Source organism: Mytilus edulis, chromosome 6 (assembly GCF_963676685.1).
Source record: "Mytilus edulis chromosome 6, xbMytEdul2.2, whole genome shotgun sequence".
Classification (NCBI taxonomy): domain Eukaryota; kingdom Metazoa; phylum Mollusca; class Bivalvia; order Mytilida; family Mytilidae; genus Mytilus; species Mytilus edulis.
In genome coordinates this window covers 56,625,964-56,691,869 of record NC_092349.1, presented here as the reverse complement: position 1 = coordinate 56,691,869, position 65,906 = coordinate 56,625,964, and the positions used below count along the sequence as shown (strand labels likewise).

Sequence of the window (65,906 nt, the reverse complement as noted above, 5' to 3'; positions counted from 1 at the left end):
CTTATAATTATTTGGCAGACCTTTTTGGAATGTGTGGTCATCAATGCTCTTCAACTTTGTACTTGTTTGGCTTTATAACTGTTTTGATCTGAGCGTCTTTGATGAGTCTTATGTAGACGAAGCGCGCGTCTGGTGTATTAAATTATAATTCTGGTACCTTTGATATAACTATATACCTCACTCCTTTGAAAATAAATATACAGAACAAAATGAAAAACCAAACAATAAAGGAAAATACAAGAACTCCAAAATGCATATCCTGCTTTGTTGGCATCACACGCCCTGGCATTTCATGTTCAGTTAAAACGAAAGCAACACGTAATTAATTTCCGGCGTGCGAAGCGCATTAATGGATTTACCTTCATCATGAACACTTGAATATTTAATAGCCGAGGATGTAAAAGATATCAAGGTCAACTTTCACTAAGCAATGCTAAGGGAGTTGACACATTAGCTTCTGTGTAATATATAAAAAAAATAACGATCCGAAAAAAGCAAGGGACGATTTCTTTTTCTTTTCTGAATTTTTCCTTTTACGACGGTAATGTTCCTTTAGTAATATCTTGGGGAGTTTATATTTCCCAATTCAAGCGCTATGCCCTTAAATTTGAATGAACATCGTCTTTGCTTTACTGGTAAATTATTAGTTCAATGATTTCATTAACACAAATTACTTTAAAAATGTGACTATTTTTTTTCCATAGATACACATATTTGGTTTGCGAGTGTTGCTGTATCTGTAGACAGTTTACCGTAAAGCGGATTATTTTCGCGGGTAAAAATTAACGCAACTTAGGGGAAACAGTGTTTACGAAAAAAATGTTGGTGATTATTTAATCCTTATTCAATATTGTGGATGATACTGGAATATGCTGATACCAATATTTTGGCATTGCAAAGGTCATGTGTTTCTCCGGCTGTAAATGCTGTCTTTTTAATAAATCCATAGGAGATTGGATGTAGTGTACTGACTGACATTTTAGTCTTAAAACAATTTGTTATTAGTTGTTATTGGCTATGAACTAGCTGTCAGTAACTGCGAGTATCTGCATATCTGTACTTTGTGTCATTTTATTTGTTGAGGATGTATAGATACCATGCTACGTCCAGTTTGTGCATTTGTTATTTGCTATTACTGCTTTGTATCGATTTGATGAGTTAAGCCTTTTTCAACTGATTTTCAGAATTGTTCTTATGTTGTTATGTAACTCTACTGTCCCTGCAGATTAGAGGTGCCAGATGCTCTTACATGTCTTAAGCATGTTCTGTATTTCCCTGTCCCAAGTCATGAGCCTGTAGTTCTGTGGTTGACGTTGCTTCTTGTCTGTTCTATTTGTTTTTCTGTTATAGATGGATTTTCTCAATTGAATTGTTCATATTTTTTATGTCGGGCCTTGGATAGCCAACTATTTGGTATGGCTTTTTACCATAACTGAAGACCGTACGATTGCCTATAATTGCTTTCATCCACTTCCTTTGAACCTAGTAGGATAGTTGTCTCGTTGGCAACCATACCACATCTTATTACTATAAGAAAAAACAACTTTAACAACGATAAATCGGAAACAACGCTGACAGTTATTCAAATGAAAAACAAATCTGTTACTGGACATTTTCCGACTTTGCAAACACAGACAATCCTACTGTAGTCTAGGAAATGCATCGAGTTTGTTTGGTCTCGGATGATCCTTATGTATATTCTGTTTTGCTATCTTTAACGCACAAGCAAGAACATTGCAATCGCCATTTTATCAACAAAGAGAAATAAGGATGCCCCTGACAACACTTAGAAATTCTTCTTAAGTTTTCAGTAAAATAGGTATGCTGATACACTTAAAATTTGCTAGGAGCAATCAAAGACGATGTTAGATTAATAATCGACGTTCAATATACCAAATTGTTAAGATTAAAACTAAGAGAGCGTTCTGTAGATGATAAAGAGTACTCTAAGGGTTGTGAGTGCAACACGAATTTTGATTTTTTCAAGATACACCCTAAGCAGATAAGATAATCTTAAGCACTAACATCGCTTCATGATACTGGCTCATAGCCCATATGGTCAGGTGAGTTACAATGACTTATTTTACCAAAACAATTTAAGTGACTATTTTATTTATAAGATTAAATAAACGACACGTCAATTTCAAAATAAAGTAGTAAATTTCACTGCACAATATTTTTTTTTATTATAAAAGCAGTCAACTTCACTCCACAGTCATTTCAAGTACATTGTATATTATCAGCACAATCATTAGTTCGTCGACATCATTGTTCGATTCGTCTTTCTCAGCTTGTATGTGCATCTTCTAGTTGACTTATTCTCATTTCATTTGTTGAGAGGTTTCTTGATTTTATCTTTTTCTTATGTGCAAGGTGTTTTTTTCTCATCTGAACCATTTCCACCTCAAAGGCACGCCTATTATGCGTTTTCTTAAAGAGAGATATAATCGCATTCCTCAATTTCATGGACATGATGATGTAAATGATGAAGTTGGACAGACATCCGACAACTGTAAACATTTTAATACTTTCAAGAAGGAACCTAAAGACGAAATATCTGAACGGATCATTCCCACTTATCATGTCTGTTTGTTCTACCAGTAATTTTGACATCCCATCTTCATAATTTTGAAGAAAATGAAGAGAATGATCAAAATAATAGCCAGTTACATACTCGAAACACCACCATAAGTTCAAAATAACTTTTGGAATCTCTGTTATTAGGAAAACGACCAGAACTATTACTATCATTATAACAGACCTTCTTTCTTGTCTTCTTTGTTCTGTCATCCGACCCTTGAACTTGTTGGTCATAAATTTGTAGATGATGAAAAATGTTGATATTACCATTACGAAGCAACAAAAGGTCATAAGTATTGTTTGACAGATCAGGTACTGGTTGGTGGCATACTGTTTTACATCATCGTCGTTTATACGTTTGAAACATGTATTAATACTTGTTTTTCTATACTCATAAAACCCTTCCCTTACCCTCATCGCAAAGTGTCGCGGCATACCAAGAGCAACTGAAAATACAAAGATAAAAACGCATATCATGGCAGCCTTATTAATTGTCAGTTCATTTTTCGTCCAGATCGGAAACCGGAAAGCTATAACTTTCTGCAACCCAAGACATGTTGTGATCATGAAGGATACATTGTGGAATGTGAATAATGATATTCCCAAATGTATTTTCATAGAACAATACGGGTATTGTAAAAAACACTGATGCAATCTTGCAAATTGACAATCATATTTTGACAGGAACAATGGATGTAGTCCATAAGACGAAAATGCGGTAAGAAAGTCGGCTACGGCTAGTCCTTGCATGAGTACTGTAGCGGGTGACCGTAAAGCTTTGCGACACAGTAGAAGAAATACAAAAATGTTAAACAGCATGGAGACATAGGCAATAACAGAGCCAGCAATGAACACGTCTAGTAAATGTTTATCAGTGTTAATCCAAGCGAAATGAGTATTTATTAAACCCATTATTTCATTAACTGTTCACTGTACCTGTTCTATAAACTTGTCTTGCCACGATATGTAAAGTCAGATATTTGTGTTGAAAGTAAACGTTAACTACTGTCTTATTACGTATTATTTCCTATAACGTATATTCATTCTAAATGTCTATATTCTTTAGTGATCGTTTTGGATATCCGTTCACTAACTCATATTTTTCAAAAATGAGGTTATTTTTATTGCATTTATTGTGTAATGTCATATTTTGTGTTTTGATTCAGACTCATTTACAAATTCTATATGTCAATGCAATAATCTATATTACTATATTCACAAAGGAATTCAACATTGGCCATGAGAGACAAGCCGTTTTGTTATACATAATTGGCATAATGGTGTTTATTTGCGACATGATTATTTGATTCGATCAAAATAAAGGTTGGTCTTCTTCAGTCAAATATCAGTTTTATATTCAAGTGGAAAATGATAAGTCACGTTCATTCATAGAGTACAGATATTTTTTGTGAAATATCTCGAAATGAGAAAACAAAAATCTACTGTAATGGAGAATCAGAGAAAAGCTTGTAAAGTGTTTAAGGTGGTACATACTACAGGATATAACTCTGTAAAAATCAGCTGAATGTTTTCATTGCGTTCTACTGTTAAGGAAATATTAAGCCTCTTAATGCTCAAATTAGTGTGTAGCAAACTAATTTAATAATATCCAATAAAATGTGTCCGATAAATAGTTATCAAAGGTACATTGACATTATGTTTCGTCCTTCGTTGTCGACCGTCGTCGAGCACTTAAAAAGTATTCTTCTCTGAAACTGCTGGCCCACTTACAAAATATAAATATAAAATTTTAATCCTGGTATCTATAATGAGTTTATTTGCAACCACTGGGTCGATGCCACTGCTGGTGGAGATTTATTTCCCCTAGGGTATCACCAGCCCATTAGTCAGCACTACTGTTCATAATTATAAATTAACTGTTTACAAAACTTTGAATTTTTGAAAAACTAAGGCTTTTCTACCTCAGGAATATATTACCTTAACTGTATTTGGCAAAACTTTTAGGAATTTTGGTCCTCAATGCTCTTCAACTTCGTACTCTATTTTGGCCTTTTAAACATTTTTTGGTTCGAGCGTCACTGATGAGTCTTTTGTAGACGAAACGCGCGTCTGGCGTAAATATAAATATAAAATTTTTAATCCTGGTATCTATGATGAGTTTATTTGCAACCACTGGGTCGATGCCACTGCTAATGGAGATTTATTTCCCCGACGGTATCACCAGCCCAGTAGTCAGCACTTCTGTGTTGACTTGAGTTATCATTGATATGTTCATAATTATAAATTAACTGTTTACAAAACTTTGAATTTTTGAAAAAAATTAAGGCTTTTCTACCTCAGGAATAGATTACCTTAGCTGTATTTGGCAAAACTTTTAGAAATTTTTGTCCTCAATGCTCTTCAACTTTGTACTCTATTTGGCCTTTTAAACATTTTTTGATTAGAGCGTCACTGATGAGTCTTTTGTAGACGAAACGCGCGTCTGGCGTAAATATAAAATTTTAATACTGGTATCTATGATGAGTTTATTTACAACCAACTTGGTATTATTTACAAAGTTCGTATTTTTATTCCTAAAAATCTATCAACATGGCCGCCATGGCCTCAAAGAGAAAAAGGGGTAAATGCATAATTGTCTAATATCGTAAAAACCTTCACAGATGAGATATAGAAAATCTGACAGGGTAAAATTGCTCATAATTTCAAGATCTACCTACTTCTCATTTCAACCAGGATTATCAGATATCCTTCTTTCTTATGAATTATTCTCCCTAAATACGATGCTTAACTAATTTTTATTTTTTGCATTTATTATCGAAAAATATAACAGATTGGCAGAAACCTTAAAACAGCAAAACAGACCAGTACTATAAGATCTACAAACATACTAATATGACAGATACCATTATATGACTTCGTAACAATTTCTTTATAAAAAATTGGTTAGAACCATAAACAGAACATTAATTGATTGACTGTATGTTACTTAAGGTGGTATGGGAGTCTAAATAAAAAAAATATAGAATTTGTTCGTACTTTGTCAAAACGTAGTATATATTGATAGGTGATAAAAAATGTAAAAAAAATGATAGTTCACCGTGCATTTTCTCAAGCTACAGGTTGTGACAAAATGATACATTTTGTATGAATTATACAGGAAAAAACAACATTATGTGATTAGAAGCTAAACTAATTGATAGAATCATAAAATAAAATACGAGAAGATAGCGTTTTAGAAAATGCTTTGAGAATATCAAAAGAATAGATGGGGTCACCCTGCGTTTTTCCCGGCTAAAATACAAAATAGCATAATTCTATGTAGATTCCTTCAGAAAATGCACTAAATCAGAGTTACCTCCCCTTAAAATGCCAATTTAAAAACAATAAAAAACAAGCACAAAAATCTACACTTGTAAAAATTTTAATATTTATAATTTATAGTCTTATAAATGTGTTCTTTTAAATGCAAATTCACATTATTTATCTGCACTCTTGCATCAAATTTTGCTAACTTGATTGAAAATCTGGACCTAAGATTCTCTGTTTTTTACAATCCAAGATGGCGAAAGACACCCATACCACCTTAACGTCTACATATTTCATGCATTTTCAAGACGACATTAAAATTGATAAGCAATACATGATTCATCAATATAATCATGATTGAAACCGTCGGATGATTATAATACAATTGTTTAAGCCTTTTCAATTAAGTATTTGCCTTTTATTTCGAAAACTAAAATAGAAAGAAATTGTTATTAGCAAAACAAATCTGCTAAACAATGATTGCCCGCAACCACTGAATGACTCCTTATACGAGTTAGTGTTCTTAACATTTGTTGACCTTTTTCCAAGTGTTTTGCCTATCTTATGGAAATCCATAACGGTAAGTCAAAACACTAATAACACCCAGCAGAAATGATCAGTAATTTAAGATATACAAAACCTCTATAATTTAAAAGGTTAAAATATTAGCAACAAAAGAAACATTTATTGCAGGTGAGAGCTTCAAAGAATAAAAAGAATTAAAAGGAATTATATGGTCAATCTAGTAGGAAAAATTAAAAACTAAAGGTAATTTTTTGTGAATTGTTATCCTTTTAACTTTCTCATTATCTTTATTAATGTCGGTCATTTTTCGGTGAAGTTTTTGGTAACCTGTTTTATATTAGGATCTTTTGTGTACCATTTATTATTCCATTAAGCGTAATATAATGAGGTTGAGTAATTTTTTATTTTTTGTTCATCTAATAGTGTTCGTTTGTCATATATTCGTGTGATATTTTAATATTGGAAAATTATTTCATTTGATAATTCATTGAAAAGTTTTCAATGAATCATATTGATGCAACAATAGCTTACAACGATGGTTTACGCCCTATCAATTTGCATCGGCATAATGAAGCTTTCAGAATTGTCTATAGGGCAAAGTATTGGTGTCAGCTTTCTGTTACATTTAACCTTGGTGTTTTATCATATCGAACTGATAAAAATGGAAATTTAACCCCTCCTCTTTTCCTTGATTGTGAAATCAACGAATTAATCCAATTATTAAATTTGTACTAACCATGAACAAGACATCGGGTGCTACATGTGGAGCAAGATCTCTTCCAGAAAATGTCCCTCGTTTTTTGGAAGTTGGGGTTTGTTATCCCTCTGTTTTTATTTAGTTTTCTGTTATGTAGTGTTTTGCAGGTAGCCAGTACTTTGTCTTCATGCAGGTTTTTGTTTATTTTTGTTCAACCTTCGAAATTTGACTGATCCCTTGGTATCATCCCCCTTTTGTATCAGATAAATATGTCAATAGCATCCGAGATTGAGATTGTCTTAAGAGTTGTTACTAATAGAATCAGTTTGAAATATTTGATTATATAAACAGAGGGATTTTTAAATGAATTTCTTATAAATAATTCAATTCTATAATACAATGTGAAATGCTCTTTTAGCAATACATTTTACCATAGGGTAAAAGAGAACGGGATTGAAGTGACGACAATTGAAACCACTCCGTAGTCATAGTTATCAAAGATACCAGGATTATAATTTAATGCACAAACCGCGCGTTGCGTCTACAAAAGACTCATCAGTGATGCTCAGATCAAAGTAGTAATACAACCAAACAAGTACAAAGTTGAAGAGCATTGAAGACCCAAAATTCCAAAAAGTTGTTCTAAATACGGCTAAGGTAATCTATTCCTGGGAGAAGAAAATCTTTAGTTTTTCGAAAAATTCAAACTTTTTTTTAACAGGAAATTTAAAAAAAAAATGACCATATAATTGATATTCATCCGTGAAACAGATATTCCATAACAATGAACCAATTCGAGTTACAAAAAAATTGATTTGGAAACATATTTTAAATTGATTTAGTATGTCAATTAACCATCAATCCTGTAGTTTAATTTTCATATTTCTGATATAATATAAACATGTGCAAACCAAACATTAGCTTGAACAAATATTATAACATTAATATGAACTTTTCAGCATCATTATCTTTATTAACCTCTCGGCTTAAGGGGGTAGACCTTGGTTCAGGGAGATAACTCTTTAAATCATCAGTACGTTTGTAAAAGTCAAGTTCATCAATGTATTTTAAGCATTTACCTGAAACAGATTGAAAATAATCTATGTAACCTAGAAGCTTAGAATATATTTTTGAAAATGGTTGACACAAACGTACTGATGATTTAAGAGTTATTTCCCTTAACCTAGGTCTACCTCCTTAAAAAGCAAAAGCAATTATGTGATTATCTTTTTGTTAAATATATATCTGATTCCAACATAATAGATAATTGATTTTTTATCTCGAAATATCAAAATTTAACTGTATTTATGTTGATGCGAGGGAATGGTATGTTGCAGTTAAAGATATGATACGAAACAAAAGAGGTGTTAAAGCGTAGAAGAAATCCATCCAAGAATTCATTTACGTATGTACGTTCGTTTGTTTGTCCTGCTTTCTTTTGTAAGTACATGTATATTATTTTAATAATTCCCTGCTCGAAGAGATTTTAAGTAATATAATTGGTTGAATAGGAAATAGCTAGATTAGGTTGAAGGAATGAATTACAAACTAAAAATGAAAGTGAATACTGTTAAGATAAAAAAAATCGAAAAGACATTTCCCTTCAAAAGCCCAATGAACTTTTTTTTTTGTATTTATGTTTCCGTCCTTTTAGGTTCCGTAAACTTAAATGCTTGTTATATACATTTTCATTTTTTTTTGTGTAGAGTTTACTATAATTTTTATACATAACTATCCGATCTGTGGAACGAAATGGTGGGTCATTGGTACTTTCGTTTTAACTGCAATGATAAAAGGCAGTTATTCTATGTGAAGGAAGACAAAACCGGTATCATTTCCATGTCTTTGTTTGAGAATAAACACTTTGTTTGAATATCAAATGCTTATCTATGTGGCACAACATTTTGGAATTATTGCTCGATAATTTCTTTTCGGTTTCTTGCACTCCAGCTTTTTTTAATTTGAGTGCCACTGATGAGTTTTATGAGCACGAAATATTCGTCTTGCGTACAAAGTTATATGTCAGGTGAGTATCTTTGATCAAAATTTCGGGTATGAGTTTGCAAATGTATATGATATTTTGATTGGTTTGTCTTATGAGGAAATCGACCGGAATATGCATGAAATATTTGTCATTGGACGCTTAGCAACAAGCAATCAATCAATATATTTTATGGGGACGAATTATATACCTATGTCATTACATATGACATCTATACTAAGACAATGAGTTTAAGCAATTATATTTTGTTGATATTTTTAACGTAATTTGTATTTTTCAGTCTAACGCACGGTTAATTATTTTTGCGATTCATTTAAATTTAACTCGAAATGTGGATCTGTTGCGATAAGATTGGTATTGTTAAATTTATTTCCAAACACAAATTCTTAACTTATTTATACTCTTTTTATTAAAACAATGGGTTCACTATAGGTTCAATTCATCTTGCATAAAACGTATTGCTTTCCCCTATTATACTGTTGTAATTCTGGAGAAAAAGGCCATAAGTCTGATGGCATAAAAGATGTTAAAATAAATCTATCTGTTCGCATGGCAATGAAAACGAAATAGAAAGTTGGCCTATATATTGAAAAAAAAAATTCGTGCAGAATATTTTCTCCTTCCGCGACAGTTATAATTCAAAGCCTGACGTTTTAAGTGATTTAAAATAGAAAATGAACTGTCCACAGTACGTAGAGACGTATGCTAGTAACCATTGTATTTATATATTTTAATGTGTTATCGCTGTCATATTAACCGGAGCCAGGAAAACACTATGAGTTTGAGATTGAACAGTGTACTTAAGATGTGAACCCTGTCTTAATTGTCCGATGACAGAAGAACGTTTTATTGTGGTAAAGATAACCAATGATTCATTATAAATTATAGAAAAAATGTTCGGTTCATTTAAAATATGTTTTAAAAATTGCAGTTGCGATTACATCCCTTTCTTATATTTAATGTGTCCGTCTGATTGTTTTCGGATTTCTACTATAGCTGATTAAAAATAAATGGGACAGAGTAGATTTTGAAAATGTTGTTGTGCTATGAAAGGTGAGGCGGAAGATGCCAAGTGGTCGTTTATGGATCATAAGTCGATAGAAATTGGCAACACAATAGCAAACAAAAAACACAAACGTTCTCAAAACGCCCAATTAAAGAACTTAAGGTGGTATGGGAGTCTAAAACAAAAATGATAGAATTTGTTCATACTTTGTCAATATGAAGTATCTGTTGATATATGTTTAAAAATATAACAAAAGTGATAGGTCACCGTGCATTTTCTCAAACTACAGGTTGTGACAAAATGACACATTTTGTATTGATTATACAGAAAAATACACCATTTGTTAAAAATTTTATATTTATAAGTTATAATTTTATAAACTGGTTCTTTTGAATGATAGGTTATATATCTAGTAACTTGATAGTAAATCTAGACCTTAAGTTCTCTGTTTTTTTACAATCCAAGATGGCGAAAGACACCCATACCACCTTAAGGTAGATTCACTGTATAAAGTAAAATCACAAAAATATTAAACTCCGAGGACAATTCAAAACGGAAAGTCCCTAATCAAATGGCAAAATCAAATGATAAAACACATAAAACGAATGGACAACAACTGTCAAATTCCTGACTTGGAAGAGGCATTTTCAAATGTAGCAAATGGTGGATAGAACCTGGTTTTATAGCGATAAACCGCTCAATTGTACGGCAGTCGCATCAAATTTCATTATATTGACAATGATGTGTGAACAAAATGTCACAAATAGGGGTACAAAGCAACACGAACCCCATCAAAAGCTGGGGGGTGATTGCAGGTGCTCCGTAAGGTTAAGCAGATTCTACTCTACATTTAGCACCTGTGGTGTTGTTCATGTTATTACACATCCGATATATAGTCTAATCCGGTAGGTCGTAATTCGTGAAAAGGGAAAGGGATTGTAGTTACGACATCAAGAACATATTATTCGATATCATATGTATGACGGTCAACCAACTCATGATGGCGTCCGTAAAATTTTCGAAGTGATGATTTCAACTCCACGATGTGGAACTCTTGGATTAAAAATGAAAACGTCACAATTGGGAAGCTGAACTCATCTGTTTCGTCGTAAAGTTTTCAACCGACCCTCATAGTCAATTTCTATTTATAAGTCAAAATCAAATGGCAAAATCAAAAGCTCAAAAACATCAAACGAATGGGTAACAACTGTCATATTCCTGACATGGTACAGGCATTTTTCTATGTAGAAAATGGTGCATTGAACCTGGTTTTATAGCCCTGAATCTCTAAGTGTATGACAGTCGCATCTAATTCCGTTATATTTATAACGATGCATGACCAGAACAGACATAATAGGTAAAATAGTAAAATTATTGGTACAACCGTCATCGCCATGTCATAATATCAAAGCAAACAAATATTAAGCTAAAAAGCACAAAAAGCATACATGTATATGAAATTTAAAAACCACATTCATTGCTTCGCGTGTTTGATGTCAGAAAATGTAAACGTCAAATAGGAAGAAATTTATCGTTCAAAATATTTTCACATGGGGAATGGTGGTATACCAGGAAAAAAAATCACCATCTCTGATTGTACAATAGCAGTACACAATCTTTCTAGTTTTTTGCCTAAATCTGAGAATTTTGAGACAGATTTTCAATAAGACTGTTTATTTGTATGCAGAAAATAAGTTATTTATTGCAATATCCAAAATGTTTAAACAAATACCAAAGATTTGTGTTTTTTTTTAATTCAATTTATTTTTTATTAAGGGGAGCTAACCCTTTAAGTAAATTTTAATACGTGAGTGGTACCAAAGTTATTGTTCTACTTGTAGAAAGAAAACAAGTTCATTGACACCATTTTTTCTTTCTGTTCTCTTTAAGCACACTTTAAAACCTATCTTCTCTTATTTTATTTCAAACTCCTATCTCATAGATTTCATTTTATTCACAAAATTGTGTTTTTTCATGAATAATCTATGCAAATTTGGACAATTTTTTTGCTCGACTTGCTGTTTGAATTATGTCGTAATTTTTATTATATTTTTGAAAAAAGCATTATCAAAATTTCATTTGGGTAAAGTATAAGAAAATTATATCTGAGGATATAAATACCGACAATTAAGTCTGAACAAACAGGAACCCCATCAAGAAGTGGGGTAATCTTAGGTGCTCCGAAAAGGTAAACAGATCCTGCCACACTAGTGACAACCACCGTTTTATATGGAACGCCATGACTGTCTTCTGATGTTGATTGTTTGATATGTTCGGTGCTTTCCGCATTTTGTTCAGTAGTATTTATATTATGTTCAGTAGTTTTCATATTATGTTCAGTAGTTTTGACATTATGTTCAGTAGTTTTGACATTATGTTCGGTGCTTTGGTTATTATGTTCAGTAGTTTCATTATTATATGCAGTGGTATTTCAATTATGTTCGGTACTTCTGGCGTTATATTCAGTGCATTTTTCATTATGTTCAGTACTTTCGACATTATGTTCAGTAGATTCAATATTATTTGCAGTACATTATGTATTACCTTCAGTGGTCCCGGTTTCTTTATATTCAGTGAATTGTTCATTATGTTTAGTAAAAGCACCGGTATTATATTCAGTTCCCTTTACAAAATTGTTTTCTATTCTATAATATAGCCTTCTTCTGGTCAGAATAAACAGTATCACAGAGGGTTTTTACGAGGTTTCCCATTTTCCTGATGTTATTGGAGCAACTGATGGGACATATATTAAAATTCAAGTACCATTCAGCGGAAGCTTAAGTGAATACATTAATGTCAATACAAAAATGGTACATTCCATTTACTTAAATTGTTTTCAGTAGGAAAGGCTTTTGAGATATATACCTCTCGACTGACATATGAATAAGCTCCAGTAAAAACAATTTGAAAATTATTGTTTAAGTTACTTTTTAGGAGGGGGTTTAAAAACCACCTTTTTTTATCAAAACATACAAAAGTACTGTAAAATTCTTATTTTGTCATCATATTCATTAAAACGATGAAATAATCAACAACACCTCGTCTTTTCATCTTACTTTTAATAATGACTTGCCATATCAAAATATGTAAACTTTAAAAGTTTTTTTCAAAAGTCTGCATATCAAACTAAGATATTGCAGGAACAGATTCAGATAAAATATTGTTTAATTTTTAATTTTCACAGTGCTTCGCAAACCGACATTGTTCCCCCTTTTTGCCTCAAGTCTTGTGCATTATATATTACATTTGTCGAACCTTATGAAAAGAACAGAAAAAAAACCGTGAGTGAGGCAAAGCATGCAGTCATATTCCAATTCGAAAATAAGATCCTCTATTTATGTATTTTGTATATAAAATTTCTATTTATGCAGTTTTAGAGTGGATGTTGCTATGGATAATATGTGTTTCCATGGTAACAATTGAAGTCAAAAACATTTAAGGATAGTAATTTAAAGTTTGCGTTAGCTTTTATGTATTATCTTATCGGTTATAAAACAATTCAGGACATTTAAGCTCTTAAACTGCAATATTCTGCAGATAAAAACTCCGTTTCAAAGGAAAAAATCGGTTGCTATGGTGATAAAACTAAAGAAAATCCCACGCATTTTTTATTTAATTTGGTAAAGAAATATCCAAACTTCATAACTACAGTGCTAACTATTCTGTACACATTTGCACTTTCCTGAAAAACACCAGAGAAAATTTGATAATTTCGCAAAAATCCCAATTTCAGAAAAGTTGAAAATATGCATTTTTTCGCAAAATTTTTCAAAATTGACACGCAATCTTCACTGAAATGAAGCTTAAACCAAGTTGTAACAATGTTACATATGAACATTAATGAAAAATGCATGATTCTATTCATAATCAGGCTCTGAATTGAGGTGATTTAGCTGATTTTTGAAAGATTTGACTACGCTAATTTACCAAAAAATAGTGTGTCCGTTACCATGGCAACCACTCATATCTTCCCAACCAAATTTGTTTTTCGAGCAGTATTCATGTATTGCTTCTACTAGGCCAATTATAGATAAAATCTGAAACCTTCATGTATCGCACTCTGCCTGGTTCTTACAAAGAGCTGTACTTAAAACGTAACGCATTTTTGTATCACACGATGTGAAGCTCTTAGTGTCATACGTTATGCACGCCAACTTGAAAATATCAATTAACTTAAGGACACGTGACACGATTTTATTATTTTTTGAAATACAACAATAAATATTAGTGTGAAATCATGTTCTGTGTAATTTTACCGATCAAACCCTGATCAATCGGCATTTTAGGTCAAAGAAAAGAGCACTTTTTATAATCATTGATTTTTAATTAGAGAACGGTCACGTGATCGTGCTAACGTCATTGACGACAAGCTGGGGAAATGTCTCAAACTTGACAATGTCGATTACTTTTCTGAATATATAATGTTGATAGCAGTTTTTGAGATAATTCCCAAATTTGAGACATATGACTTTATCAATTTGATCCATTGAATGTGGTAAATAACCAAGAAAATGACTTTAATTCTTTATAAGAAGGTTCCACCATCGGCGATATTTCAGCGAGTACAGAACGGTTAGATATGTTCGTCGCATTAATAAATTTTCTATAGTTCTTTCTGCACGTTGTGCTTTCAAATAAAACTACTATTAGTATAGAAATTATAAATTTCGAATTGTTGATCAAATAGTCCTTAGAAAACATTTATTTTTTCCTTCTTAAAAACAGTAACTTTTAGTAAAATTAAAAACGGAAAGTCCCTTATCAAATGCCCAAACACATCAACCGAATGGATAACAACTGTCATATTCCTGACTCCGTACAGGCATTTTCCTATCTAGAAAACGATGGATTTTAAAGCTAGCTAAACCTCTAACTTGTTTGACAGTCGCATAAAACTCCACGACGTGTGTACAAAACAAACAGACATAATAGGTGAAAATGGTCAAAAATAGTGGTAAAGCAGTCAACATTGTGTTTCAACATCAAAAAAATATGTCAACAAAGATAAACAAAAAGACATATATACAAAGCATTATCAAAAACGAAAGACAAGAATACAAAAAATTACCATAGCACATCTACAGAATGACCATGATGTATAAGTACCAAGCCACGTTAAATGCATATATCCAAAAGTCGACTAAACAGCATAAGTAATAATTTACAAAGTCAAATAAATTAATCATATAACACATTATTGAGATAATACTAATATCTATAATTTAGGACCATCGTGTATTATTTCAAAAGTTGGTAGGGAATAATTATCAACAATGTATTGATGAACCTTTTTTTTAGAAAAAGGACGAGACTTTCGTGAAATACCCCTAGTTCATCATTTTTTTTCCTAGACGCTGGGGTCATTTTACAAAGTCTGAGAAGCAGCTACAAGCTCTTAAATACCGAATGCGGTGAGAAATGTTTATCCAATATACAGGTGAAGTTGGTATATGGCTTCTAAGCTGGGAGAAATTTAAAATTTCAAAATTAAAATCGACTAGTTTGTCATCAATTCGGAGACTGAAATGACAGCTTATGTCAAATTCGAGGTACGTGTCTGTTGTTTCTACAAGTTCTAGTTCTGGAGGATATATTGATATTAATTAGAATAGTTTGGATTGTTAATGAAAAGAACATCATCAACATATCTGAATGGGAAATTAAATTATCTGGCTTCTTTGATCTGCTTGTTTTTGAAAAGTGTGTGAAGGAACCCCGACTGATATGAAAACAAGAAGAGGTCGACATGGAGAGGCGCACAATTTGTTCCCAAAGGAATGCCGAAAATTTATTGAAAAAGTCTACCTCCAAATTTAACAAATATAGATGTGCACCAGAAGCAGAAAACAAAAACAAGTCAGAATAAAATTTTAACAAAGCGTGCGATAGGAATACGTTTTTAAATGTTACCTTTTTGCAAAAAAGGGCTGTTTCACAGGTATGCATTAGCATACAATTTAATGCCTCAAATACATAATGTTAAGCTGGAAACTATACATCACACTGGAAAATATCAGGCTGCCTGTTTTCAGAATTTTGAAGATTTTTTGTCTCCAGGTTGAATATACGGGAATTGTTTGTTTTACTTTAAGTAGTCTCCCCTCATATTACCTCTACATTTATTTGGGGTTATTGTTTTAGTATTTTAATTTCCAAACCTAGTATACTTGACCAGGTAAAAGGTAATACGACACTTGTAGTGTATTTAAGTCACCTGTATTGTCATTAACCAGTGAAAATCATGCATTATTTGGAAAGAATATGTTGAATATGTTAAATTAAGAAAAATACTCGTACCACATATACCTAAAGAAACAGTACCATCCAAACCCTTACAAATTTGTCTCGTAATTATATGTAAAGTTGAATTCCTATACTTTCCTCTTTATTCCTAAATTTTTCTTATTACTTTATTTGTGTATTGATACCAGCAAAATGATGTCCAGGAAAATTGCAATGCTTGCAATGTTTATGTTTATGCCAAAAACATTTCTTCAAATACGAATAATGTTATATATTTTTTTTTATCTCAATCGGGGCTTAAATTGAAAGATAGTACATGTAACATAAGTAACATTGCAAAATACATCAATAATGTAGATCACACAATTTGCTAGACTGTAAAATACTTCCTATCTTTTAATGTGAAAGAAGATGACTGAGGGTGCTGATGAATGAAATATTTAAAGATATTGTTTTTCCAATGTCATTAAAATTTTTGGTTGTACCAAGCAAATGGTTCAAAAGACCCTCTCTTCATTTATTATGAATTATAATGAAAAACGAAACTGAAACCAAGCTAAAAATATCCCAAAATATTTAAAACCAAAATAAGATAAAAACTGAGAAGGCTTCCTTAAAAATCACATTAACACAAAACAAAAAGATGACGTAAATGTATGATATTACGAAGAAGTCTATACCGTTTTGTACTTGTAAAGTATTATGAAGTTCAAAAATACAAGGTTTCAAAATATACGAATATCTAAAGGTCAAAATTCTACAACGAACCGTTCAGTTGATAACGTACTTTATAAATGCATAAACCTCTACATTCTCAAGTCAGGAATAAGACAGTTTTGATTACATTCGTTTGATGTGTTTGAGATTTTGATTATGCCATTTGATTAGGGACAGTTCGTTTTGAATTTTCCTCGGAGTTCAGTATTTTTGTGAATACACTTTTTTCCACAGGGCTTATATATTCAACAAGTAATAATAGATATTCAACAACACTATACCAAGGATTCAATGACGTCTGATGGACTATTGTTTTGGACTCGTTAGGGTCAGCAGGTTATCACAACAGGCCGTTAGACGCCAGTACAATCTCGTACTATTGAACATCAGAAAACAAAAGTATAACAAAACAAACATTCATTTTCCCAGGACTCAAGTTCTATTTATAGAACATATTTTTTTTTTATAATCTACCAATTACTATTCCCTTTATGTAGTGTGTTACACCGCTTCAAGACCAAAAATTGTTAATGGCATTTCGCCTGAGGTGAAGTAACAAGGTCTGATTGGATATCTCAATTGTTCATTAATCAACGTTGACCTGTCACCAGCTGTAGTAAATTTATTTATAACTAACAACACAATTTGTCTTAGGGTAAATTTGTTTGTTGATATTTTTTCTTTTACAGTAAGCTCTGCGAGTGCTCGACCAGAAATTGTTGATGCCATTTTACCTAAGGTGAAGCAACAAGGTCAGATTGGGTATCTCAACTGCTCGGTAATAAACCTGAATCCGTCATCAGCAGTAGTAAGTATACCAATTTCTTTTTAATTAATTATTTATTTATTTATTTTTAATTGATAAAGGTCTATTAAGACTTGTATAACTTATTGAGTAAATCGATTAACAGTAGTGCAGACATGTGTTCATCCTAAAATAGACTCACAAAATATGGCAAATATGTTATAATTGTTTATAAACTTCTTAATTGATTGAGTGTTGGTATTTTAACGACTCTTTTAAGCGCTACTTTTAAGCGCCATTTTTGGGGCTATTTCGAGGGGTCAGTTTTAATTGGTGGAGAAAGTCGGATTGCCCAGAGAAAACTACCGACATTCGATAGGAAAACTGACAATCCTAGTAAATTAAGAGTCGAATGCACCCGCACAAGCGTAATTCGATATCACAACATATCAGTGTTGACTGACTAGTGATTACAGCACTACTTAGACCACTTGGCCACCGAGGCCCCCTAAACTTCTCGATAAAATTATCTTTAGTTATAATATTTATTCTACATAATAGTTCGTGAAAATATAACTTCAAAATATATCTCTATGTATTACAGCTACAATGGGTTAAACAAACAACACCATCAGGAACACCATTACTAATATCATCCAATGAAAAGATCCATGTTAATGATGTAGTTGAAGGTCATTCGAAATATTATGTCAAAAAACTGTATATAATAACAAGGAACAGTACCAACTTGAAATCAGGGCATTGACTGAAAATGACGCTGGCTCTTATACATGTATGATCAGACTCGCCAATCAGAACTATTTACAATGGCCGAAAAAGCTTGGTCTCCTAACTGTCATGAGTAAACAAATGAGTAAGTAATTATAACAATACGTGCACATACTGCTATTTCTGAGTAACTCTTTGTTGTAAAGCTAATCAAATTTACCAAGTTTCCGAGCATTTTTGTTTTTGTTTATTTGTTTTGAGTTGTTGTTGTTGTCCATTTTAGGAGAGTTGAGATATCCATACTGTCTTAATGTAAATCCAGCTTCAGGTTCACTCGACCAAATTAAAGTTTATAATGAATATGATCTGAATAAACAAGATGACCAAAGATAAAAGCTGACGACAAGTGGTACTCACTTACTATAAAAACTGTTCAAGGTAGTGACTTTGGAAAGTTTTATTGGCATTCTGAGAACCGGTTTGGTAATAAGAACGCTACATTATATACAATGCATCACTGAAGCGACATCTATTAACGATATTCTATTTATTTATTTTTATTTTACAATATATCCTCAGCTGTGAGATGTGTATGCATCTTTACATTTATGTATGTCACCGTTGTCTTTATATGTATATTTAAAATGTTTGATTTGTCATTCATCAGCTCATTTATTTTATTTATTCTACTTTTCATCATACTCATTATGACGTTTGACTGAGACTGTCGACAGTTAAAATACACATCATTGCACAATACTCGTCACTACACACATGAATGCTACAGCTAGAATAAGAATATGATTGAACGCACGCGGGTGAATAAATTTACGTCATATATATATTATAAATATATATATATATAATTTCTATGTTTTTAGTATTTCATCAAATGCTTTTAACTCCCTTTAGTAACAGACGCTTAAAAGCGGAAAAAAGTATTTACAGGTAAGTGAATTTTGTAATTTGAAAAGTCTTATTCACAGTTTCCAGATAAAATTTCATTCAGTAAAAGTAAGATAAGTTTTATTGTCAAAAGTTATGATAAGGTTCGATACGGGGTTTACGTACCTTTAACATAGTTCTGTAGCAAAGTCCACACTTACAGAATAAAGCTATAAATTGTCTTATTTGCATTATCAGGTCACGACGTAATTTTGCAATGCTTTGACGTTTTTATTAGTCCATCAGTTCTTGGTCTCGATTTAGCTTGAGGTATTATATTTGGGTTATGGGTGAATGTTTTATTTTCCGAATTTGTTTATGTTGAAATTAATATGTATTGGAAATATCTTTAAACATTTGTAACAATATCTTCAACTAAACATTGCATTATCAACTGTAGATAAGCATAAGTACCTACACAATTTGTTTTCTCGAAGTCTTAAACTTTTTACTAAAAAGTGCCTACAAACATCCAAGCCATTATATGCTGCTTCAAAGCCCCCCAAAAATCATTCCCGCTCTTATTTCAGATGTAACATCAAGCTATGGCACCTTGTCTTTTGGTCAGTTGGAGAGAGACCGAGATGCTAGGCACGTACCCATTACGCTTGTGCAAAGCATCTTCCTGAGTTTTCTCTTGACATTGTACCAGTCCAATCGATGTATCTTGAATACCCTGTAATTCAAAAGGCAGTAACTTAACACTTTAATTCTTGGATAACCCTTGGAATCTTCCGTCTCTTTCTCAGAGGATTGTAAATACAGTCAATATATAAAAAAAACGTCTGTGAAAATTCAGTATTTCATTGAATATTGATCCATCTAATTCGTCATGAATTTTATCCATAAATTATTGGAATGTTGCATGACTTGAAGTGGCACCAAACAGCAATTTCGTATAGCGATATCTGATCCCAAATGCATATTAATAGGTATTAATCAAAGGTATTAATCGAAACTAGATTTCGGTAATTTTCACATAACAATAATTGTTCATATGCTTGAGATAAATCCAATTTGGAAAACTTTTCCAAACCATTTAATCTCGTAAATAAACCCTCTGTTTTTGGTAATGGGTACTGGGGTACCTCTAAACACAACATGAATTGACGATAACTTTATAATCTCTGCGAAAACGTACACTTCCATCTGGTCTAATTACAGGAACGATCGGCGCTTCCCATTCGGAATATTTTATTTTTTCCAGAATTCCTTGCTTTTCAAGATGTTTGGTTTCATCTGCGACTTTATCACTCAGAGCATACGGTATAGGTCCTGGCTTAAAAAACTTTCGGCACGGCTTCCTCCTTTAACTTTAAAACGTCTACAATCCAACTACATTTAAAAATTGACCATGTGTGGGTAGGTTTAGAATTAAACCTAACAATGATTTCAGCTTTTCAATTGCGAAATTGACATTTTTTAAGATGTGGTAACCGCAATCCAGTCTTCCTCGATTTTGACATCACCAGACGACACTCTTCAAAAAATTTGGACTTGCAAATTCAAGTGACGATGTCACATGTGGAATGGAACATCCTTCTAGAGCACACCAGTTCAACCTCAGTTTTCAATAAGGATCGTGTTGGTCAATCTTTAGTTTTCTATGTAGGTTTTTTTTTACTTTTTCTCGATTTTCATTTTTGTTCCATGGTGTTGTGCATTTTACTTCAACTTCTGAGTATTGAATGTCCCATGGTATCTTCCTCCTCTTCTTTTGTACATGTATATATTGCAAAATTCCACCAGCGCAGCTTTTCCTATCATGATTTCCTTGATAGAAGGGTCATTGCACTAACAATGAAGGTATTGAACCAGAATTCAATTGGAAAAGTTTCCATTATGAGTTGGTTGATCCTATGGAATAAATGGCTCACTCACAGATGCCCATGGATATGTTCCAATTGTCATAGTCAATCTTCTTTCCTCTTTTCCTAGATTGCAATGAAGCTTGCATGATCTTTAATTTCATGTTTAATAAAGTCTTTAATAAACCCTAACTGATATTGCTGATGTGACGTTATACAGAAAAGATGTTTGATGAAACCTTAAAAGTTTGCAAATGATACAATATTTATCACTGATGGCCTGTACAGTACAATTGCCATTGCGTGTGTGTGTAGTACTCATATAATTTACTATTATTACCCACTTAGTGATCACCCTGGTTTTGTTATGGTGCTCATGTTGCTAAGTCTTTAGTTTTCTATGTTTTATTTTGTGTAATATTCGTTTTTTTTTGTTTGTCTTATGTCATGCCATTGTTAGTTGCATTTTTGGGGTTTTCAGCTGTTTTTTCTTTATCAAGGGTAGAATAAATGTGACAATTTAATCTATTTCTGTATGTAGGGTTAAATCAAGTCCATTTCTAAGCTAAGATACGTGTTCAATTTCAAGTGGTGTCATTGACCTTGTCACTTGAAGATACAGGTTTTCGGTGAGCTCATCAAAATTCATTTTTACAACAAAAAGGAAAAAAAGGAAATAAAATGGTAAAATATGTCATTTTAGGGAAATAACTCCTTCAAGAGGTGGCCAGACAGTTTCAACGAGTATAGACAATTGGTAGAGCTCAGCATTTTGAAAATGTTGGCACTTCTCATGTTTTCTCTTTTTTAACTTTTTTTCTAAATAATAGACAAAACTTGCATTATAATCCTATGTTCTATTTTTTTAGCCATGTTGGCAGATGGGGTCTTCAGACACATTTAAAAAAAAAACTAGATACCCCAATAATGATTGTGGCCAAATTTGGTTAAATTTGTCCCAGTAGTTTCAGAGGAGATGATTTGGGTAAAAGTTAACAGATGACAACGAAGGATGTTGATGTTTGTGCATTACTTCTATAAAAATTGTTGTTTTTTTTTGTAATTGTGGCCCTTACAGACATTTGACATTATTTTTTTTAATTTGATAAAAAAAAACATAAAAAAGAAATAAATACATTTCTTTATTGCAATAATTACAATTTATTCATTCAGAAGCTATTCAGCCTACAACTTAGGATGTAAGACTTAAAACAAATAATTTCAAAGTGAAAAGTCACTATAAACATGATAATACAAAGCAAATAAGTTATGTATGCAAAATGTACCAACTATGGCAAAGTAAAAACATTGCAATTAAAAAAAAATAACATCCTCATACATGTAACTCAATCCTGTACAATGTCTATTGATTTTTCTTAAATTTATCATTTTGTAACTTTAGTTCAGTTCAAAATTGAGCATTTCAACTTGTATTTTTATTTCTGTTGAATATTGCACATGACATCACATATAGTTTTCTTTAGGTCACATGCATATGACATCACATATAGTTTTCTTTAGGTCACATGACATCACATTTAGTTTTCTTTAGGTCACATAATAGTTGACTTGTGTTAAACAAATTTCTGTCCATTAAGAGACACATATCCTTTGTTCTATGATTATCATGAGTCATCAGCTGAACTCTGTTTCTGACCAATTACTTTCCACATCACTTCCATCAAAATCTCCCTGAAAAATAAAGTGATGAAAACAATGAGGTCTCATATCTCTCAGAGGAAGTTGCCTTTAAATGGATTTGGCTAGTGCTTGAGGACTTTTTTTGGTAATATATCTATTCAACTGTTTTGGTTGTTATACATCTTTGGCTTTAGACTTTTTGGCTTTGAGCATTCCTGATGAAGGTAAATCCAGAAAAGCACTTCCGACAAATGAAATTTATAACATTTGTCTATCTACACACATGTGTTCCTTTGATTTTATGTTATCTATCTACAAACATCAATAGACTCATCATCTTTATCAGGCTTAAAGTTCTGTATGCCAGATACACATTATATCTACAAAAGACTCATCAGTGAAACTCAAATTACAAAATTCGGTCTTTAAGTGTGAATAGCACACATTTTTTTACCCTCAAAAAGTAGATGATAGAGTGGATGTGTATCATACACAACTATAGAGGTTTTTTGTGGTTTTTAACAGCATTTTTGTTCTTCATTATTGAATATGTTCAAGTCATTTTTTTTATTCCATTTTTTTACTTGTAATTTAAAAAAAAGTGTTTTCTTTCTTTATTAAATACACAAGTTCTGCTGAAAGAGCTTACAATGTAATCAAAAATTAAGTATGGGTGTGTAGCAATTGAATAATCGTGTCAACTTTTGATATATTAACCTCAGGCAAATACTGACTCTTATTTTCTGTCAGATTTACCCATGTTTACTACTTACATCATTGTCACTGCCTTCCATATCCTCTAAATCATAGGTACTCTCTAAACCAACATCATTATGTTTTTCTACTCTTTCCTTGCCTTCCCGTGCTCTTGTATTTGTAGGGTCAAGGCTGAAAAGGATAACAAATATTGTTGATTTGAAGTTTGTTTCCTATTATAAATGTATGTCATAAAAAGAATGTGTATAGACTTTGCATATTTGTTTTTAAAAATTTGTTTAATTCATAGATGAAAGTGGAAATCTTTTAAAACAGTATTCCATTAATTTTCATACATACAAATTTGTACTGCCTCATTCTGTAAATTTAACAATTCATCTATCAATATCAAGGCTAAAACTTTTTAAAGAATTTTTAAGCTGAAAAGTATAAACAACTAAATTTGTTTTAGAAGTAGCAAAAGTGAGCATTTTTAAGAATAAATTTGAGAAAAACCTTGAGCATTTGGAAGAGCCGTGTAAAACATTTAGAAAAGAAGGGTTATCATATAAATGAATTTTCTATTAACAGATCCAATGGTATGAATGATTTTTTTGTAATGTTTAGAAATTTTCAGTATTTTGAGGTGAGCTTTTTTATCTTAAAAAAAAATTAAAATTTTACTGTATTTTTAAAATGCATTGCCATGAACATAAAATGCTAATCATGAGCTCAGCTATCATTTCCCTATCTTTTTCCTGTAATCTTAAATAAAAGCTGATACCAAAATAGCTCTATATGCAGTGTGTATTGTTTTTTTATGATATCAAAAGACAAAGAAGAGGAAAATATGAATAAATTACAGAAACTACTTTTATAATTAAATGTGTGAACCAGAGTCCAGCAATTTAAATAACAAAATGTGTCATCCAGGGTCAGGCAATGATAATGTTTTGTAGGACTGACCTCAAAGCTATATTATATTCGTCCAAAGCTTCAAGCGGTTCACTGATCTGTGCCAAGAAATCACCCAATTGTTGGTGCAGACGACATGTGTTGTGTGTATGCAGCTGTTTTCTTAACCTGAAAAAATATACAATCAGGAAATATGATTATGAAATGTTTTATATTTTTACTACAGTTCAGTTACTTATTCAAGATGATTTTAAATATAGGAATTTCTATTGAAAATTTATTCCTGAAAGTCCTTACATATATCTTACTTGCAAGACTTAAAAGAAAATCGGTAATGTTTAAACAAGTAATAGATTACAAAACTTCACAGCTTATAATCAATAGAGATGTTCATTAAACAAGAATATTACAAAAAATATTTAATTGAACAGACTATAATAAAGACTAAATGCATGATTTATAAATTCCATTTGAAAGGCTTTTTACAGGGAACAGGCTTTTTCTTCACAATTTTGGGGGGATTAAGGGTGCATGTTATACACAAATAGAGAATGGTAACAGGGAATGCATCAAAGAGACAATAACCCAACCCAAGATCAGAAAACTGCCAAAAGCCAACAACTGGTCTCCAACATGAGAAATCCCCACACCCCTAAGTGGGTTTCAGCCATGGCCAACTCATAAACAATAATGTATACTAGTTCAGCAAAATAAAGCCACACTAAACTTCAAATCATACAAATGAACCCAAAATTTTAAAAACACTCAAGACTTACAAAGCCTAGAGGTTCCTGACTTGGGACAGTCGCCAGATTGGGACGGGGTTAAACACGTTTTGTGATACATTGTATCTCAACCCTCCCCCTATAACTCTAGTCAATATGGATTAAACAAACATACAGCAATATGTCCAGTAAAACTCAGTTTGAAAGAAGTCCACTTTAAACACACACACTGCTGACTTGCAGCTGTCTTTATTTAACAGTTGGTATTAAACAAGTTGATAATTTTTTTTATATGTCTGACTGTAACACTTACAGTAAGGTAACAGTTAATTGAGATATTGTCTTATTTACATCTACATCAAAATTTATTTCAAAATCTTATGTATTTTAGGTAATTTTTACTAAAAGAGTGCTAAAGATACCAGAGGCAGAGTCAAACACTAAAGTGTACAACTAAGTGTTGTGATTGGTTACTTATGTCCATAACAATGAAATTCAACCAATGGTGTGACATTATTCTCATATTATTTGTGAACAAGCAATGGAATGACCCATAATACTTCAGATTATGAAATGACTAATCATACATTAATGATGGTTTTTCAAGTAGGATGTGTGTCTCTCAGCTACAATCTCTTAGAAGAGCAACACTCCTGAAATGAGATGTATATGAGAAATATCCTCCCGCAACACTCCTGAAATGAGATGTATATGAGAAATATCCTCCCGCAACAGCCCTGAAATGAGATGTATATGAGAAATATCCTCCCGCAACAGCCCTGAAATGAGATGTATATGAGAAATATCCTCCCGCAACACTCCTGAAATGAGATGTATATGAGAAATATCCTCCCGCAACACTCCTGAAATGAGATGTATATGAGAAATATCCTCCCGCAACAGCCCTGAAATGAGATGTATATGAGAAATATCCTCCCGCAACACTCCTGAAATGAGATGTATATGAGAAATATCCTCCCGCAACAGCCCTGAAATGAGATGTATATGAGAAACATCCTCCAGTTTAAAAGACCATTCATAATGTGCGTATTGCTATTTTCCTAGACAACATCAATCAATGACGTTGGTTCATGAATCATACATCTCTTTCTACTCAACTAAGAAAAACCCATATCACTTGAGTATCATGATATGAAAATGAAAAATTATCACAAGAAAAGATCAAATCAAAATTTTGGAACATAGCAATAATTATTGATACTGACACAATGTGAGATCTCAGCTGAAATAGTGAATTGTATTTTTCAAAAATTTAGAATGAATAATACTTAAACTAACATTTCAGTGCCTTTATCATACTGATGATCTCTAAGTAATATTTCTGCCATTACATAAACAGGTTCTAGGTAGGATGGATCTAACTTCATTGCTTTCTCTAGATATGGTTTGGCCTGAAATCAGACAATATTCAAAGACAGGTATACAATATAACTTGTAGGTTGTAGCAATATTTTTTTTAAAATAATTTTTGTAGCAAATTCAAATATAATTTCATAGCAAAGCTTTTTATTCAATGTTGTACAAACATAAATAAAATGAGGTAACAAGAAATATTTTGTTTTACCCCCTACAGCAATTAGGTCAGATAATCAAAAGATAAACAGTTTATATCTTTAAAATTTATTTGACTAACAAACAATATTATGCCCAAAAAAGATGCTGGGAAGGTAACCCAGAAAAAATATCACTAAATCACAATCAAATTGTTATAATGTGAACTAAAACATAAACCTTTAAAAAAAATTTGTGTCCCTTAAATATTATTTCTTACAGATTGAGGTTATTTAACGTGGTTCCCAACACTTTCACCAAAATGAATTTGGCTCGTTTAATTTTCATAAAATTTCGCTAAATTATTTACTTTGACAAAAATATAAAAATTTCAAAAATTTTGAACTAACCGTTTTGTCAGAAAAATTACACTGGTTATATAGCAGTTTGACAAACACCAATTTTGATCATTGAGAAGCTTAATATTCCTTTTACAACACAACGTTATTAAAACATTTAGCTGACTTTACAGAGTTATCTCCCTGTAGTGTTAGGTACCACTTAACCATTAAATATAGAAAAAAAAACTTCTTAACAAAGTTCTTAATTGCATCATTTGTTTTTCTCTACTCAATTAAAATCATTTACCTTTGCAGACATATTTGGTTCATTTGTCAATACTGATGCATAAATCTGAAAAAGAAATGTAGAAATCAAAATACAATCTATGAAATAAATTAGAATAATGTACAAAAGAAATTCAATAAAGGGCTGCAAAAAGCATGTATAACAAACCTGACATCAATGTATACTATTATCAGAGAAAAGGTGTTATAAAATTCCAATAAAGTTTGACAAAGTTAAGAGTTACCATTTTAGTTTAATTTTCAAATTAGTAAAACAAGTTTACCTGAATGAAACATCAAATTAATTTTTAATTATTATTTTCAATTATTTGGATTTAGGAAGGTTCTATTTCTTCTCAAATGTAACAAGAATTTAGACATTTTGTTTCCAAATAACATTTTTGTGTTATTAAAATCTTTTTCTACTAATTATTATTGGAAGTTAATCCAAAATAATAAATATTTTATTAGTCTAATTACAAGATTGTTAAAATTGCTAGTAATGAGCATTTATTTATGTGTGTGGGATAACAATTTTTGATGAAATTTGTGGAAAACACCAAATCTAAATACTCTATATTGAATATATATGTTTCATCACTTTGATAGCATCAAATGATGAAACCACTCAATTAATAAGCATACAATAGCAATTTTTTTTCTCAAATCCTGAAAATAAGTTACAAAAAAAGGAATCCGCAAATCATAGTCTTAACTTACAGTTAAAGTTCTGGGATTAGATCCGATTGTTTTTATTGCTTTCCCTGCACAGGCTAAAGCTTCTCTTGTTCTGTGTAATGACAGGTAACATGAAATCAAACCTATAAAAGAACAAACAGCGAAATCTGTATTAACCAAACTCCCTTTAGGGACGACATCAAAAGTTCAAAGTAGGATAAAAAACTTAATTCACATAGTTTTTTCACTGACCCCCCACCCCCACTCTTAACTTAATTTGGGGAAAATTGATTTATCTATATGGATATATGTAAAATCGATTTTGGATTAACAAAACTTGCAGCAATGTTGACCCCCCCCCCCTCCCAAACTATTTGATTTAAGTTTTTTATCCTACATCGATCTTTTGATGTCCTCTCTTATGACTGAGGAATTCATTGATATTAGACTACAGTTTCAATCACAAAGACAAAACTCCTTAAGTATGATCCTATGTAACTGTTAAAATTAGATGGCTGTCCAGTTTAAACAAGATATGAATTACTGTAAATTCAGAAATTATTGAGTGCATATATTATTGTGATTTTGTCATTTTAGACGAAAATGCAATTTAAAATTTTGCGATATTGAGAAAAATCCTGTTTAATTCATATAATAACAGTTCAAAAATGTGAGTTTAAATTATTGATATTATAACTCTGTCACATTTTTAGCGAAAATAAAAACATCACAATAATTTCTAGATTTACAGTATATAGGTTTCACTATATACACGTATGTTATACTGTTTTTTTTGTGTGTTAAGGCTATCTTTTGTAAATATTATTTTTAACTACATCCATCAAATTACAATAGAAGTACCTTTGGACCCCAAACAATCAAAGATATTAGTGTTGTACCAGATAAGCCAGTTTTGTTTGCAAATTTCATTTTAGCATTTGATGTAATAGATACAAGTTAATCTGGATTTACATTACTGATTGAATTATTTTTCCTAATTTCTGTAGTAACCAGGAGAATTCTATGTTTGCTTTTAAGACATATTTGCATCATATTTATACATATATCTTTAATAATTCTGTTCAGTAGCCACAGATAAATGCTCCCCATTATACCCCAAAATCTAGGTATATAATTTTAAAATAACATTAAAGCTAAGCATACCATGATAAGCCTCATATCTGTGTGGTGCATGACGTAAAGCTTCCTGAAAGTGTAGTGATGCATCTTGGGATTTCTTTAATTCAAATAATGCTGTGCCTTTTAGTAAATATGCCTCTACATTGAATGGATCAATAATGCTGGCCTGAAAATAAATAAATCAACATAACAAATAGGTCAAGCCAATCAGTAGATATAGTGAACTGTTAGTCACTGAGGGTTTTCCCATCATAGTCGCTAGTTCTTTTAGCACTTAAATGCATATACAGATATTTTTTTATTGCAATTTGTGATCAAATTTAGAAACCATATTAAATCAAGAAATGTATCTCCATCATGCAGAGTTCCTAATCCTTGTTCCTGTTTTGTTTGACTTTTGGTCAATTTTTGTTTTGTAGGAATTTCTTTGTTTGTACTCAGTCTTTGGTTTCAAAATATGTTGGTCTGGATTATGACTTAAAAGTCATTTATTGATGAAAGGCACATTTAGTGCAGCAAAATTGGCACTGTAAATGTTATTCTACATTAAACTTATATCAGTTAGTGTGCTCTTATAGCTATAGTGACCACTGTTTTGAGATCACTGTATTACAACTGTTGATAATTTGATTGGGTTCAACACTACTTTTCACACAATTGAACAATGCATAAGATGATTGTAACTTATTTATTTTTCACAAACAAATTTTCTTTGTTTTGTTTAACATTTTTTGTTCAATGAACAATCCCCACTTCACTTTTTACAGCCTCTGTATTTCTTTTAAAATTCATAAACAAGCCAATGAGAAAGTAACTATCTTGTTAGCAAAAATGAAAAAAATAATTATGATCACACTATACATTGATAATTATACTGTTAATTGGGCGATTTTAGCAAGGTTTTTTCCCTGCTTATTTCACAAAGATGATAAAATCATAAATTAATTTTAATCTTTTAAGAAGACCCCAATCAAAGACTAGAAAACACAAAAAAATAAATTTTGGCCTCTGAAAAAGTGAAAATTTAAACTATGCGAAAAATGAACCACGTTAGAGTACCATGATCCAATAAGGAAAGTTGGTGCAAGTAAAAAACATTGAATTTGGTAAGTTAAAGCTAATAATAATTACAAACCTTTTGAGCAAAATAAACGGTCCTTGTTCTAGCTACTTTTCTTGATATGAGAGAATAATAACCAAAAGAAATCCAAGGCTCTGGAGCCTTATCTGTCACCTTCATTAACTGTTCTGATAATCTGTAACAAAGAAATTAATTGGTGGATTATATCCAATAGAAATCCATGGTTCTGATGTCTTGGGTGTGACCTTTATCAACTGTTCTGATAATCTGTAACAAAGAAATTAATTGGTGGATTATATCCAATAGAAATCCATGGTTCTGATGTCTTGTCTGTGACCTTTATCAACTGTTCTGATAATCTGTAACAAAGAAATTAATTGGTGGATTATATCCAATAGAAATCCATGGTTCTGGTGTCTTGTCTGTGACCTCATCAACTGTTCTGATAATCTTAAACAAAGAAATTAATTGGTGGATTATATCCAATAGAAATCCATGGTTCTGGTGTCTTGTCTGTGACCTTTATCAACTGTTCTGATAATCTGTAACAAAGAAGTTAATTGGTGGATTATATCCAATAGAAATCCATGGTTCTGATGTCTTGTCTGTGACCTTTATCAACTGTTCTGATAATCTTAAACAAAGAAGTTAATTGGTGGATTATATACAATAGAAATCCATGGTTCTGATGTCTTGTCTGTGACCTTTATCAACTGTTCTGATAACCTGTAACAAAGAAGTTAATTGGTGGATTATATCCAATAGAAATCCATGGTTCTGATGTCTTGTCTGTGACCTTTATCAACTGTTCTGATAATCTGTAACAAAGAAATTAATTGGGGGATTATATCCAATAGAAATCCATAGTTCTGATGTCTTGTCTGTGACCTTTATCAACTGTTCTGATAATCTTAAACAAAGAAGTTAATTGGTGGATTATATCCAATAGAAATCCATGGTTCTGATGTCTTGTGTGTGACCTTCATTAACTGTTCTGATAATCTTAAACAAAGAAGTTAATTGGTGGATTATATCCAATAGAAATCCATAGTTCTGATGTCTTGTCTGTGACCTTTATCAACTGTTCTGATAATCTTAAACAAAGAAGTAAATTGGTGGATTATATCCAATAGAAATCCATGGTTCTGGTGTCTTGTCTGTGACCTTTATCAACTGTTCTGATAATCTTAAACAAAGAAGTTCATTGGTGGATTATATCCAATAGAAATCCATAGTTCTGATGTCTTGTCTGTGACCTTTATCAACTGTTCTGATAATCTGTAACAAAGAAATTAATTGGTGGATTATATCCAATAGAAATCCATAGTTCTGATGTCTTGTCTGTGACCTTTATCAACTGTTCTGATAATCTTAAACAAAGAAGTAAATTGGTGGATTATATCCAATAGAAATCCATGGTTCTGATGTCTTGTCTGTGACCTCATCAACTGTTCTGATAATCTGTAACAAAGAAGTTAATTGGTGGATTATATCCAATGGAAATCCATGGTTCTGATGTCTTGTCTGTGACCTTTATCAACTGTTCTGATAATCTGTAACAAAGAAGTTAATTGGTGGATTATATCCAATAGAAATCCATGGTTCTGATGTCTTGTCTGTGACCTTTATCAACTGTTCTGATAATCTGTAACAAAGAAGTTAATTGGTGGATTATATCCAATAGAAATCCATGGTTCTGATGTCTTGTCTGTGACCTTTATCAACTGTTCTGATAATCTGTAACAAAGAAGTTAATTGGGGGATTATATACAATAGAAATCCATAGTCCTGATGTCTTGTCTGTGACCTTTATCAACTGTTCTGATAATCTGTAACAAAGAAATTAATTGGGGGATTATATCCAATAGAAATTCATAGTTCTGATGTCTTGTCTGTGACCTTTATCAACTGTTCTGATAACCTGTAACAAAGAAGTTAATTGGTGGATTATATCCAATAGAAATCCATGGTTCTGATGTCTTGTCTGTGACCTTTATCAACTGTTCTGATAATCTGTAACAAAGAAATTAATTGGGGGATTATATCCAATAGAAATCCATGGTTCTGATGTCTTGTCTGTGGCCTCATCAACTGTTCTGATAATCTTAAACAAAGAAGTTAATTGGGGGATTATATCCAATAGAAATCCATAGTTCTGATGTCTTGTCTGTTACCTTTATCAACTGTTCTGATAATCTGTAACAAAGAAGTTAATTGGTGGATTATATCCAATAGAAATCCATGGTTCTGATGTCTTGTCTGTGACCTTTGTCAACTGTTCTGATAATCTGTAACAAAGAAATTAATTGGTGGATTATATCCAATAGAAATCCATGGTTCTGATGTCTTGTCTGTGACCTTAATCAACTGTTCTGATAATATGTAACAAAGAAGTTAATTGGTGGATTATATCCAATAGAAATCCATGGTTCTGATGTCTTGTCTGTGACCTTTATCAACTGTTCTGATAATCTTAAACAAAGAAGTTAATTGGTGGATTATATACAATAGAAATCCATAGTTCTGATGTCTTGTCTGTGACCTTAATCAACTGTTCTGATAATCTTAAACAAAGAAGTTAATTGGGGGATTATATACAATGGAAATCCATAGTTCTGATGTCTTGTCTGTGACCTTTATCAACTGTTCTGATAATCTGTAACAAAGAAGTTAATTGGTGGATTATATCCAATAGAAATCCATGGTTCTGATGTCTTGTCTGTGACCTTTATCAACTGTTCTGATAATCTGTAACAAAGAAGTTAATTGGTGGATTATATCCAATAGAAATCCATGGTTCTGATGTCTTGTCTGTGACCTTAATCAACTGTTCTGATAATCTTAAACAAAGAAGTTAATTGGGGGATTATATACAATGGAAATCCATAGTTCTGATGTCTTGTCTGTGACCTTTATCAACTGTTCTGATAATCTTAAACAAAGAAGTTAATTGGTGGATTATATCCAATAGAAATCCATGGTTCTGATGTCTTGTCTGTGACCTTTATCAACTGTTCTGATAATCTGTAACAAAGAAGTTAATTGGTGGATTATATCCAATAGAAATCCATGGTTCTGATGTCTTGTCTGTGACCTTTATCAACTGTTCTGATAATCTGTAACAAAGAAATTAATTGGGGGATTATATCCAATAGAAATCCATGGTTCTGATGTCTTGTCTGTGACCTTTATCAACTGTTCTGATAATCTGTAACAAAGAAATTAATTGGGGGATTATATCCAATAGAAATCCATGGTTCTGATGTCTTGTCTGTGACCTCAATCAACTGTTCTGATAATCTGTAACAAAGAAATTAATTGGTGGATTATATCCAATAGAAATCCATGGTTCTGATGTCTTGTCTGTGACCTTTATCAACTGTTCTGATAATCTGTAACAAAGAAGTTATTTGGTAGATTATATCCAATAGAAATCAATGCTATAGATCCTTGTCTGTAACTTTCCTAAACTGTTCTGAAAATTTGCTACAAAGAAATTTATTCTTTGATTATATCCTATTGAAATCAATGACTATAGTGTCTTGTTTATTACTTTTCTTAACTGTTCTAATAATCTGTATCAAAGAAATTGATTGGTGGAGTTCCACCTAAAATAGTTGACCACACTGTTCTGGTTTGACTTCCTCACTCTGAAAAAAACCTACAGTAAGGTGCTATAGTCCATATGTTGATGTTTTACTGATCCTAACCGGCATAGATTTCTGCATTGTCACATGAAGTTTGTGTATAAAATTTTGCCAGACACAATAAAACAGACTATCTCAGAAAAATATTCCATGAAAGACATCCTACCAATCACTTATAGAAATCTTACCTTTGTAATTCCATTGTTTTCTTTTCTTTTGCAAGTAAGTAGGAAAATAAATCCATATTCTTTAGAAATAAAGGATCCAGCTGGTGTGACTTAAAACAAAAGAAAAACCAATTTTGTTAGTTTAAATAAAATGAATTACTGTAATTACAGAAATTTATTACATTTGCGATGTTGAACATGTTGACTTTTCATTTACAAGTATGCATTGTACATATTTGGAACTTTTATAGGTGACCATATGGTAAAATAGGTTTCTGCTCATTGTCAAAGGTGGTTGTCTCATTGGGCATCAAATCACATCTCTTTATTTTTAAATTTTTTGTTTTTAAAAACATCTGTTTTCAAAATTATTCTTTTAGTAAAAAGTAAAATCACAAAAATACCGAACTCCAAGGAAAATTCAAAACTGAAAGTCCCTAATCAAATGGCAAAATCAAAAGATCAAACACATCAAACGAATGGATTTAAAACAACTGTCTTTACTTGCAAGTCTCATTGAGTTTCATAGAATCTGACAATTGAAATAAGAATTTAAGATTGGTTGAAATCAAATATCAAATCAATTAAATATTTTACCATGATTACCGTCAGTATGAATTTATGCATTTTAGTAAAGGGGCTATTCCAGAATTAATTGAATAAGGGGGTGGGTGTGTGTTTGTGTGTGTGTGTGGGGGGGGGGGGGGGGTAGTAAGGTACTTTTATTCAAATTTAATGGGTGGTGATTACTTTAGACAGATTGCCTTAACAATTATATACTCAATAGAAATAATCAATTAAAATTTTATGCATGACAGGGTTAAATAAAAAGTGCCTTCCGACCCCCGAATACATTTATTTCTGGAGTAGCCCTTAAAATAAGAGAACAAACTGAATTATGTCCCCTGTTGAATGAATTATGGTCTCATTTTTTTATTTTAGGTATCTTCACTACAAATGCCTTATTTATAGTGTTGATGGCAATCATACAACCTCTCAATAGTTAGTCTTACCCTTTGGAACCCTGTTAAAGCTGCAGTATCATTCCCTTCATAAAACCTAGCTTCTGCTATACTATTCACTATATATACATTGTCTTTTAAACACATTTTTTGGTCCATTTGTTTAAATGTTATAATGGCATTTCCATATTCTCTTGTAGCTAAATATGCTTGACCTTTGATCCATGATGACAACCTGAGAAAAAAAAATATGGTATACAAAATGCCTTTTAATTTTCAATGCAAAAGATATTTATAGAGTGTTTGCTGAGATCCAGCAATAAATTTTGTAAGATAAAATTCAACCAGGTGCTCCGCAGGGCGCAGCTTTATACGACCGCAGAGGTCGAACCCTGAACAGTTGGGGCAAGTATGGACAAAACATTCAAGCGTGATACAGCTCTGAATTTGGATTGTGATCAAATTTTTGACATTACATGGTTTTTTTTTACACAAAACAAATGTCAAGATTTTACAAATCAATCAAAGATTTCTTCTTCAAACTTTTTAAATCTAAAATTAAATAGTTGATCATGACACAGCATAGGTTTCTGACACAGAACGAATGTGGTCTAATGAACTTAAAAGTTTTTTTTGCCTTTGAGCAATTCACTATGCTGTTGAATATTAATCCTCTCAAAAAAATGTTTGAAGAAATTTTCTTTTTATTTATGAAATCTGAAATTAGAAAAATTTAAACCCCCCCCCCTTTTTTCACATCCCCGTTTCCCTTTTTCCAAAACTGATATCAATTCAAATTTCTAATGGAGTTTGCAACAATAACTACTCTTTTAAATATATCATAAAATATTAAAATGTAAAATATAGTGCTTGTAATCACTGAATGGTAAAGATTGGTTGGTAGTAAAAGTGAATATACATTGTTTATTGTATAAAACAATAAAAAAAACTTCATCAGCAACATTTTATATTGACAAATTTCCAATGAAGTTATTTACATAAAATTATTGGCAAATAAAAATAGAAAATGACATCATAGTCATGTCTGGCAAATGTCCAACATACATTATCTAAAAACATTTTAGATAAGATAAGGGAAAAAAAGCTTCACCAGCAACATTTTATATTGGCAAATTTCCAATGAAGTTATCTACATAAAGTTATTGGCAAATAAAAATAGAAAATGACATCATAGTCATGTCTGGCAAATTTCCAACATATAAAATCAACTACTATTCTATACAAAGAAAGATAACTCCAATTGAAAATTAATTGCTATTGCACAATATTGTGCAATTAGATATTTCTTGCTATTGTGCAATACTGTGCAATTGAAAATTTCTTGCTATTGCACAATACTTGATATGGAATCCTAATTTGGACCAACTTGAAAACTGGGCCCATAATCAAAAAGCAAAGTACATGTTTAGATAAAGCATATCAAATAAGCCCAAGAATTTAATTTTTGTTAAACTCAAACTTAGTTTAATTTTGGACCCTTTGGACCTTAATGTAGACCAATTTGAAAACTGGACCAAAAATTAAGAATCTACATACACAGTTAGATTTGGCATATCGAAGAACCCATTTATTCAATTTTTGATGAAATCAAACAAAGTTTAAATTTGGACCCCCATTTGGACCAACTTGAAAACTAGGCCAATAATTAAAAATCTAAGTTCATTTTTAAATTCAGCATATCAAAGAACCCCAAGGATTCAATTTTTGTTAAAATCAAACTAAGTTTAATTTTGGACCCTTTGGACCTTAATGTAGACCAATTTGAAAACGGGACCAAAAATTAAGAATCTACATACATAGTTAGATTCGGCATATCAAAGAACCCCAATTATTCAATTTTTGATGAAATCACACAAAGTTCAATTTTGGACCCTTTGGGCCCCTTATTCCTAAACTGTTGGGACCAAAACTCCAAAAATCAAACCCAACCTTCCTTTTATGGTCATAAACCTTGTGTTTAAATTTCATAGATTTCTAATTACTTATACTAAAGTTATGGTGCAAAAACCAAAAATAATGCTTATTTGGGCCCCTTTTTGGCCCCTAATTCATAAACTCTTGTTACCTCAACTCCAAAAATCAATCCCAACCATCCTTTTGTGGTCATAAACCTTGCGTTTAAATTTCATTGATTTCTATTTACTTATACTAAAGTTATTGTGCGAAAACCAAGAATAATGCTTATTTGGGCCCTTTTTTGGCCCCTAATTCCTAAACTGTTGGAACCAAAACTCCCAAAATCAATCCCAACCTTCCTTTTGTGGTCATAAACCTTATGTCAAAATTTCATAGATTTCTATTCACTTAAACTAAAGTTATAGTGCGAAAACCAAGAAAATGCTTATTTAGGCCCTTTTTGGCCCCTAATTCCTAAAATGTTGGGACCAAAACTCCCAAAATCAATACCAACCTTCCTTTTGTGGTCATAAACCTTGTGTTAAAATTTCATAGATTTCCATTCACTTTTACTAAAGTTAGAGTACGAAAACTAAAAGTATTCGGACGCCGGATGACGACGACGACGACGACGACGACGCAGACGCAGACGCCAACGTGATAGCAATATACGACGAAAAATTTTTCAAATTTTGCGGTCGTATAATAAACACTACACATAATCTTCATATTATCAAATCAATAAACTCTTCTTAAATGTTACTGGTTACTCTTTAACAAATTGTTAACATTAAATTTTTGCTCATTATTTCTTAAAAGAAAATCACAAAATTTTATAAGACAAATTAATAACCTGCATGAATAGCTAGCCCATGTTAACTGTAAAAATGTTTGCGTCAACGTTATTCAGGCCACACTTAAAAATATTTGAGTTTGCCCAAACCCTACCCAAAGGTAGAGACAGCGGGTAGGTAGGTAGGCATTTTCTTTTTTTTTCGGCAAAGAGAAATTGAAGTGTCAGATGTTTTTTTAGTCTTCATGCCTGTCTGATTAAAATTAAAACTTTTCACATCAGGACAATAAAAGATTTTGAGTAGGCAGCTATTTTCTGGGTACCCGTAGGTAGTGTTAGGTCAAACAAACATATTCTTTTTATGGCCTCGTGGGACAGCATTTTCTTTATTTCATGGGTAAAGGTAAACCAAAAATTTAAATGTTCAACATGGTACAAATTTTCTAAAGGCTTCTATGCAGACTTAGGCAAAACCAAGAAATCAAATATCTACGAATATTCAAATATTCCTCAATCCACAAAAATTAGAACCCATGAAAAAAATTAATCCACAGTAGTCTTCAATATTTTGTAAGCTCTTTGGAGTTTTCCTATAGCTAGGCTGTGCCAATAAAAGGTTTCTCACCAATGCTTATACTTTTATTCTTCTTTATTGTAAGTACTGATAGGCTTCTATAGCTGCAGTATCGGTTTTACTCATTTTTGAAGGCTGCAGTGTACAGTGACTTATTAATTAACTACACTGTTATTGGACTTAATATGATGAAAACTGCCTATGCAATGTAAACTAGGCCAATACAGAATAACTAGGCCAATATAGATTTTTTTCTGTATTGGCCAAGTTATTCTGTATTGGCCGAGTTGACACAGTGCAGGATTTCGGAACGTCTCTAGTTTTTACATCGAAAATCACGATAAACACGAAATGAAAGTAAATAGTTGTTTTGAAGACGCAGTTTGTCATTTAGTCATCTTAAACATGCTGAAAATGTCATTATGGCATACAATACAGGCTAAAAAGACGGTCACATTCATTTAAAAAGTATTTTGAAAACAGACGATAGAATTATTTCAGGTTTGGGGAACGAGTAGAGAGTAGACTATCACAAAGTTCATTTCTTGACGACTTCATAATTTCACGATCATGACGATGGTACACATAGATTTTATAATTAGTTTCTGCATAACACATGCAATGGCAGTACCTTTCCAATTACTATTTATGTGTTGCGTCTAAATTTAAGTTGTAACACTTTATAGTGACTGAAAAGGGTAGAAAAATTCATCAGATGAGAAAATGCTGAAGACACCTGGAAACAGCACCGCCACGAGATCATTATGTATTGCATCTTATAAAAAGAAACAAACTGAAATTTGGATAGTTCCACTTCAAGGTAAAAATATTTATCTCTTTTGAAATGAAATTAAAAAAATATTGTAACACTGTAGTTAATTAATAAAGATACTATTACGTGTATTTCTGTATTGGCCTTGTTATTGGTCCTCGGCCAGCTGTATTGGCCTTCGGCTTCGCCTCAGGCCAATACAGCAAGCCTCGGACCAATAACAAGGCCAATACAGAAATACTTACGTAATAATATCATACTATAGTTGTAAATTTCTGTGTCATTTGGTCTTTTGTGGAGAGTTGTCTCATTGGCAATCATACCACATCTTTTTATTTTTATATTCTAGTATAATATTTAAAAACTCTTGTTATTTCTACACTATTTGTCATGCAATTTAGAGTTTATTTCTTCAAATATGAAAAATCCAGACATCTATTTACAAAGTTCGTTTCTTAAAACAATATTGATGTTTCATTGATTAATTATTGTAAAGATTGTAATAATACAAGTGTCGTAACTTCTTTTTAATTTGTATTTTTAGCCATGGTGTTGTTTTTATTGGACATAAGATGTAATATTGCCCCTGTTGTATCTACTCTCTCTTATAACTGTAAGTCATTGTTAATTCAATATACATTTGTACTGTAAAGTTTAATTTTGAAATTATGGCAAGAATTTTTATCAATGCCAAGAATGCTACTTGTTGAGTATCTCAATAATAAGAACTTGCATTCAGATATCTGATTCATACATATACATGCATTTTATTCTGAAAATTACAATAATAAATCTCAAACTTTGGTTGGTCATGAGAAATTGCAATACTAAATGTGCACCATAATCTCTAAATTTCCGTTCAAGGACAATATACAAACCAGTCACATGATGCACCATGTGGTAGTCCATTCATTACTAAAGCAGCAACATCAGCACCTTTTACTCCCAAGGAAAGTAAACCTTGAATTGATTCTAAAGAAAATGGACATTCCCTGCAATTTAATAAATATAAGTTCTTCAGTATTATTTTACAAATTTAACTTGTTCAGGCATGATGCAAACAGTTTTGCAAATGAAAGGTAAACCTATGTTTCAAATCAACTTATATGTCTGTCATATTTGTTTTTCCTTTATCGTTTTTAACATAAGTCAAGATTTTGAATTTCTTTTTTGAATTGTATCTCGTTTTGTCATGCCATGGCCTTTTATAGCTTACTTTTTAGTATGTGTTTTGCTCATTGTTGAATGCCTTTTATTGCCCTAAAGTTGTTATCATCATCGTACTTTGGTCTCCAGTGGATAATTATCTCAATGACATCTCCTTGTCTATATTGTAAGTATGTAATATCAACACTAATGTAAAAATGGAGGTATAAATGTTTTATCTATAAAGACACCAGATAAAATGGATAAAGTAATATGACTGATCCTTTTGTCATAATTTTGGACAATAAAATATGTGTAATCTAAGATTGATGTAAATTTGCCTCTAGTGGAGGTTACCCATTTTGGAAGTGCCCCCCCCCCCCCACTAGGAACCATGTCTGCTAAAATGTAACAGCCCTTAGATGGGCTATGTCACCCTCATGTACTTTTAACTGGAAACCCTATGCTGGAAATAGATCTGATGTTTCTTTACAACATTATAGGTTTAGTTTACCTTATAACTTCTTTATAACTGGTGATAGCAGATCTGTCCATTCCAGCCATGACGTAAAGTTTAGCTAAAGCTACATTCACCTTAGCTGTCCTCTGTTTAGAACTGATTCCTTCTAACTAAAATTTCAAGACATATTTATTGAATATTTCACCTATATACAAGATAAATATATATACAATTGGCCATATCTTACAGAAATCATGTACAAATTATATCATAAAATGTTCTTCATCTCCTCTTTTCTCATTCAACACTAGGTTTCAAGGCAAGGCTTTTATGAAATTGATATATTTAAACCATAAGATGACATACTGTGGATTCATCATTATTCGTTGGATACCAATTTTCTTGCATAGGTGAACCATGAAGTTAAATGTTCAACTAATGAAAAATGTCCTATAAGTTTGTATGCAGAATTTGGCAAAACCACGAAATTATATATATATCAACGAACATGCAAGTTTTCGTTAATCCACAAATTGGTACCAACGAAAATAAACAAATCCACAGTATCTAGAAAACTTGTGTTGTTGGATTGTTACGGATAATTAATGTTAATCCCTTTCTATTCATAGGTACGAAGTTGTGTAGCTTTCTAATGCTAAGTAAATTAATTAATTATCTTTACTGATATGTTTAATTCTTTCAATTTTCAGGTTTTTTGAAAGATTAGCAATTTTGTAATGTGACTTATTTGACTTGAAGGTATTTAATCTTAATAAAAAATTTTGATCTTGCAAATGAATGAAATTGATTGCTGTTCCTTAAAGTCGTTGCAACTCATAATGGTGAAATTGTCGGAAAATTTTTGAAACTGTAATGGAAGAATTTTTAGGGTCTACTAATTTTTGCTATTATTTCATAATTTTATGTTTTGACAGTAATGTTAAAAGGGAGATAACTCTGGAAAAAAACTTACTATAGACATTGCTTCTCTGAACTGTTTCATTTGCGATAAACACTGGTATAACTTGTACTTCACATCTACTTCTGAGGTCACATCCTGTTAATTTATTTAATATAATTAAAAATTACTACACACCAAAGTTGAAACAACGCCAGGTAAATTCAAATATTTGTATTTTCTCACTTGTTGAACAATAGATATAAAAGAGAGATTTTAATTATTGCGATTTCTGAAATTGCTGCATATAAATGATTCCATCAAATTTAAAATTCAATTCTTATTTAGTGAAACCTATCCCATTGCAATTTTTGCATTAATAAAAACATTGAAAAACAAATTCTGAATTGACACAAGTGCCACATGTGGAGCAGGATCTGCTTATCCTTCCAGAGCACATGAGATCACCCTCAGTTGTTGGTATGGTTTGTTTTGATCAGTCTTTAGTTTTCTATGTTTTTGTTTTATATACTGTTGTTTGTCTGTTTGTCTTTTTCTTTTTTTGCCATGGCATTGTCAGTTTATTTTTGATTTATGAGTTTGAATGTCCCTTTGGCATGTTTGGTATCTTGCACATCTATTTTACAGTACATGAGCAATATCAATAATATGCAGGTGAAGCACTTTCCTGGATCCATATTGAAATTTCCATTACAAATGTCTAGAGTTTTAAAAATGAACTGTTGAAATAAGCATCTTTTTTTTGTAAAATATTGAAAGGCTGACTATGCACTGGTTTTTTTTAACTAAAATTTTGATAAATGTGAAAAAGAAGGGTTTTATGTACAAAAATGTATAATCAGAAAAAAAATCAGAACGTTAAGAGTTCACATAAAATGATATATAAACACTGAGTACTTCTTCAGTAACTGCCAAAAAAGATAGAACCTGTTGTACTTAGGTGTGGTTACTAAAACCAGTTTTAAGTTGTAACAAAACTTTAAACTCTTCGTTTTAAAGATGTAAAATTTGTCATTTCATGTAACTGTATCAGAATGACAAACATCCCCATACTCTTATTAGTCATGTTAGTAGTAGGTGTATAAAAATTACTTGAGAAGGTTGGACAGGTGTGGTGGCTGTTATCTTCCCTTTACTCTTATTGAGTGCCTTCTTCAATAACAGAGCCTTTTTATAAATATTCTGAAAATAAATAAAACATCAATGTATATAAATTATATAAAGGGTATGCATAAGTTTATTAATTTCATATAGAATTTTTCACATGAACCAAACAAAACAAAAGTGTCCATTTATGCTATACATGGCCCTTTCTTTATAGCTTGCTGTTCGGTGTGAACCAAGGCTCTGTGTTGAAGGCAGTACTTTGACCTATAATGGTTTACTTTTACAAATTGTGACTTGGATGGAGAGTTGTCTAATTGGCACTCATACCACATCTTATATCTCTGCACCACAAATTGAATATTGTGCAAAAATAAAACACACAAGAAAGATTATGCCCAAGTCAAAATAGTCATAAACATTTCAATTTAACTAAAACACAATTACGTAAATTATATAAAGTATTGACAACTCATGTTGCCCACTCCAACATTGAACTGGTGAATAAATCATGCGGTTACACTCAATATTGATGGCCTTAGTCACCTGCAGTTGTATACATCCATGTCCTTTGGTCTTTGGTGGAAAGTTGTCTCATTGGCAATCATACCACATCTTATTTTCATATATAATATTCAGGGAGTTAGTTTATTGATTAACAAGTATTCATTACACAATGTCATACACTTATAATTACATTTGATGTATGTTTCATTATAATACTTTATTCTGATTGGCTAACTGCACATCACATGTTATTCCTTAAGCAATTGCATCATTCAATACAACTTTTCATTCATGATAACACGTGGTCCCACAATAAAGTGCACAGGTGAATTAAATAAAACAATTATAAAATTCGTGTTTTCATGATCATAGCTAAAAAATTTAATTATAAGTATTGAATGCTTCTTTTTTTAACTTCATAGGGTTGTAAAAGCGTTGACCGTGTGCAAATTTTTAGAATGAAGCGGAAGCGCTTCATACAAAATGTACTTTGGTCAACGCTTTTACACCCCAATGAATTTACAAAAACAAGCATTTAATTCTTAAATACAAATATTTTTTTATAATTAATAATTTCATCAACAGATTGAAATGTCAACATTCATGACATATATTTCAAGGAACATAATATACTGTCTGAGTTTTAATGAAGATCTGTATTGCTGTGTTTATGGAAACCATGGTAACAAAGACTCACCTCTGCCCTCAAAAATTCTCCTAGATGATACAGAGAGTTTCCATAGTAAACCATACACTGGTACCTCTGAGATAAGGAGAAAACTTCTGTGATTGGGTTGTTATCACACAGCGATATCACAATGCATGACTACAAAAAAAAATATATTTACAAAAAATCTCAATTTGAAATAAATATATAAGTCCTTTACACTTCATAGCTTGGTATAAAATTATGTGCGAGTACTGGTACAATGTATATATGATTACTAAGACGTAAGTTACAAAAAAAAAACAAAAAAAATTAGCAGACTACATGTACAAATGATGTACATGGTGTATGTTTTATCATCAACAATTGAAACCTTGCCCTTTAAAAACACATCATAGTCCGAGTTTGTTCAATATATTTCTGCATACAAATAATTGTAGGCCGAGTTTGTGATAGTCCGATTTTGTTTTAGTCCGAGTTATCCATCAGTGTCACAGGTAACGCCTGCCTCATATTAGCCTTTCAAGACATCATAATTATTTGGACTAGTGTTCATGTTGCTCAGTCTAATATCACATGTCTCATGTATAGTTGTTTTGTGGACTTATTTATCTTTTCATTGTTTTGGTATTTTGACAAATTTCTTCGACTGATGACAACAGTGTTCTCCCCAGGATTTTGTTAAGGCGCAAAATTCAAGGGCACGTAACTCTTTTTTTAGAGTGAACTTTTGTGATCTTAAGCAATTAGTCATAAATCATGACATGTCATATAAATTTTAATGCATTGTGTTAGGTGTTTAATAATGCAGAGTACTAATGAATTACAAGAATATATGAAATAAATTGATTTTAAACACAAAAGTTATTTATATTCAGTCAATTAAAGAAGTCAAAATATAAATATTCATCTATGTACTCTCTGCTCCTTCTAGGGTTATTGGTTTAAGATAGTGTTATTTTGTTGGACAATCTGTTCCTCAACATTGTCTTTATCCTCTTTAGGGTTGAAAAACCCCCTCTCATAATTTGCTTATACCCCCTTAAACATTTCTAAGCCATGAAAACTCAGTGAGCCACTTGTCACTGAAACCAGAAACATGGTGCTTGCTGTTATCACTTGCCATTACTTAAGCTCGGTTGGGATTGGGAGAAGCAATGCCATCTGCTTATAATACTGACGGTGTAGACAGAGCTGTATACGTATTCCCCTTTTCATTAGAAGTCATTGGTCTGAAAAACAAAACTTTTACTTCCATCATCTGCCTTTTGCTTAGAAGTCAGCCTTTGTTTTTTGCAGAGAACACGTTTATTCAGAATTATTAAAATCGAATATGGTTTAGATATTTGGTATACAACTTTTTAAATAAAAAAGTCTTTATTAAAATATTTTAATGAACAGCTGAACAGTTTCCGTAGTTTGACATTACGCTTCCGTGTGTATTATTGTTAAAACCTATCTTTGACAGGTAGATATAAACAGAGACATATGTGTATATATGTCTCTGATATAAACGAAACTTTACAAATTGGTTAAAGTTAAGACCATTGAAATTATTTACTTATGACATTAAACAGAAGATGCGGCGATTCTACCCATGTTGATTGGATTGTCACATATTTGTCACCAAGGTCCACTCGAGAGCACTGTTAGATAAGGGGGAGCTAACTCGTATGTGCTGGAACCAAGGGACAGGGGGTCAGTCTATCGCTAGACTTAATGTTCTGATAGGCATAGCTAAAACGCAAGGAAGGTTTTCATAATTTAATTAACGATAACGATTTAAATGAATGATAACAAATCAATCAATAAACAATGCCAAATAATAATAATCTAATTAAAGTACAAAGTATCAATTCAAAATAACAAATCCAAAGTAAAACTATTTCTCTTTAAAATGTAAAATATAAAATAAATGCCAAAATTACTAAATCATAAAATGTACTTAATCTCAATTTCAGAATGTAAAAGTCTCAAAATAAAAGTTTCTCAAAAGTATAATTTTCTAAAGTTAAATTATGAGTCTAGAGATAAATTTTGTCTCACACTACACAGTCAACTGGTAGACTGGTAGACAGTCTTATAGGGCCAGTATAATGACATGAGTAGTGTGAGGTTACGCTTCCGAAACACTGACTGCTTTTACAAAATTTCCCAACAATATTTATACTAAAATCCGAAATAACTCAACTTGTCCCGACATGTTAATAATACTCTCATTAGTAAAAATAGATGTTAATTAACAAAGCCTAATCCTATAATGTTTTGATAAAAATCTAAACTTTCAAAGTGACATATGCTAATTACAATTAATATTTCAAAATAAAGTGCTTTGAGCAAACTGTGACATTTTGAGTACTAATGACACAGCACAGGTAAAATTAAATAAACACATTAATTAAAATTTTACTAAATACAAACATAAAATTTTCTTTCTTAAAATAAAACATATTTTTTATCCAAAATAACACTAACACAAATGTAAGCCAAATAACACACCATGACATATTTCCCGACGGATGGATTCGCGATCGATGTTCAATGATAATTTTATTTCTAAAAACATGACAGTTTGAGACGATTTGAGCTTGTAATCAACATTTTTTCACTTTCTATTAATTTAAATCACTCCTCGTTATCTTTATTCCAAGTTTATTTTAATTTTTTCAACTACAAATACTCTCATTCATAATTTTCATCGTAAATATCTTTAGCAATGTGTATTCAAATTTATCACGTGTATTCAATACGTTCATTGGTCATGTATTTATAGATTCTTCTTCTCGACCAATGAAAATATTCGTTATTTAAATGATCAAGTAATCACACACACGATGTGTAAATACAATGCATTTGCGATCTATTTCTTCAATTTCTGCACTGAAGTTTTTAATTTTTTTAATTCTCTTCTGAAAATACAGATTTTCTTGATGATCATTTACGCTATTACATGATAACATAGTCCGATAAGGCTGAGATAAGCGTGGCTCAGGTAACACTAATTATCAGTTATTGCGCAACACTGACCGACCTCTCAGCGGTGATCAGCAACTTGACAATTTTAACCAACATTTATAATGAAAATGTGAAAATTAACATGCTGTGGGATCAAGTATTAAGGCATACCTGTCAACTCACCCGTTTTTTGCGGGTGACACCCGTTATTTTCACCTCTCACCCGGGAGTTTTTCTTTACCCGGCGGGTCCCGGGAATTTCTAACATTTCCCGTTTCACCCGGATTTCTGACCGGAATTGTTTCCGTTATTTAGAAGTAATGTGGCCTTCGGTTTTATCGGTCTTTTTCAATGTAACCAAAAGTCAAAATGTAGGACTGTTTACCTGAGCTGTGAAATAGCTTCAGGTTATTCCTGTGGAAAAACTAAAACCACCCAAATAGTAAAGAGGGCCCTTTCAGTTGAAAATAACAAAGTGGTAGTTGAAAACAAGCCAAGATTTTTTGTTTTGTCAAAACTTGCTAAAACATTACTGGTTTTGCCAAACAGCAATGCAGACAGTGAGAGGGCATTTTCTTTGAATCCGGGTCCGTCCGCCCTGATTTTTGTTCGCCCTAGTTACTGTTCGCCCTAGTTCCGTTTCGCCCTGAGACCGTTCGCCCTGATACCTGTTCGCCCTGGGTATGTTCGCCCTGATTTATATTTTTTATTATAGTGTTGTGTTGTGTGTATTTAATTGAATATGTTGAAGTCAGTCTACAATTTCGCCGAATATTTACGATTTTTATTTTTTTTATAGTGTTGTGTTGTGGGTTTTTAAGTGAATATGTTGAAGTCAGTCTACAATTTCGCCGAATATTTAAATGTAAAACAACTGAAGACTAAATTATTTGTATGTAATGGCATATGTTGAAGACTGTTTACATTCACCGAATATTTATTTATGATGTATTACGTGTTGCTGCTTTTGGGAAATAAGTGTCTCGGAATTTCAGCACTACATTGTATTTTTAAATGTACTAAGTTATTATGTTGTCTTGCTGCTACGAGGATAAGTTTCTGTGATTTCAAAGACTACAAAGTATTTGACATGAAACAACTAAAGACTAAGTTATTTATATATTTAACTTTATTGATACATTTTAACAATATAAAAATATTCAGTAACAGTTATAACAAGATCGATCAATTCCGAACTGCACTTCGCACACCTCCTCTGGTGCTGGCTCAACTATTGGCTCTGGTGCTGGCCAGTTGATCTGTTCACATGGTGTGCAAATGAACTGTAGGTCATTGCCATGTCTGGCGTCTTTGTAAGCTTGAAAAGTTATACCTAAAATTCAAATTATATATTATAAATATATTCACATGTGAACAATATAAACATCAATATAAAATTACATTGATATTTTTTATATATATAAATCTACTTGTACTAGAACATAATACTAAATATGAGAAAACATTCATACTAACGTAGTTATATAGATATATATTTGACTTTTTTTATCTTAATATAGTTACTTTAGTTCATTAATTATATATATGGGTATATACTGAAGGCCGTACATTGACCTATAATGGTTTACTTTTATAAAATGCTATTTGGATGGAGTTGTCTCATTGGCACTCACACCACATCTTCCTATATCTAGATATATATATTCTTGTTTAATTCCTGATGAAAGTTGCAACAAAATTTAATATTTATAAATTAAAACACTTACCAGTGCCACACAATCTATGCTACCATTTCTCACATACGTCACATGATGCTGCATGTTGACGAGGTCGGACCTCTCTGTCACAAGAAATACACATGTACACTTCCATAGTTTATGGAATAATGCACCGGTTCCATAATCCACTTCCATATATAACAAATTTGTCAAAACACACTTGAGATCAAAGAAGCCAAGCTGCGAAAATAATTTCCCTTTCATGCCTAACAATTTGTACATCAGTGTTTCTACCCATCCAAGCTGACTATTTTATTTGAGAAAAATTGTATTTTCATTATTAATCCATCAAAGACAATTCATATAACAATCAGTGATATCAAAGATTTCAAATTATACCTAATCAGCAATCAAAATTCAATCAACAGTAATTAAAAGTAATTCTAAAATAAAGTGTAACAATGCAGCCACGAATTTTATTTAATTAATATTCTGTATTCAGCTTTAATAGATAAACATAAATTTTAATATATATAAATATACATTTCTTTTATAATGAAACATATTACATATAACATATACATATCATTTATAGATAAACATAAATTTTAATATATATAAATATACATTTCTTTTATTAATGAAACATATAACATATACATATCATTTATGAGAATAGGGCGAACGAACTCAGGGCGAACGGAATACCAGGGCGAACAAACTCAGTGCGAACGAACCTAGGGCGAACATGTAATCAGGGCGAACGATCCCGATACCATTTTCTTTAGTAAAGAAAATAGCTACAGAGTGTAGGGCTGATCTTAATAAGGATACACTGTGTGCTCTTCTTTCTTGTAAAATGAATACACATTTGCATTGCTATGAACTGAAACCAAGTGCAGTTCTTTTAAAGAATGCCAAGTCTGCTACTATGGAATATAACAATAGTCTGAAATAAACTTGTATACATGTTCTAACTGTTTCATATACATATTGACTATATAAATTATATGTAAACATATTTTTGTTCTTCAATTGAGCCCGCAAAATGTCGTACGCGTTATGACCTGAGATTTTTTTTCTCATTGGAGGTCATGACCTGACTTTTCATTTTCAGAGGTTGACAGGTATGATTAAGGGACAGCGGCCAATTAAGACGCTGCAGGATCTACGAAAATATTATGAAGGCGATGCGGCACCTGGGGAGAACACTGGACAATTGAAAACAGGCATTTGTTTCTATCAATGGGAAGGTCGAATATCAAAATAAATTATATACAATGTATCTTCGCATTGTCATTTTCATAGATACTGATAGAAACATGTTCCTGTGTTTAACGGCATTATTGGCCTTGTTAAGGGTGATACAATTTTATCATAGTTTTCTAAATAAACGTACAAGCTGCTTAAGATCATGAAATAGCTCAGATTCGTGCAAAAACCGCACATGATCAAAAAGATTCATTTTCCTCCACTATTTATTTTTACTACTTCCTTCTTTCGGGTTTCTCTAATTTATCTTCGATTGCGATGGGAAAAGTCCGCATGTTCCGAGGGAAACACGATCTCAATCACTTTAGTGTTTATTACAGTCATATTTTTACTTGAAACTAGAGGAAAAAGGTAACATTGAGCAAAATAAATGTGCTGAAAATAAATAGCAAAAATGACATCATTTTTCAGTAAAGAGCAAACAGGATATGTTGCTGTAGGAATAGGAGTCGGTCTTGTCATTGGATGGTTTCTTAAAGGACGTCTCCGACCTAAATTAGCTGTTTTATCATCTAAAAATGGTTTAAATGAAGTAATTTCAAGTAAACTCTATACTTTCGGGGTTGTTCACATAATAATTTAGAAGTCTAGTCTGGGAATAATATGAGGCAGGCGTTACCTGAGAAAGGGGACAAAGTCCGTATCAATTATTTTTTTAATTTCAATATATTTTAATGTTAAAAAAGAAACGGAAATACCGTAATGTTTCCGTTGTTGGTCCTTTTTAGTTATGATGTCATTTTCAATGTAAACAAAGAAACCCTATCATCAGGTAATATGAGGCAGGCATTACCTGTGAAAGGGGACGAAATCTGTATGAATTATTTTTTTAATTCAAACATATTTTAACTTCAAAATCTGTTAAACATGTTAAAAAAGAAGCGGAAATACCGAATGTTTCTGATTTTGGTCCTGTTAGGGATTTCAGTTGTGACGTCATTTACATTTTTAATGTAAACAAAGAAACGCTATCATCTTCTGGTTTACAGAATGGTGTGAAAGGAGGTGATGTAGTTGGCAAATATTTTCTTGAGTAGACTTGATTAATTTTGATGGGGCTTGACAAGCAAATGATAAGGGATTCCAAGGTGACAAAAATCTGCTTCAGACTCAGAATCCCATAAGGAATTATCCTAGGTCCAGTTAAGACAACATTAAAAAATCTTACTATATGATAATGAGTTTGTTTATTTAAAGGATCACTATAAGTTTAACACACTGGCTATGATTACGTTGAAACGTACATGTAATGTTAATAAAAAAGTTATAGTTATGTTGGACATCTAAATGCAGAAATGCTATTTTGGGTTAGGAACCAATTAACTATGAGCGTACCAATAATAATTGTGTCTACAGCTATGTTGCGTTATTGTTTCGTTAGATTTATTAAACAGTCAAGGGTCTAACTTAAATAAGTTAATAGAGAAAAATAACAAGCATGTGTTATTACAGACACTTTCATGAGTTGTCTACTCTTTTTTCCTTAAAGGGAAACTTCGCAAAAAAATCAAAAATTGATATTATGTTCATTCTGTATAAAAATGTTCAAATTCATAGATATTAAAGTTTTATTCCGCTAGATAAGCGATCACCATCGATTTTAAATTTAGAGTATCAATTCTCCGAGATCCGCCATCTTGTCTTCTTTCCCGATGAATAAAAACGATATGTCTATAAACCACAAAGAAACAAAACTACAGTAACCGATGTAGTCGTAATTGCGTGTCGATATCTTGTCAATCGTACGGTTGTTTAATACGACTAACTAACTTGATACGGAAAATATTCTTACTGTTTTTAAATTACCATGGTCTGTTGTTTTTAAACTGTTGATATTGGAATTAGGTGAAAAGTCAAAGTTGAAATCATAAATAAGTGTTCCGTGAAAATTGTTTTCGAAAATCTAATTTGTTCATAATTCTTTAAAGTAATAAACTTTTTTCAAATATATTTTGATCTTCCCTTATCTGATCACCAGCATGGCTAAAGGTATTACTTCCAAAGGTATTGTGAGGGGTGTGAGGTGACACGTCCAGGTATTCAAGCGATTTCCTGTCGGGCTTGCAAGTTCATGCATCGTTTCACTTCTGCAGGTATTGATCAGTGTACACGGCTGATAACTTATAACTTATAACTTTCCATTTTGAACTATCAGATGTATAATATACAACTCTGTCTTACTTGTCATTACTAAACTCATACGCTTGTTTATAAATAACATTTCTGGTGTAAAGAATATAATTCATAATATATAAATAATACCCAAAAAATAAGATTTGATGAAATTAAAATCTATTTAAATATTTTTTCCAAGGGTGAATTTGGGAAAATGTAATATATAGTCATTGTCAATAGTGAAGGACAGATTGGAACAGACCAGAAATATTGATTTAAAAAAATGTACGCACTTGCCGACGATTCGTTTATACGACTGGATATAAAGTTACGGAACTATAGCGCAATTTAAAATATATACGTGTATACATTGAACATAAGAAAAAAACATATATTTTGAATAAATAGGGGTAAAAGTGTTGTAAATAGACTAGCCAACGTATGCCAACAGTATGTAATCATCGAATGTCGATAGACTACAGTTGTATACCAAAAGAAGAAGAGAACCAATTTGATTTAAATACAGGTCGATGTATAACTTTTGCTTTGGTTCATTGAAGCTGTGGACCTAGGAAAATCACAGATTTATATTTCAATAAGATTGTTCTCAAACAAAGGAAGGAATTCGTCATCACAATTGTTATATATGCCACTGGACGAACACTAATTATCCCCAGGGGATGTGAATATTTTGCTGGGAAACTTTAGAGTATCAAAGTTTCAAATTAATTTAGGGATTTATTTTCTTTCTTGGTATTCAATAACCGAAAAAAGAATAAATTACTTGTTCGCTAAATAGGGATATTCTTGTCAGATAAAAGAATTTTAGTTATATTTAAAAAATAGGGAAATATGACATTAAATTGGTTCTGTCTTTTTTTAAACATCGTTAAAACGATGTGTGTCTAAGGTGAACGCCACAAGAACCCTGTAATACTAGTACGAGAGTATAGCATGTAAACATTCTTTCTCAATAATATGGTTGTATTGGAAAACTTTTCATACAGATTGACAACTCATTGTCCGATATGCATGTAATATTTGCCACATGACGCCCATAGTTCTTTCTACCATCATCACCTTATTCCTTGATATTGCTGTAAACATCGATGGTTCACACCCAAACAAAATGGGAGTAATGAACCTTCAGAGCTTCTCTGTGTTATACACTTGTGAAATATATAGACGAAATTTCTGTATTGAAATGAATCTACATCTCACAAACAGGATTTTCAAATAACGATTTTGAGTAATCACCTTACAAACCAATATAAACGTATGGCAAGATATAACCATGAAGGAATTTAGTTTTTGAAAAATGACGCTTTCAGCGGCATGTTTCTATACTAGTGAACTGAACTTCCATTACATTTCTCTGCCTACCGCGCTTGGTTCGTATTTACTTTCCATTACATTTCTCCGTCTACCGCTCTTGGTTTCGTATCTACTTTTTACATTTAAACTGGAATTTGCTTTTATTATGATTTTTGTGTAGTAATCAACCGGGAACCAGTTTGCATACCTCCGGTCCTTCTTATTACCAAAAAGATGGAAGTGTACCAACCAATGTTGTTAAGATACTCATAAATCTATTTTTATAACTTTATTGATTATGTGAAGTAAAACTAAAACATTGTTAAAACATTAAAAATCTATAATTAATCGGGGAAAACTTGATAGTCTTTTCTTTTTACAAACCACTGCCTTTTTTATAAGAAAATATAATGTGTCTTCTTCTTCTTCTTCCAGGTAAGGAACCGGATTCATTGCTGAATGTTAATGGTTCCGCGCGAAAACTTTACGCAGTGTCGGGCAACACAGAAAGATTTCTCTTGGCTATTTACAAATTACATTGTCCCTGTTGGTCCACTTTCTATTGGAAATAAGTACCGGAAATCCTACTCAATCTTTGTTTACAAAGTTACAACAGTAGAGTCTGTAACAGACTGTATCTGTATGACATGTGCATTGACATGTGCATAAATTGTCGATATCGATGCTGGCTTTAATACAACGGTTTTATTGGCGGGGTGGGATCGTTCGCCCTGATCGGTGCGATCACTGTCTTACGGAATTCTAGTCAAATCGGCACCTGGTCAATTCGGCACCCGGTATAGTCAAATCGGCATCTAGTCAAATTGGCACCTGGTTAAACCGGCACTTGATATAGTCAATTCGGCACCCATGTAAGATTTGTTTAATATATATTTTAACAGTATTTTAAGCAAAAACAGTAAAAATAAGGAATGGGTTGTCCAGAAATTTTACAGTATTTACCCAAGAAAAGGTAGATAAGGAAGGGGGTTTGATAGAAATATTAACCTAATTTTATCATGTTTATTCACATTTTTAAAGGTTGAATTATTTATATTTATTATTGGATGCCTAATTGGCTTTAAATAGGTGCCGATTTGACTAGATGTCGATTTAACCAGGTGCCCATTTGACTTGTACCATATTATTAAGGCCCTAAAGTGAGTTTGAATATTGTACGGTGTTTTACTTGGCGGAATGTCAATACACTCACAGTAAGAGTTATTCTTTGCTTGCTTTTCCACAATAATTGTTTCGTGGTATTCTTTGAATTCCTCGGCAGTTATGGTTCTCTTCGGACATGTTTTTAAGAGGAATTCGTCTGGTTCAATAGCGCGAATCAGCCCCTCAACTTCTTTGTACATAAATACTAACTTTGGCTTGAACGTTTTGTTCGTTCTTGTTGTAGTTCCAGTTTGGCAAATATTTTGGAGACTTATCCATCCTCTTTTGACTTGTAATCTCTGGTGATAAATATTGCTGCTTGACATGTTTATTTTTGTTACCGGGTAGGGGTCGCATACGATGGCTCCATATTAAATTATAAGATCAATTCCTAAAGGTCTAGTTCATTATCCAATCTGACACAAATTTCAATAACTGGAATGCCACCCAAGTTGAATATATGGTGACCCACTGTAACAGCACAATTACTTGGGATTGTGTTTAATACCATGATGGTTCAATGGCATAAACTTAAATGGAGACAAAATTTAACATGAAAGATTGTGGATTAGTGTAAAATAAAAAAAAACTAGCTTACTATAATATATGGTTAAAGAATGAATATCAAATTATATGGGTCATGGGCAGAGTTGTTATAAAATATCAATATGGCAGAGAAGTGGTTTCAAGTTTCATATAAAGGGACCTGACTGACATGAAATGAAAAAATCAAAGGAGTATCCCTTTTTGTCTAATCTTCAATGTGAAATAAAACAAGTATAACAATATTGTGTAAATCTACAGAAATAGAATTTGCTTCAAGTAACAGAAATAACTACTTTTGTGTATGTCACTAATAACTTATTTAATGAGTATGTGGGTAATTAGTCCTATAACATATGACCTCAGGAGCATTATTTACTATTTCTATTTACTGTTCTGATAATATTTTTTTTACTATCAATGTGTCACACTTCGCATTCAAAAAAAAATAAAAAAATGAAAATATCAGTATAAAAACGTTAAAAATTGAAGAAGAATGTGAAGTCATATGTTTATAGGACTAGTGGGGTATAAGAGCTTATTACAACAGGCTCTTCATAATCATTTGGTTTGAAAGGATGCTAGTAATCTGTATTCTTGAATTAGAAAAATGTAATTGAAAGAAAAAAAAAATACACATTAATTAGAATACTTTAGATCATTCAGGTAGTCTTTATTTAGTACGTACAACAGAACAGCAAGTAGTCATTGGATATTGTAGATCATATAAATAGTCTTGACCTATTTATTAGTACAAAAGAACAGCTAGTAATCATTGGACACTGTAGATCTTTCAGGTAGTCTTGACCTATTTATTTGTACCAAAAAAACATGCCAGTAGTCATTGGATACTGTAGATCATTTAGGTAGTCTTGACTCTTGACCTATTCATTTGTATTAAAAAAAAAACCAGTCAGTTGTCATCTTCACTTCACACACTCATATACGAATATCAATTATATTCTTACGAGACATGTTGCAATGTTCAACTTATTACGGTATGTGAAAATCAAGACTTGCATAAAAAATATCCCAATATTAGAGGCAGTGGCGTCATTTTTCCTCAGAGCTTTCAGCTCTTTGATTGTCAGAACTCATCACTATATCATAAACGTATACGTATATATATGCATACAGTTTCAAATATCAAGAACAAGCGTTCGATGTCGATAGTCTGTTCTCTAACTGTTCAGAGTTAGACATGTCACTTGTTCATTCTTGGAAGCCTTCATATTCCCCGTCTAACGATGGGAACTCTTTCTGATTGTGTTGAATATAAATGCTTGTATGGTAATTCTGTCGTTTATCTGTACAAGCGGTTGCATTTCCTCTCCTTTCCCAACAAACAAACGAACGAAACGCAACTAGTCTGATTTCTCTGGAGCTCATCCTCAATGGCTCTTATACGTCAGGAAACTTACATGTATACTAATAATGATTGTTTCATGAACAACGATGTATGAACGAACTATTATAAATTCGTCAATATCTGTAATGCATGACTAAAGTATTACTTTTATTACAACTACTGTATTACTTATTTGGATTAATGACGGCTATCATGTTCAACATTGCACAACTATTATCATAGAATTTTTAAAAAAATCCTCAAAAATCCTCAAAAGATATAATGCCTTAGCGTAGATAATTAGTATTCTTTTCACAAAAAGTTCGTGTAAATGATTGTCAAATGAATTTAATTATGTAAGAATAAAATGTTAAAAAGAAACTAAAAAAAAATTATGCATGTTGTATGTTGTATTTTTTTGTCAATTAAAAACTTTAAAATTGCAATAGTTTTATTAGCATTTAAACACAGCCAGATTTGAATACAAGTTAAGAAATTCCGGTAAAGTCAATGATATCAAACAGATGTACAATGGTATATCAAATTGGGTAATATTGCATTTAGTTTTTATTAAAGATTAAAACTACTATTTTTTGCTTCATATTTGAATCTTTACGCCAATTGCCGCTAAGAAAGTAATCAAAAATTGTTTCCTTTTATTTTTATACACTTTCGGAATTACGAATCTGAATTTTATTTTCAATTAATTTACACAATTTAATTATTGTATCTTTATTCTCATCGTGTATTTAATCTTAGTGTATTAACATCATGACAGCATATACTCTAATCCTTTCTATTTATCCTTTCCAAATAATAACATTTATACCTGTGTACGCTTGAACTCACACCTGCGGCTAAATAGCTACAAGGTAAACGAATTGACCTCAAGCCGAGAAATATACAGTGACCTTTACAAAATAATATACACACTCTGCTCACACATTACTTGCATTGAAATGATTATCAAAACAATAACGGTAAATAGAACTGAAATATTTTCAGTTCAATATCAGTAAAAATGTTCAATAAATATTTTATGAAAAAAATCTCAACAATGATTAATTAAATTTATTCAAAAACATTTACTAGAGATAATTTTATAGGAGTTTAATTCAATCAATACAAAACGGTATATATATGCATATTCACTTTCGTTCATTCTTATATTGTGGTTTATAACTTCGACCATTCGTCAGCTGTGCGCTTTTAATTACGTATATTGTCGATAAGCTATAAGAGTTAAACAGATTTTATTTTTTCCCAGAATTCAATAAATCGGGCTAATACGTCACGACCCACTCGAGAATTCAACCAAAAAAGTTACAAATACTTGATTTTCTCCGTTATTAGAAGGAATATAAATTTAAAACTTTGCAAATGTGTTTTTTATGTTAAGATGAACATAATTAGATGATAAGTAAAAAATCGCGGAATTTCCCTTTAATCTGTAATAACATACGTTTGTTATCAGTTAAATATATCATAAATATTTTATCTTTTGTGGGCACTTGGGAATACATGAAACTTTGCGCAGTGGCTTAATATATTACCTTGATAACTAATTTTCTAATTCCATTAATTCAATTTTGATCAACCATAGTAAATCAATGAGACAAGGCTTTTAAGGGAAAATTAATCTGTAATAACAAGGCTTAGTTATTACAGGCATGTAACTTATTATATGAGAATAAATGAGACACTTGGGAATTACTTGGAATCTTGCGCAGTGCCTCATTACAAGTTCTGATCATCATTTCTTACAATGAATTGAAATACATTGTGATATATGTCTGAGCAAAGTCTTTTAAGAGGTTTAGAGAAGCTGTAATAACACCCTTTGGTTATTGCAGGAATATGTTTTCTGTAATAACATAGGTGTACTATGCATGATTGGTAAACTATGAACATGATGAACTGCTATATATCTTAGCAAAGTTTAGTATACATAAAGAAAATTATAATATCAATAGAACTTGTAAAAAATTTAACAAAATAAAGTTTGTATATATATTGTCCCTTAGAAACATGTAACATACATATGTTATCAGTCAGGGGACTTACTGAAATAAGTGATTTTTAAATCACTTATTTGAGTAGCAAATTCAAGGTTTTGTCACAAATTGGGATTTTGTAGTTTTTTCAAAATTTTAAACACATAGGTTTAAATAACATCTTTTAATTAGTAAAATTAAAAAAAATATGAACTTTTTGCTTCTTTTAAGTAGCAAGGTTTATGCCTTTGATGCTATCATTTACCTGAAAATTCTATTTTAGTTGAAAAAATGCTATAATAATGGCTTTACATAATGAACTGATACTTTCTTAAAAGATTTTTCACAGCAGTGGGAGTATTTTTCCTGTGAAGTTCAAGGTTTCATCTTTCAGATTATGTAATAAAATTCTACTGTTCGCGATAAAAATTTCACTGTTCGGGGGTGTTGAAATTAGTGGGGGTTATTAAAAGAATGATACTTAAAGAAGTGATTTTTGGGAAGGAAATTGAGGTCTGATACTTAAACAAGTGATTTTTATGTCATTATCCTAGATTCAGTACAAGGTCATCACCTGAAATGACCTGGTCATCCTAGACAACACAGATGTTGGTTCTGATAAGTTTAGAAACATAATTAGTCCCTGGATCATTAGTATTCTATATTTAAAGCTACACTAATATTAAATCACTTCTTCTAGTGATTAATTTGTACTACTTAAATAGGTGATTATTAAAGAAAGACAACTCTAACTTCCAACCTTTATGGAAATAATGTTACTTGAATCAGTGATTTAGAAAATCACTTGTTTAAGTAAGTCCCCTGACTGGTTATTACAGTATTTTGATATTTTAGCCCGCAATAACAACATGCATGTTATTTTTCTCTAATAACTTATTTAAGTTAGACCCTTGACTGTTAAAGTTTTAACCAACTTTTTTTTTCCCATTTCAGCCATTTTCATGATTTTATAAAGTTGTAATTATTACCATGATTATAAGCCGAGTAAATACAAACACAAGTAATGTACAAAAATAAAATGGTACATGTATTAAAAGACAACATAAAACAACATCACATGTATCCAACACAAATTTTGGATGTACAACATGTACAATAAATATGTATATATATTTCAAGAATAAAAAATAATTTCACCTGAAGCATAGCATGTATTAAAAGCTGGTTTAACTTCAAGAAAGGGAAATTGCAGAATGGAACTGTTAAGTCTGGAAAACCCACATTCCCATTGCAGCATTACTTGTCTGTGATGGCTGCCTAGAGTGGTTCCAACAAAAAAATTGTGGGACTTAAACATGCACCAAAAGCACATACTGGATGTGCAGAAGCTGTCATTGGAAATAAAATATATAATCTGTATTCAATATTGTATCACTGAATTATTTAGGAATACAAGTTTTCACGTTTTATTTTAATATACATGTAAATATATGGGACATACTATATTACTATTCCCAGCATACATGTACTGTTAAATTCATTAACCTAACAATAACACAATGTAATGGTAGACACAAATATTATTGTTATGTTTGTAATTAATCAGTTCCTAATCCAACCCTGCATATACATGTGGAGCAGGATATGCTTATTCTTCTGCAGCACCTAGCTGATATCACTCCCAGTTTTTTGTTTCTGTTGCTAATTCTGTAGTTTTTAACGTGCTGTTTTGTTTAGTAGTACATTTAATATAAGTTGAGATTTCTAATGTTTAAAATTTTGATTCTAGAAATCGTGCACTTTCTGACTTTTCAAAATTTTGTTTTAAGTTATGCTGAACCCATAATCTGATAATACCACACACACTCAAAGTATTTTGAAGTATGTTTATGATGTTTATGTACATTGTTTTTTTCAGGCAGTAGTTTCTTCAGATAGTGGAGAGTACAAATTGGTATTTGTTGTAAGGAATGATTTGAAAATGGGAAAAGGAAAAGCAGCTGCACAGGTGAATTTAATGTTTCTTGATTATAGATGGTATGGAGAAAGAAAGTCTGTTGTAAATAAACTGAAATGAAGTTAAACATTTGTTAAATATGTAATCATAAGGTGTATATAAACATGATAAACGTCTATAATCATTATATTCTTGATAATATTCTGATTAAAAAAAAGTAACCAAAATATTGCAGTCATAACTAATCATCTAATCATGCTAATCTGAAGGGTAAAAAATGCATATTAGAAGATTGAAATAACATTAGTGGACATGTTAATTTTATTCTAAATCTCTTATATCTCCTCCTTTTTATGAAAAGAATAGTCATGTTTATCCAAAGAACTAATAATTTAAATTGACTCTCATCCACTTCATTTGGACTCTGGTGGATAGTTGTCACACATGTCACATAGGCAATTATACCACATCTCTTATATTTATTTCATTTTTGTTCTTTGAATAACATCAAAAGCATGTATTTCACTAAGCTTAATTTACACACATGGAATTGATGTTAGAGATTATAAGGAGAACAATGCCTTAGTTCTGTATGATTTTAAATCAACACAATATTCATGATATTCATAAGCAGTAGAAATAATAATAATATTTATAACAGCATTTTTAACTTCATGTTAATGTTTTGATGGTTTTTTTTACATTGATAGATAGTGAGAAGAAAGTACATCTAAAGGGCCATGTTTGTACTTTCTTCTCACTATATATTTACTAGAAAGTGCTGTTATGCTACAGTCATGTTATATGGAGCTGTCAGTAAAACACTTTATTGTTTCTGTATTGTAGTGCTGCCATGCCGCAGTCATGTCATATGAAGCTGTCAGTAAAACACTTTATTGTTTCTGTATTGTAGTGCTGCCATGCTGCAGTCATGTCATATGAAGCTGTCAGTAAAACACTTTATTGTTTCTGTATTGTAGTGCTGTCATGCTGCAGTCATGTCATATGAAGCTGTCAGTAAAACACTGTATTGTTTCTGTATTATAGTGCTGCCATGCGGCAGTCATGTCATATAAAGCTGTCAGTAAACCAATTTATTGTTTCTGTATTGTAGTGCTGTCATGCTGCAGTCATGTCATATGAAGCTGTCAGTAAAACAGACCCAGAAATGTTTAGGAAATGGAGAATGTATGGTCAGCCAAAAGTTGTTGTCAAAACAGAAACAGAGGAATCTTTGTATGTACACATAAGAATGCTATAATTGAGTATATATGTATGTCCTGAAGAATTTTACATGTTAATATTTGTGTGTCCTTAAGAATTTTAAACAGAAATCTATGATGTGTTTCTGAATCGGTCTAAATAGAAGTTGCCATGGTGATCATCAATGAGATAAGACATGATAAACAGCACTTGAGTTATTTTACCTATCAACATTTGTATTTGTTTGTAATTTCACATTTGGTGAAGAACAACTTAGGCCATTAGTTTTCTTGTTTGAATTGTTTTACATTTGTAATTTAGGAGCCTTTTATAGCCGACTCTGCTGGATGGGCTTTGTTCATTGTTGAAGGCTGTATATTGATCACCTATAGAACATTGTTAATGTCTTTGTCATTTGGTCTCTTGTAGAAATTTGTCTCATTGGCAATCATACCACATCTTCTTATTTTATATATAAAGTTGCAATAAAATACTTGTTTCTCGGTTAATTGTTTAAAATTATACTTGCTGTACATTTTAAATACAATGGTGAATGAAAATAATAATACAGCATGTTATCTGTTAATAGGGATAAACAGCAAATTTTAAACTGTAATCTTTAATGGCTTTCCAGAGAAAAGCTTATATTTGCAGTACGAAATTCTGCCATTTATTTTAGATCCAATTCTGAAACTAGTACATCGTATCTTGGTCCCAGGTAAAATGTATCGTTGAATATAAAGTTATTAGAACTTTTTTCTTTTTTTGATTGTTTCATATTTTGTCATATAACTACATTTTATAACTGGCTTTATGGTATGGCTTTTGCACATAGTTGAAGGCTGTATAGTGACAATTAATTTTGTGTATATATTTCATTCTAACTCTGGTGGTAAGTTGTCTCATTAGAAATCATACCACAACTCCTTATTTTAATAGTCATTATAGACACATCTTATTTTAATTAAAAGTTGTCTTAAAAGTCAAAGTCCTGCATGAACATCATCTTTTTATAAAGAACTTTGACCAATAGTCCATTTGCCAATTACCGATTTGATTCTGTTATTACACACTTTTAAACAAATTACTTCCCTTTGTCAATCTTAGACTGGTTCTATACCTGTGAATATTGGCTTTTGCCAATGCAAAGTATGATGAATGAAAATGATGTATCAGCGGTTTAACTAATTTTTCATGAAAAATAATTTCTGATGTTGTAAGTATTTAGTTAAACAACAAATAACTGTAATTAAAAGATTTCAAAACCTTATAGATTACTCACATTATGCATAGGTAAATTTGCTCTTTCTGCTAGCTTTCCATTGTTAATGAAAATTAATGTCCCTCATAAGGGAGACAACAACAAAAAGGTCTCTAATTACAGGGTCAATTACGGGAATTGGCAAATGGACTATTATGGAATTACCTTTTACAAATTTTGACTCGGATGGAGGGTTGTCTCATTGGCACTCATACCACATCTTCTTATATCTATTATGTCTATTTAACATTTTAACATAACTACATGTTTTTCAATATTTGTTTGTCTTTTAGATTAAAAATAGCCAGAGAAGCTAGATCTTTAGGACTTAATGCAAGTTTAGTAAAAGATGCTGGTCGTACTCAGATAGCACCAGGATCTATAACAGTGACTGGTATAGGACCAGGTAGGTTTTGATATCAGTTAAGAAGCATATAAATAAATGTGGAAGATAGAAGAAGGACAAGCATAGAACCACACTAACTATCAAGGAAACACAATAAACTGCCACCACAAATTTCAACATAGAGATAAAAGAAGATGTGGTATGAGTGCCAATGAGACAACTCTCCATCTAAGTCACAATTTGTAAAAGTAAATCATTTTAGGTTAAAGTATGGTCTTCAACACAGAGCTTTGACTCAAACCAAACAGCAAACTATAAAGGGCCCCAAAAACATGCATGCATGATTTTTTTTTATAAAGGGTAAAAAGTAAAATAAAAAAATACAGAACTCCTAGGAAAATCCAAAACAGAAAGTCTGTAATCAAATGGCAACACCAAAAGCTTATACACCTCAAATGAATGGATAATAACTGTCATATTCCTGACTCGGTTCATGCATTTTCTCATGTAGAAAATGGTGGATTTAACCTGGTTTTATAGCAAATAGTAAAGTTGTAAAAAAAAAGCTTTAGATAGAATGAAAATTGAATCTATGACTTTTGCCTTTTTAAATATCAGATAAATGGAAGGTCAAAAGGGTGATTTTACTAAAGAATGACAGAAAAAAAACTTTGATAATATAACACCTAGTGTTTGAAAAGAATTAAAATTTACTGTGTTATTTAGAAGCTTAGAAATATATATTCATGAAAATGGTACACAAAAACACATCTGTGATTATTAAAAAGTTTTGTCTAATTAAAGGGACTTCATTTTTAAAACTACTGAAAAATTGACAATCTCTAAGAAGCCTAGCTAGTTTCATTGCCTCTATGACTAACATGTTCACATTTATTTTGTAGGACCAGAAGAATTAGTGAATCAAGTGACAGGACATTTAAAACTGTTTTGATATTTTATAGATTTTTTTTTTTTTTATTAAAACTTATTATTTAATTTTGGTATTATTTTTCTTAACTGTTCAGACAGTGGAACATGTAATGCTTTTTTTCTGTTGATGTTTGGCTGTTTGAATTAAATACTGTCCTTATAATCAGATATCGGGATAGGTGAATTTCAGAAAATCAGTATTAATGATAGACAATTATTCATTAGAGTCCATTGATTTAGATACAAACAACTACAATGAACTATAAAACACTGTTTCAATGAAAACACAAAATCGTGTTTTAGAGGGTTTTTCACGATCACGATCGTGCAATCGTGACAAAGGGTCAAAATCGTGTAATACACGCCTAAATCGTGAAAGTTGGCAGGTATGTTTCATGCTGTATGACCTTCAATAATTATCAAACCCAATATTACAGATCTAGAGTCATCTATTAACGGCCTCAACATTATTAAATTTAAAAAAATTCAAACTAGAAAACCAACCACCTGTTAATCTTATAACAAAATATGAAAAACAAATATGACAGACAGCAACCGTGACCACATATACTGAATAACTGGCTCATAACTTTAGACAGGCACATATAATATAATAATAATAATATAATAATAATAATAATAATAATAATAATAAATTCTTTATTTAAAGAGGGTAAACTCAGTTAGTTACAATAAACTCATCTTCCCTGAGGCCCTCATAAAGAAGTCATGAGAATATGTATTCTAATCTTATCTTAAATTAAGAGAAACTCAAGGAAGTCTTTTACATTCAAGTGTGTTTTGTATTTAGAAGGTCCCGTTTGAATGGTTTTACACTAGTAATGTTAGGGCCCTTTATAGCTTGTTGTTCTGTGTGAGTTAAGGCTCCATGTTGAAGGCCTTACCTTGCCCTATAATGGTTTACTTTTATAAATTGTTATTTGGATGGAGAGTTGTCTCATTGGCACTCATACCACATCTTCCTATATCTATATAATATGATATCTTGCATCAGACTTGATTATTTCTACATTTGTGGAGTCAATAACAGGCAGATTAAAGAAGTCATGAATGTCACACATTTGAAAGAATGCCTTTACAAAGTCAGGAGATGTGTTATGTTGGCCAATGAGTCAATACATCAAAATAGTTGATTTAAAAAAGAATACAAGGAAAATAGATACAGACATTTTTTCAAAAAATTAAAGAATGAAGAAGTGAACCCCCTCCCCTATCAAGATCCTAATACAACAGTGGGTTGTGAATAGCTTTGAAAAAGTGAAGATTTAAATATAAGTATATAATTTATGACTGTTTATTTACATTTATGAACGCAACGCATAATTATTTTGAGTGTGAATTATTTTTAAACAAATACCACCTTCCTAAAAATTTTGGTATAAAATGATACAGCATATTTTACATTTATACATAAACAAAACAGAGTCTAGCAAATTCGAAGCCTGGTATCTATGATAAGTCAATTTATTAACACTTGTGGCTTACTTTTGAGTTGTCCATCTGTGACAAGAAAAAGATCCTCCTATGAAGCTTACCCTCAAGTTTCGATATTATACTACTTAGCCACAACCTAACTGAGGTATAAGATACAAGATCATACTGGAAAGTGAGTTATTGAGTGACAGGACATCATTAATAAATCTGAGAAAGTGAAATTGAAGAACTTGCCAAGATATGCAAATGTGTGTTTGGAATGATTGTAATGTGTGAATGTCCAACTGGCAGGGGTCTTGAACTCACCTTGACATCGTGATTTAAGTTAAGTTTTTGTGTTTTGGAATATTTCTCCAATTCAGATATTTCCGACTTTGTATGGTTACCTTAGCTGTATTTGGCCAAACTTTTAGGAATTTTGGTCCTCAATGATCTTCAACTTCGTACTTTATTGGGCCTTTTAAACATTTTTTTATTCGAGCGTCACTGATGAGTC

The 65,906-nt window shown here is 31.6% G+C and overlaps 2 protein-coding genes across 2 annotated transcripts; one reads left to right on the top strand and one right to left on the bottom strand.

The window, feature by feature from the left end:
• Positions 1–22,392: 22,392 nt before the first annotated feature.
• On the bottom strand, positions 22,393–50,074 carry LOC139527934 (anaphase-promoting complex subunit 7-like). Its single transcript, XM_071323624.1, has 16 exons — positions 49,947–50,074; positions 43,944–44,072; positions 42,728–42,817; positions 41,690–41,773; positions 40,771–40,886; positions 39,989–40,102; positions 35,106–35,289; positions 34,114–34,202; positions 30,333–30,453; positions 29,222–29,363; positions 28,100–28,200; positions 27,402–27,446; positions 26,541–26,653; positions 24,568–24,684; positions 23,679–23,793; positions 22,393–22,956 (listed from the first exon to the last, which is right to left on the bottom strand). The coding sequence occupies exons 1-16, from the start codon at positions 50,010–50,012 to the stop codon at positions 22,900–22,902; spliced, it is 1,683 nt and encodes a 560-aa protein (XP_071179725.1). The 5' UTR covers positions 50,013–50,074; the 3' UTR covers positions 22,393–22,899.
• A 102-nt stretch (positions 50,075–50,176) lies between these two features.
• Positions 50,177–64,021, top strand: LOC139527935 (peptidyl-tRNA hydrolase 2, mitochondrial-like). The gene is made up of 5 exons (XM_071323625.1): positions 50,177–50,351; positions 60,177–60,266; positions 61,330–61,451; positions 62,973–63,085; positions 63,928–64,021. The coding sequence occupies exons 1-5, from the start codon at positions 50,214–50,216 to the stop codon at positions 63,975–63,977; spliced, it is 513 nt and encodes a 170-aa protein (XP_071179726.1). The 5' UTR covers positions 50,177–50,213; the 3' UTR covers positions 63,978–64,021.
• The last annotated feature ends 1,885 nt before the right edge of the window (positions 64,022–65,906 follow it).

Bases quoted from the DNA above. Each gene is read 5' to 3' on its own strand.
- LOC139527934 (XM_071323624.1), bottom strand. From the start codon at position 50,012: ATGAATCTTTTTGATCATGTGCGGTTTTTGCACGAATCTGAGCTATTT. The intron at 44,073-49,946 runs GTACGTTTATTT...TTTTTTTTGTAG, and splicing joins TTCATGATCTTAAGCAGCTT to TCATGCATTGTGATATCGCT. The intron at 29,364-30,332 runs GTTTGTAATTAT...ATTTATTTTCAG, and splicing joins CCGTTTATTTTGCTCAAAAG to GCCAGCATTATTGATCCATT.
- LOC139527935 (XM_071323625.1), top strand. From the start codon at position 50,214: ATGACATCATTTTTCAGTAAAGAGCAAACAGGATATGTTGCTGTAGGA. The intron at 60,267-61,329 runs GTGAATTTAATG...TCTGTATTGTAG, and splicing joins AAGGAAAAGCAGCTGCACAG to TGCTGTCATGCTGCAGTCAT. The intron at 63,086-63,927 runs GTAGGTTTTGAT...TTTATTTTGTAG, and splicing joins AGTGACTGGTATAGGACCAG to GACCAGAAGAATTAGTGAAT.